General features: G+C 38.0%; 3 protein-coding genes across 3 annotated transcripts; 1 reads left to right on the top strand and 2 right to left on the bottom strand.

Moving 5' to 3' along the window:
- Positions 1-27377: 27377 nt before the first annotated feature.
- Positions 27378-28049, bottom strand: LOC141655739 (uncharacterized). The gene has a single exon (XM_074462803.1). It carries the CDS (start codon positions 28047-28049, stop codon positions 27378-27380), a length of 672 nt encoding a protein of 223 aa, XP_074318904.1.
- Positions 28050-30387: 2338 nt separating this feature from the next.
- Positions 30388-31485, bottom strand: LOC141655738 (uncharacterized). Its single transcript, XM_074462802.1, has one exon. The coding sequence runs from the start codon at positions 31483-31485 to the stop codon at positions 30388-30390; it is 1098 nt and encodes a 365-aa protein (XP_074318903.1).
- Positions 31486-37915: 6430 nt separating this feature from the next.
- On the top strand, positions 37916-58690 carry LOC141657829 (nuclear cap-binding protein subunit 1). The gene is made up of 19 exons (XM_074465175.1): positions 37916-38195; positions 38285-38344; positions 38430-38486; positions 38838-38909; positions 41986-42048; positions 42453-42629; positions 44077-44208; positions 45428-45494; positions 46594-46793; positions 48561-48631; positions 49308-49392; positions 50571-50639; positions 50910-51028; positions 53247-53385; positions 53896-54396; positions 55907-56206; positions 57630-57802; positions 57897-58008; positions 58205-58690. The coding sequence occupies exons 1-19, from the start codon at positions 38106-38108 to the stop codon at positions 58313-58315; spliced, it is 2598 nt and encodes an 865-aa protein (XP_074321276.1). The 5' UTR covers positions 37916-38105; the 3' UTR covers positions 58316-58690.
- Positions 58691-72089: the final 13399 nt, after the last annotated feature.

Raw genomic sequence — 72089 nt, 5'->3', positions numbered from 1 at the left:
ACACCTTCGCCATTTCATCACACTTAATTCCTTTTCCTTTTTAGGAAATAAATTTCATTTTTCATTTTTAGGAAATAAATTTCATGTTCTTTTTGGGAAATAATTTTCTTTTGTTTTCATTTTTAACGAATTTCAACATTTCATTTCTACACTTATAGATTTCTCTTTTTTCTTTTTTTTAGGGGGTAACCCTCCCTACCGTCCGGTCATTTCCGGCAAATTTTTTGCATTTTTGTGTTCTTTTGAGTCTCTTTTTTTGTGCTAATTAAAGCCATATGTATAAAAATGTATGTTTTGCGTGATTTCCATGTAAATTTCGGCAGCATGACGGCGTAAACCGTTATCTACCAAACCTGTTCAAGAACTAACCTGCAGGTACAAGCAACACAACCCGGCAACAAAGGCACTCAGGCCGTCGTATATACACCAAGCAGAGCAAATGTACAAGCAAACTGGGGGCTTGCGCCCCAAACAAAGTCCAAAAATGTTCAAAATCAGATGTCCAAATGTACAAGTCTACAAAACTACTGCTGGGCGCCCTCCAACTCGGCAACTCTCGCCACCAGAACGGCGATCTCGGCGTCCCGAACCTCGAGCTCCTCAACAAGCGAAGTTTGTCTCCTCCCGAGACTGGGTCAACTCTCGCTCCAGCTCGCGGTCACCCTGTAAACAGCAATAAATTGGCTCATGTCAATCGGTTCAAGCAAAATTAGAAATCAAAAATCAAAAGAAATCAAACGAGGTTCATACCTGACGACCTCGACCACCGACGAGTGCCTCGATGGCAGTAGCTCGCAGCCGGTTGGCCACCCTCCATAGTGCCACGAACCGGGACGGTGCAACCTGCATTTTCAAAAGAAATTCTCAGCAAATTGAACAAGCTCAATCAAATGTGTTCTTACACGAAAGTTATATAAGCTAGAGGCTCACCCTCCGAATTAGATGCTGCCAGTCGTCTAGGCCAGCATCCGTCACAGCTACGTCAAAGTCACGCAGCTCGGAGATCATCGTCCTCCCGGTCGCGTCGGTGTACTCAAGGGTCTCGGGGTACACTGGGGGCTCGACGCCCGCCGCCTCGACCTCCTGCAAAGACAAATAGCTCTCATTAATCGATGATCTTTCGTCGTAATTCTCAAAATCAAATCAAGGAAAAAGATACTCACCACTACCGGCCAGTACGCCAACCTCCCGTAAAGGAACGCCGAGTAATCCTCGCCAGGGAGAAGAAGGTCGTCGCCACTGGCACCAGCCAAGTCCGCCTCCTCTCGGATCGAAGGCTCCTAAACATCGTCCTAGGAGGATCAACGGGAACCGTCAACGCGTCCCGATAGCACTGACGAGCCAAACGCTCGCCCAGGTACCACACAGGACCCATCGACGTCCTCAACAGCAGCCGGCTCGGGCTCCTAGGCCGAAGGACCTCAGCGACAAAAGGAGGCGCACCAGCGTACTCCGCCCAAGGTCTGGGCACCCACTGCAACAAGATAAGGCAAAGATAATTCCTATGGTCAATTGAAAGACAATGTAAGAAGCAAGTGAATATAAATGAGATACTCACGCTGCTCAGCTGAAGGGCGTTCACGTCCCGCCGGTAGACGTTGTGAGAAGAACGCTTGCTCTTAGTCCGGCACATCACCCAATCCCTCACCACGGGATAGGCCTTCTCCAGCGGCTCCGTCCTCTTCGGCGCGAGACTCGGGAAGTAGGAGTACACCCACGCCTGTAAAGCAGAATAAACAATGACGATCTTTCGTAATTCGATAAAGAAAGGAATTTGCTTTAGTCTAAAAAAGGAAGGTTCATACCTCCAGCAGTAGTCCAGGTCCGACAGCACCTGGAGAAGTCCCCTTCTCCATCAGCTCCGGACGAACCATGGCCCTCATGAAGCGGATGAGGACCGCAAAACCAGCAGTGACCCAGTCCCAGCGCCCTAGGAAACTCAGGTCAGAAAGAAAGGGAAGAAGCTTCGTCGTGACCTCTCGCCCTTGTCTCGAGGTAAATCGAAGACGAAACCACCAAAGCCACGGACGAGCCCTCTGTTCACAGACGGGGAGGAGGAGCGTCTCCCTCCCATCGATCGTCACCAAGACCGGGGTCTTCCCCGCAAAGTAGTCTCGAACGTAAGTCTTGGGTACCAAACCAAGATCGCAACACTGACCTTCGGCGATAAGTTCGGCCGATCAATCTCCTCGGCCCCCACATGGCGGACCGTAAATCATGCCGTAATCCTCCAAAGTGACTCCCACCTCACCGAAAGGCGCGGTGAAATGTGGAAGTCGTATCCCAGAATCGGTCCAAGAAAGCGCGGACCAGGCTAAGGTTAGCCCGCAACTTCCTCTTCACGATATCCCTCCGGACTCGAACGAGAGGACCGAACGCTCCGCGCTCGATCATGGCCCTCTCCTCCTCCGACATTTGCTCGTAGTGCTCCATCGCCGTCGTGTAACCCGAGAACGACCTGATGTTCCCGACCTCCTATAATGATTTGAAACAAAGCTATCTTTAGTTTTGGCTGAAATTTGAAAGAAATTGGGACAAAAAGAATGAAAGAGGACAGGTCGTGAGTAGTGAATTCCTATTTACCAAGCTCTTCACCGTCCTGTAGGACAGGTGACCCTCTGCAGCCCACACGAGGTGCCTACTCTCCCGGAGTCTCCACGCAGAGCTCCCCACGGTGACGACCTCCTCGCCCGACGTTGGCTCGTCTTGGGATCTCCTCCTCCTCGACGACCTCCTCCTCGTGAAACTCAGCAGCCATCACCGCAGCGGTGAAAGTCTGCTCTAAAGCCTCCTCAACAGTAGTGGCGTCTATCTCCATGGGAGTCCTCCCAGAAGTAGAAGCCTCATCACCTGCAACGTTAAAATAAATTCAGGCCGCGTCACATGACGACAAGCCTTTGTTAAGGAGTTTTCGAGCTTTCAAAGCCATGAAAACACCCTTTCCTTGCCATCTTTGGCCATATTCCCACCAACCCAATCACTCATGTGGTAAATTGGGTCAAGTCAAGTCCAAGTCGAAGCCTAGTTCCGGGTTCAAGTCGAAAATTCGGCAGCATTCCGCTATAACGGCGATTATGCCCTAGAAAGGTGTCCCGAAAAAGTTGTCACAAACCAAAATTCCGAGATGGTAGAAAGTTTACCCATCATCCAAGGATCCCAAATATCAAATTTCATCACAAATGGGCAGTCCTAAGGCTATTTTCGAAGCAATTTACGATTTAGCTGTAAAACCGTCTCAAATTTCACTCAAAGGCTCAAAACTCGAAAAAAAATTCGAAGCAAACACGTGGTTATGTTCCTAACATTGCCTACTATCCGTTTCTAACGTCAATTTGACATGGCAAATCCATTTGGGGGAAAAGCCCCAAATTTTCGATCAAAAGGGTCGAAAACCCTAAATTTCACGGCTCAAAATTCAACAAATGTAGATGATTAATGCAGGATTGGGATATATACCTCGATTAGTCATGTTTAATGCAAACTTTTGAACCAAACCTCGACGGAAATGGTGAAGATTTGAGAGAGAAATTGCGAGAATTGTGTTTCGAAATAATGAACATAACCCGTCTGATTTTCGCGTTTTTACGCAGAAATAACACTTTGGGGAATAGACGCAGCAGGCGCTGCGCCTCTTCCAAGAGATGCAGCTCTTGCTGCGCCTCTTCCTTGTGTTCCCTCCATACGGATTTTCAAAAATTCGTTATAAGTTCGTTATTCGTGGGCCCATCTTTGGTGCGCCTCTTCCTTAACGATGTTATATTCTTTTTGGTCCATTTCGACGATTTTCTTTCGTTACGGCCCACATTTCATCAGCCAGCAGCGGACTGTTGCATATTATTCATTTTCCCCAGCGCAGCAGTATTTTGCAGTATTGCTCAAATCCTTATATCCAGCGCAGTAGTATTTTGCAGTATTACTCACTCAAGATTTCTCCCATGACGATCAAGATGTTCCTAGTCGTCAATATATTCCCCAGCAAGAGTTCGCTTGAGACCGACGCAAGCAGATTCAACCTCAAGTTTTGCTAGAATTCGCTTGAGACCGACGCAAGCAGATTCCCCAGCAGTTTCTACCGACGTCCTGCTGCTTTCAATATTTCTTGTTTCCCCGCGGAGTTCGACCAAGGTGCCGTTCTCCAGAAGTTCCCAAACCCAAAGCCTTCTTTCTTAGGTTCGTAAACCCGAAATTAGGATTTTTTTAACTATAGGATCCCAGTTCCTTTTAGGTTCATAAACCTTTAGGTACCCGAACTTAGTTACCCCTTAAGTTGAACTTACTTTTGGCCTCACTCCCGTCGATGCTTTCCTTTAGGGCCTCACACCCTAGCACCAATCCTTATATATCTTCTAGGTCTTACCCTTAGCTCCTACGCTTAACCTTAGCTTCCATGCACCTCCGGAAGCATCTCGAGAAAGAAGTCTCAGGTATGGTCTCTTCTTATAGCTGGCGAGCCTCCTTACGTAGTCTAATGGACTTTAAACGACCCTCCCCGATAGTCGACAGACTCTAAAATGTTCCCGACGACAGGTCCTTGGTTCAGACCCCTTGAGCCGCCTCGCGTCGCCATAGTCGTCAGGTTGTAATCTTCGATTGACCTGATGGCTATACTTTGACTTTCGCCTTGTCCAAGCCTCAGTCAAAGTGGGGGCTCTGTAGATACTTCATTTCTGCACCTCCCGCAAACCACCCGGTGATGATTGGGCCGCATGTTTGATACGCGGAACGATTTGTGACAGTTCGTAAGATTATCGTCAAGTGATTGCTCAAATATTAATGTCGACCTCTTAGTTGTCATCTACGTCCCGATACGGTCGTTTTGGCAGTAATTAGAGTACATTCGGAGTCCGGGTCAAAAACCGTCTCCATTTTTTCGATAATGTTAAATCCGAGTCGGAATGTTCGGAATGTTTTAGGATATTTCTATTCCATATTTCACAAATTTTATCTTTTGGCAAATAATATCCCGTAATATTCATATAAAACATTAAGGAAGATCGAATTATTTCCGTCCTACCATAACTCAATTGCGGAAATCTTTCTTCAGCAGGAGGAAACCTCCTGGGAATAGACGCAGCAGGTGCTGCGCCTCTTCCAAGAGACGCAGTGGCTGCTGCGCCTCTTCCCAGGCCCTTTTCTGCATGTTTCTCGTATCTTTTTCATATCTTTCCGAGATTCACTTCCAAAGAGTCTCCGAAACCCTAATTCCTTCACGTGATTAGTATAAATAGGAGCCTTCGCTCCTCATATTTCTTACGCGAGTGTCCGCCCTTCTCTTCTCCCTTTGCATTCTAGACTTTGTTCTTACTTATTGGCGCCTACGTACTTGAACATTCGACCACGTAAGCTCGGATCCTTCCGGGTACCAGCCTCTCCGTTGCATGACCGACCAATTTGACCAACTCCACAATTAATTAATCAATCTAATTAATCAATTAATCAATCGTTTTCCTCTTACGAGGGCACTCTCTTTGCATTCGCGTCGAGCATCACTAATCGATATCTTAGTTCTTCTCGTTTCGTCAACATGTAAGTCTGAGGGTGTATAATCCTTATTTATTTATTGTCTTTTAATTATCGTATCACAATTGTAAGATTTACGTCGAAAATACCTCATTAAAACCGATTTCTAAAACCGTATTTAAAACCTCTTTTTACGGATTTTCAGAAGACTGACAGTCGAGAAAAGACGCAGCAACTGTTGCGCCTCTTCGAAGGAGCGCAGTTCCTGCTGCGCCTCTTCGTGAGGCTGCCGCAGTTCCTGCTTCTTTTCTTCTTCTTTCGTCCTCTGTAATTCGTCCTTGATTATTTGTTTTCACTTGTTTTCTTTAATTATTCGGTACAATAGTTTAATAATCACATGTATATTATAATTCATCATTCATTCACATGTTTAATTCATTGCTAATCCGACTTAGATCCCGAATAATTCATATTTGCGGGTTTTCGTCACTAAATTCAATTCCGGGTTGTGGAGATTCAATTTGTTCATATTGGGTTTCTAGGATTCGTCTTTGATATAGTCTTCATCTGTTTATTCACATGTTCATCATATATTCGTCATATATCATCATGTTTAGACTAGTTAATTGATTTCAATAGAGGACTCATTAATATTATTCACTTCTGTAATTATTCCATCTTGTAATTAATCCGTTTGCATCCGTCTCATTCATGTTTTACTGTTTTTATGACCCATTCACATGTTAAATAACCTGTTAATCACTTTTATCCGAGTGAATATTATCAATCAATCATTAAATTTATCAATCGACATTAACGGCTTGCAAATACGGCTTCACAAATTTTGACCGAAGCCAAGGAAGCAGACGCGGCGTCTGCTGCGCTATTCAAAAGACGCACTTTCTTGCGCTTTGTTCTGGTGAGTTCTGTCCCTGAACTCCGTTTCTGCTTTGACTTAGTTTAATTAGCTTACGTAATTAACTAACTAATATCCGTAATAACGCTAATTCCTGTTCGTTAATTTATTTGATTCTTTTAATTTATTCTTTTATTCCTTTTTATCAAATTATCCGTTTTAAAGGTATTTTCGACATAAATCGCCTATCCCAATGTAATTATTGTAATTTTCATTATTGTAATTTATAATTATTGTATTTATCCTATTTTTTGTATGTTTTCACATGTAATTGAGCATTAAATCCAACTTCGACATTAATTGTATGCTAACTAATTGTTCACCGACTTAGTCTAATCTTCATATGCTAGGATTAAAACTTGGATGTTGCATTGCATGCATATAGCCGACGATATATCAAGTATGAATGACTTCCCTAATCATTAGTAGAGACCGCTATCGAGGCGGGCGGGATTAGGTGTTCGATCAAAAGAGCTTCCTAATACGTACCCTCACCCCTTACTCCAGATCTCCGTGAGCACCCGTGTTCATTGGCATCCACGAGAGTCATTCTAGACATAGAATGCTAAGGGTAACGATTGCTTAGTGTTCATGTCTTTACTTTATGTCTTGACATGACATGAGGTATTCGAACGGTTCCAATTTCCCATAAAAATTGGTGGTGACTCCATACAAAAATGCAAACGCTTGTTTCGTTTCTCACCAAGCGCCCCCGTGGGCGGCCCGCTGTCCACAGAGTTCTGTGAGTTGTTCTCGATCTCATATTTATGTGGATGCGGCGTGGTCTAAGGAGTTTGCTGCTGGGTTTGGCGGATGCATCCTTTTTTATAATGATATTGTTTCTAAAGTCTGTATCAAAGGAATGGCGGAGAATGCTGAACAAGCGGAAGCTTTGGCAATTAGGGAAGCCTTAAAGTGGGCGCTCTCGCGCAACATCCTCCATATTAACATTTTCTCTGATTGTCTACAGGTTCTTGCCCAAGTCCTACGCCTCTCTCAACTCAAACATTGGACAAGGAACACTATTGACGATATTACCGATCTAGCGGCAAACTTTCACTGTGTTACTTTTGCTTATGTTCCGAGAATTTGTAATAAAGCCGCTCATAGGATAGCTAAGCGTGCTATTAATATGTAAGTCTCGTTAACCCGATTGTCAAAAAAAAAAAAAAAAAAATATAATGAATTATAGCCAAAAAAGGAAAAAACTTAAAACATTTACTAATGTCATATTTGTTGCAACTTTAAAGCTTTTTATACAATAAAAGAAGACCATCACGTGGAGTCGTGGACCATGAATATGATATAGTTGCGCATAAATTACTACCATGCGTAAAACAAGACTCCACGTATGCAGGTTCGAGTAGGCCGGTCGAGGATGTCGATAGGAGACCTAGACTGGTTGTTTCCGTAACTCTTCCCCTCGACCATAGGCGACGTGTACTCAAATTGACCCATCAATTTAGACCGTATCATTCTATATCTTGATTAGCTGAAGATCATCAATTCGCAAGTATTTTATTAAAACTTTGCGAATTGATGATTAGACCCGACAAAATTAATTTTACTCGGATTTCCGATTCAAATAACCCGGCCCATTTCTCAGGTCTAGTTAAGACATTTACTTTTTATTTTGTCAGTATATAGTTTAGTTTTTAAACATTTAACTAGTTTAATTGTCCGTGAAATTCACGGGTCCGTCTTTGGTGCATGTTTCTGATATTTTTGTTTGCTTTTTGACAACATCTAAACACATCTAATATTCTAATGTTAAGGGCGTGTAAATTGTAAATCATATAAAGTGATATTAGTAGTTTTGAAGCGTAGTTATTGAGTTTAAATTGCTCAAATCAATCAATCAATATATATATATATATATACTTAAAAGAGGAACTTTTGAAGCGATTTCATTGGTTATTACTTTGTAGTGATTTCATTGGCTATTGCTTTTATTTAATAAATTATCAATATAAAACAATTTTGAAATATATATTTTTTTATAGCTAGGGAATATTAATTCCAATTACAAAAGTCTATCTTATTAAGAAAATAAATATTATGTATGACTTAAGCAAACTAAACTACGGAGTACTACGGAGTACTTTGAGTTTTGGTATTCAATTACTACCATCCTCTCCTACACATAATAAAATTGCATTCTACTCCATGTGTATAATATATAGAGGCATAGCACGACAACTATTATTGAAATTGTGGTCCATGGCTCCACAAATTATCTTCCACTATTGTTTTTTCGTTTATCAGTTTAATTCGTTTATTTACATTATTTATTGTATAATTATTCCATGATTTGATTTATACGAGTATTTTTCTTTGTAGGATGCCGAGACAACTGCAGGGAATGAACACTAGAGGGGACGAACACTGGAGACCGAGAAGGTGCAAAAGGTAAAGATCCAGTGCTCTTAGAAGTAATGTCAACATGAGATATTTGTCTAAAATCTCTGTATACCTTGAAATTAATATAAATAAATAAATTATGCGTATTCTATTGATTTGCATGTGAACTTTCTATATATTGTATGCTTCTATATCGTATTTGTTTCATTAGGTCTTCTTTGAATTGGTTGCTTGAATATTGATGTCTTCAAAATCTTTTAACTATGAATCTATTATCTGATACATTACACTATTATTTGGTATTGATATATGTTCTATAGGGCTTCATGATCTGAGGTCGCGTTTTTAATTTGGATCCCTTATGTCAGCACAATGATGACACAATTTGGGACGCATTTCTTTCCCATTAAGTACTACTCCGTAACTGTTCATATATTCTCAAGACCTGCCATTTCATATTATTTCTTTTCAATTTGTTGCATAGGTTCTTGGCAAATATTAGATTTCTGAAGGTACAACTAATCCACCAGCGGAAGGTATTGGGGCTGAAGCTGGAACTCGAACTCGAACTGCAACTGGAACTCGAAGCAGGCGCAGGAACAGGAGCAGGAGCGAGCGTGGTCTTGCTCAGAGGACAGACCTCTAATCCTTTGTAGAATTGTAGGATATATATGATTTCATCTGATGGAGGCCGGGTTTTGAATTGGCATGTGTTATTTCTGACTTTTCTCATTTTCAGTGTAGCCGAAAACTCATTTGTGGAATAATGCAAAGTGTCTCACACAAACTCTTTGCGGTTTTTATAATATGTCGGACATGCAATTTCATTATTGCCTTATAAGTCATCTGAAAACTTCTTTATGTTTTAAACAGAAGGTAAGGCTACGTCCAAGAATCATAGGGTCAAGTTGGTTATGAACTGTGATATGTTTTCTCTGGTTCTAACGAGATTATAGAATTGAATGTATTAACATTTTAATTTAGTGGTAGAAGATGGATAGAATTGGAGCACGAGATAGCGGCAACTATTCTGTCTAGGACGTGCTTTTGGTGCTTGATACAACATGAGCTGTTTACTAATTCTCATCATTGGTGCTTGACATGAATTGATCTAATAAACATATGAAGACTCTATGCTTAATTGAAGTTGCCTTTTTGAATTAATTGAATATTATATTAAATATATACTCCCTCCCAGTCACTATATTGTTCCCATTTGATATGGGCACAATACTTAAGGAAAAGTATTAAAATAGGAGTAAAAGAGTTGTGTGGGGTTGGTGATAGAAGAGATGGATGAATTATTAGTAGTTAAATAAAGAATTGTGAGGCCAAAACATAAAGAAAATTAATAAAATAGGAGTAAAAGAGTTGTGTGGGTTTGGTGATAGGAGAGAAGAATGAATAAAATAAGAGTAAAAGTTACCAAAAAAGGAAATGGGAACATTAGTTGAATAATCCGTTTCGGGAAAGTGGGAACATTATAGTGACTGGGAGGGAGTATATAATATTACCGTCTCATCAAACGAGTTTACACGAGAATTGTTACCAAGTTGCTTACCCCAAGTCAAACTCTAATAAGTAGTTAATTAGTTGTATATTCTCTCTAATAATTTTTTTTTAATAAATCATTCGTATAGTTGTGATAATAGCTTAAGTATTGGATGTAACTCAAGATGGTATGAAAGACACTATTAATTGCCTTACGCATCGTCCGAGCATTTTTCCAATATCAGTTTTAAGATAAATACTATGAAATCATTGTTGCGAATAAAGTATGCAATAACCCGGGCAACGCCCGGGCATGAAATCTAGTTGCTTTATAACCTAGTCTCACATCTAGATATAATAACAATAATCAATATCATGATCCTCCGGATTACAATAGGCACAAAATCTCATTGAAGACGGGCAATATCTGTCACAAGCTTGTGACGGATACCGTTTTCTCTCACAAAATACTCATTGAGAATTGAGTGGGAAGCACATGGGGGGTGCCCCACCTTGTCTCCTCTCCCTTTTTGTGAGAGGTCACAAGTTTGTGAAGGGATTAGCCCGTCACAAGCAAAACGTTTTGCACAATAGGTCCCCAAAAATCCACATATACCAAAATTCTAACCCACAAAATGTTGTTTTGTATTTCATACATGAGCCCACTAATTTTTCATTGTCTATATCCAATTCCCTACTTGGCATATTTCTTGACTCATTTCCACCACAGATTCTTATTTGTGACGGGCATATCCTTGTGGATAGATAAAACAAAAGCAAAATGCCTAGGAAGTAGCAATTTGTTTTGTAGTCTAATGGACTTTAAACGACCCTCCCCGATAGTCGACAGACTCTAAAATGTTCCCGACGACAGGTCCTTGGCTCAGACCCCTTGAGTCGCCTCGCGTCGCCATAGTCGTCAGGTTGTAATCATCGATTGACCCGATGGCTATACTTTGACTTTCGCCTTGTCCAAGCCTCCGTCAAAGTGGGGGCTCTGTAGATACCTCATTTCTGCACCTCCCGCAAACCACCCGGTGATGATTGGGCCGCATGTTTGGTTTGCGGAACGATTTGTGACAGTTCGTAAGTTTATCGTCAAGTGATTGCTCAAACACTGGTGTCTACCTCTTAATTGTCATCTACGCCGATATACGGTTGTTTTGTGATAATTAGAGTACATTTGGAGTCCGGGCCTAAAACCGTCTTCATTTTTTGATAACCGCTAAAATCCCGAGTCGAATGTTCGGAATGTTCGGATATTTCTATTCCATATTTCACAATCTTTTAATCTTTGGTAAAGAATTTCCCGTAATATTCATACAAAATATTAAGGAAAATAAGATTAATCCGTTATTCCATAAATTAAACACGAAAATCTTTCTTCCGCAGGAGGAAACCACTTGGGAAACAGACGCGGCAGGTGCTGCCTCTTCAAAGAGACGCGATTACTGCTGCGCCTCTTCCCAAGTCCTTTTGCGTATTTTCGTATCTTTTCATATCTTTTCGAGATTCACTTCCAAAGTTTATCCGAAAACCCTAATTCCTTCACGTGATTAGTATAAATAGGAGCCTTCGCTCCTCATATTTCTCCCGCGAGTGTCCGCCCTTCTCTTCTCCCTTTGCATTCTAGACCACGTTCTTACTTTTTGGCGTCTACGTGCTTGAACTTTCGACCACGTAAGCTCGGATCTTTCTGAGTACCAGCCTCGTTTTGCATGACCGACCAATTTGACCAACTCCACAATCAATCAACTTTAATCAACTTGTTTCTTTCCTCTTACGAGGGCACTTTCGTCTACATTCGAGTCGAGCATCACTAAAACATAAACTTAGTTCATCTCGTTTCGTCAAACATGTAAGTCTGAGGGTGTAAATCCTCCCTTTATTTATTGTTCTTTACTTTTTGTAATCATCATGTAAGATTTATGTCGAAAATACAATTAAAACCGATTTCTAAAACCCTTTGTTTAAATCCTTTTTGCGGATTAACAGAAGACAGACGTCGATAAGGGACGCAGCAACTGTTGCGCCTCTTGGAAAGGATGCGGCACTTGTTGCGCCTCTTCCTGAGGTTGCCGCCGTTCTTGCTTCTCTTCTTCTTCCTTCGTCCTCTGTTAGTTTCGTTTCTTTGTTTTCTTTCGCCATTGTTTGCTCTTGTTTCATTCACATGATAGTTTTGCATATTATTAATCACTGTTAGTATATAATTCGTCATTAAATCCCTACTTAAATCCCTTATAACCAATATTTGCGGGTTTTCGTCATTAAAATCAATCCGGGTTGTAGAAATTCGATTCATTCCTATTGAGTTTCTGGAATTCAATCTTTGATATATTCCCATCTGTTTATCCGTCATTAGTTCTTCATTAATTCGTCATATTTAACCTAATTAATTTTGTTTATTTCACTCATGTCATTAATCAATCTTTTATTCATGTAATTAATTCGTTTACATTAGTTTCATCCGTGTTTATTGTTTTTTATCACATTCATCATATGTAAATAACATATTAATCACTTTCATCCGAGTCAAATATCGTAATCAATCATTAAATTCACCCACGAATACTAACGATTTGCAGTTCCGGCTTCACAGCCAGAACTTAGCCTAGGAACAGAGGACGCAGCTCTGCTGCGCCTGTTCCAGGTTGATTTCTGTCTCTGAACTTTCGTTCTGCCTTGACCTAGTTTAATTAGTTTACGTATTTAATTAATTATCACTCGTATTATCATTAATAATCTGTTCGTTTATTTATTTATTTATTCTTTTCCAAATTATCCGTTTTGAAAGTATTTTCGACATAAATCATTTAATCCCATTGTAATTATTGTAATTTTTATTTTCTTCATTGTATTTTTATTGTATTCCTTTTATCATATTGTTTGTATGCCTTCACATGTAATCAATTTAAATCCCAATTCGACTCAATTGTATGCTAATTACGTGTTCACCGACTTAGTATTAATTCACATGTTAGGATCAAAATAATTGATGTTGCATTGCATGCATATAATCGACAATATATCGAGTATAGACAATTTCCTTAATCATTAGTAGAGGCCGCTATCGAGGCGGGCGGGATTAGGTGTTCGATCAAAAGAGCTTCCTAATACGTACCCTCACCCCTTACTCCAGATCTATGTGAACATCCGTGTTCATTGACATCCACGAGAGTTATTCTAGACATAGAATGCTAAGGGTAACGAGTTCTTGGTGTTCATGTCACTACTTTGTGTCTTGACATTGCACGAGGTATTCGAACGGTTTCCAATTTTCCACAATAAATTGGTGGCGACTCCACAAATGCAAAAGCTTGTTCTTCCCAAGCGTCCCCGTGGGCCCGCGTCCACAGTGATGATTACTAGCATAGTGAAATTTTCGAACATATGACATGAATAATAAAAATCTTGGGGTAATTTAATTTTTTCGAACGTGCCTAATGTCCATTTGTTAATATATACTTGTAGATGGCTAAAAATATGGTTGGTGACTTATCCACGACTGAAAAGCTAGATGGTACGAACTATGATATCTGGCGTAGGAAGATTCAGTATCTTCTTAATGAACGTTGAAACCTTGACAACTACTGTGGCTAAGCCTCAAGAAACTGAGAGAACTGAGGATTTGGCTAAGTATAATGAAAACTTGAAAGCACACGATGAGTGGTTCAAAAAGGATCGTTCTGCACGCTTTACTATGTTGTTCTGCATGCACAATGATTTAATTGGTGAGTTTGAGATGTGTCCTACTGCTAAGGACATGTGGGACAAGCTTAAGATCTCTTTTGGTCAAACTTCGGCAACGAGGCTCCGTGCCTTGAACCTGAAGTGGATGGATTATTCGATTGATCCTAAACACAATGTGACCGAACACTTACGTGTCATGAGTGCCATGATACGTGATCTGAAAGCTGTTGGGCGAGACGTGCCCGATGAGGAACAAGTAGTGAATGTGCTTCGCTCTCTTCCCTCCGATACTGAGGAGTGGAAGAATTTTAAGCTCCTCATGTCTCACAGTGAAAATATCAAGACTTTCACTGAACTTGCTAAACATGTGGAGATGGAGGTGGAGCGTCAAAAGGCGCTCAAACCGCCTACTCCTGCTGCTGCACTTGTTGTTCATAATAAGTTTAAGAATAACAAGGGTAAGAGGGGTAAGAAAAGTAAACGCCCAACTAATACTCCCGGACCACAAGGTGGAATCCAAAAGTAACAAAAGGCTAAAGAGCCTAAAGAGGTCAAGTTAGCGCGTGTGAAGTGCTATAATTGTGAGAAGAAAGGTCACTTTGCTCATAAGTGTCCCGAGCCAAAGAAGGTACTTTTCTCCTCTAATGATCATGATTTGCTTGTATGTTCCCATGCATTGGTTGCTAATTCTCTTCCTAATTGGATGGTAGATACGGGGGCAAGCAAGCACATAGTTCGTGATCGTGATGGGTTTATGGACTATCATCAATTTCCGGTGGGTTCACAAACCGTCATGCTTGGAAACGGTAGTGAGGAAGATGTCCTTGGAACTGGTACCTATCAAATAAAGCTTCGTGGAGGCAATACGCTGCTTCTACATGATGCCCTCTATGCACCTGGGGTGCGATGTTGCTTAGTTTCAGTAATTAGTTTATTGAAAATAGGATTTGTTTTCAATTTTAAAAACAGTAGTTTGGAAATTTTGTATCATGGCGATGTGTTTGGCCATGGTATTTTAAAGAATGGTTTTTTTGTACTAGACTTGGATGATATTTATAGTAATTCATCTTATGCTTTTGTTTCTCATTTTGATGTCGATTCTGAATCAGTTAAATGGCATGCTAGACTTGGTCATATTGGTCAAGAAAGGATGAATAGACTAGCTAAAGATGGTCTTTTAGATCGGCTTACTAGGGTTAAGTTGCCCATATGTGAGTCTTGTCTAGCTGGTAAAGCAACAAAGAATCCTTTTAGTAAGGCTTCAAGAACTCTATGTCCTTTAGAGCTTATCCATTCTGACATTTGTGGGCCTTTAAATGTAAAGGCTCGTCATGGTGCTATATATTTCCTCACCTTTATTGATGACTATACACGTTTTGGTTATGTGTATTTGTTGTCTCGACGTTATGAAGCACTTGATACGTTCAAGCGTTTTGTAGCAGAAGTTGAGAACCAATTGGATCGAAAAGTAAAGACTCTTCGAACCGATCGTGGTCGCGAATACCTTTCTGATATGTTCAAAGGTTTTTGTGAGGAAAAGGGTATACGTAGACAACTTACGATTCCTCATACTCCACAACAAAATGGTGTTGCGGAGAGAAGGAATCGTACCTTACTTGACATGGTTAGGTCGATGATGGCTCAAGCCAACCTACCAATTAGTTATTGGGGAGATGCGTTGCTTACGGCAGCCTACATTCTCAACCGTGTACCAAGTAAAAGTGTACCCCTCACACCATATGAGTTGTGGTATGAGAGAAAGCCCTTTTTGGATCATTTGCGCCCGTGGGGGGTCGGCTGGCTATGTGCATAACCCAACCCATAAACATGGAAAACTTGGTCCAAGAGCCACCAAAATGGTGTTCATTAGATATCCTGAACATTCCAAAGGATATGTTATGTATGGTGAGCACCCAAATGGTGGCATGACCGAGATTGATTCTCGTAATGTCGCTTTCCTTGAGGATGAGTTCCTAAGTATTGGTGAAATTAATAAAGATCTCGAGTTGTATGAGTTACAACAACCATCTCTAGGTGAAGAGGGGGAATTTAGAACTCTCGAAGTCACCAGAGATGGTGAAATCCCGTCTAATGGTGTGAATGATGGAAATAGTCCCGTAATTCAAGAAGATGGAAATTTTCCTATAAGTGAAGATCCACTTGAAATTGAGGTAAGTCCTCAACCCTCAAGTGTAGAACATGAGATTAGTCCTCAAGTTCAAGATCCCATTTCTTTAGAAGATAGTGGGAGAGATTCTTCACTTAATGGTATGGAACGTAAGAGTGAACGAGGGAGAGTTCCTCGAAGATATTTTGATATCGAAGAGTGAGCAGCGTTCCTTTGTGCTATTACAGAGATCGATGAGCCTACTTCTTTTAAAGAAGCTATGGATTCACCCAATAGTAAAGAGTGGATGGATGCTATGAAGGATGTGATGGACTCTATGACAAGGAATGAAGTTTGGGAACTTGTTGACCTTCCGCCTAATCGTAAGTCAATTGGGAACAAATGGGTTTTCAAAGTTAAACGTAAAGCGTATGGGTCAATTGATAAGTTCAAGGCCCGATTGGTAGCGTAAGGTTTTACCCAAATTGAGGGTATAGACTATGATGAGACATTTTCTCTTGTGGTGAGACTTGCCTCTATTCGCCTCCTGCTAGCTCTAGTTGCCCATTTGGACTTGGAGTTGTTCCAAATGGATGTAAAGACTGTTTTCCTCAATGGGACGCTTTAGGAAGAGATCTATATGGATCAACCTATTGGGTTTGTCTCAAAAGGTGAAGATGGCAAAGTGTGTCATCTTAAAAGATCTATATATGGTCTTAAGAAATCTTCTAGACGATGGTATTTCAGATTCCATGAAGCTATTACTGAATTTGGCTTCTATATGGTAGATGAAGATCATTGTGTGTATGTCCATAAAACTGCAAAGGGGATTGTGTTTCTCTCATTGTATGTTGACGATATATTACTAGCTGGTGACAACTTGGAGATGATTAATGCTGCTAAGCAGTGGCTATCCTCTGTCTTTGAGATGAAGGATATGAGTGAAGCTTAAGTATGTCCTAGGCGTGGAAATTATGAGAGATCGTTCTAAGAAACTTCTTGGTTTATCTCAAGAGTCATATATTAAAAAGGTGTTGGAACGATTTAATATGCATAATTCCAAACCCATTGACACTCCAGTTGAAAAGGGTAAAACTTTAAGCCTTGATCAATGTCCTAAAACAGATTCAGAAAAGAAACAAATGAGCAAAGTTCCATATGCTAATGCGATTGGTAGTTTGATGTACGCCATGTTGTGTACACGGCCGGATATCTGCTATGCGGTTGGTTTGGTAAGTCGTTTCCAAAGCAACCCGGGACTTGCGCATTGGCAAGGAGTCAAGAGAATCATGCGTTATCTTCGTGGTGCAAGTGATCTAGTCCTCTGTTTTCAAGGTGGAGACTTGATGCTAAAGGGTTATTCGGATGCCGATTGGGGTGGTGATTTAGATTAGTCTAAATCAACTTCAGGATATGCCTTTATACTTGGTGGAGGTGCAATATCCTGGTGCAGTAAGAAGCAAGATTGTATTGCTTTGTCAACCATGGAAGCAGAGTATGTCGCTGCTAGCCTTGCCGTTCAAGAGGCAATGTGGCTAAGGTGTTTTCTCCAGGATCTGAAACTTACTCCTAAAGTTGATGAACCTGTTGAAATGTTTTGTGACAATAATGCTGCTATCCAGTTTGCCCAAGATCCGAAATTCCATAGAAAGACCAAACATATTAAGAGACGTTATCATTTTGTTCGAGACGCCATAAAGAATAAAGAGATAGCCATTAAGTATATATCAACTAATAAGATGATAACTAATCCGTTAACTAAACCTATTGCTAGAGATATGTTCCGAGCTCATGTGAGGAGCTTAGGTTTGCAAAAGTTTTAGTTTTTTAGCTTGTAATCTTGTTTATGTTTTTTTTTTGACATGTATTGGATAATGGACTTGTATTAAGAATTCTGGAATAAAATTTGTTTTTCTTCTATAAAATGTTTATGAGCATATGCTGCACGCTAAGGCACGTTGGAGATGTCACCAAGCTATATGATGCCTAGTCACACAGGTAATCGCCTTGATACTAGTGGAGCATCAAGATGAGACTGAGTCACGTTGGCACTTTGTGTGTATGGATGACGGAATTTATACTTGTGTAGTATAAGTAGTCTATTGACTCGTTGCATAGTCGCCTTAGTATGTCTAAGATGAGATTCTAATAGAGTCGGGTATGAAATACATGTCTTTCATACTAAAGCTTCTGAAACCGAATCTTGAGTGAAAGATTGAGCGTTAAGTATGCCAATCAGGTGACTCGGGTTAGATACTTGTGTAGTATCTAGACTTTTGATTCACACGACATACAAGAGTGGCATGCCCATCGTAGTGGGAGCTATGTTGTGACACATATATCATACTATGTGTGTTTTGTCGACCGTAAGGAGTGACAGATGAATCCCTAATCTGTTGCTGTGTGAGCCCTATTTTGATACGAAGCCCTTTGACTTAGAGCTGTGAGATGAAATTGAGATTTGATGTTGCTACTTTAGCGTGATTTCGGAGAACCATAAAGTCATTGGTTCGACGGGTCATGTTAGGAAAGCAGTTGAGTTGAGATGAATTTTCATTAGTGTCTAAGGAACAGTCAATTCAACTACACCATGTTAAGCCCGTCCGGCGGTTATATTGTGTATATAACTACGTAACATGTTATAGCATAAAGGGACAGTGTATGCTGCGGTGTTGTCTGAATGATCTGGGGAATCGTTATTTTGAAAGTGTTATGTTAGTTTGATGGTGACTTAATATAACGCTACTTGTTACATATTGGTCGCACGCCCCATTTTCCTGTATGAGTTGTGATTGATAGTTATGTGATGAACTTGGCTGTGTGACCAAGTGGGAGGATTGACTCGGTTGTGTGGCCGAGTGGGAGTATTTTAATTTGAACGGCCTTTTTGATATGGCTGTTGCAAGGAATCTTTTGGAGCCAATATTATGTGAATAATGACTCAGATAATGACTGTGATTAAGGTGAAATAATATCCCATTAAATCAGTTTTAATGGCCATTATTATTTCTCCCTTATTCTCCTCCCCGTAACAGCTCTTTTGGAGCCTTATAAATAGTGAGTATTCTGTGAGAATACAACACACTCAATATCATATAAACACAGTAACATACAATCACATAAAAGTCACCATTGTTAGAGCTTTTGGAACTTGGGGTGTGAACTATCACCGAGACTCTAGTAGTGTCGGAATCGAGTTTGGAGGGCAGAAAGTCGGCACGTCGATCTTCCGTACCTATTCCGCTTTAAGGTACGCATATTCTTACAGATTTAATTCTTTACATTACTATTTTACTATTTAGTTTGAGTTTTAGGTTTTCTGAAATTTAAGATTGTTAGGTTTTTTTTTAATTAGAATACTGTGAGTTTCGTTAATGGGTTTGTTAGGGTTCGTCATTGTAAAATTGTAAAGTTTTTATCAATGTGTTCTACAATTTATGAGGTTTTTAACATGATCGTGGTAATGTGTCAGCAAGACAATGTCTTGTATAAAACAATTTTCACAAAATCTCATTTGTGACCAACAATATCCGTCACTTTGGAGTGACGGATACCATTTTACCTCACAAAGTACTCACTTTTTCTCTCTCTGCAACACTATTCATGTGGTCCCCTTTCTCCACTAACCCATTTTGTTACCATTTTTACTCACAAAATATCCGCCACAAATGGTGATCCGTCACAAGGGAGACCAATTGAACAATTTTACACAAAAGCTAAAATGTGAAATGGATCTAAACATAACCATATTATTAGTGAGTAAAAATAGTGGTAATCCGATGGTTGTACCATATTATTAGTAAATAACCCGTTCTATAATAAGGTTGTGCAAGAAACTTTAAAAATCGCGCTTTTTCTTATAAACATTGGGAATTCTTTATGTTTTATGGTGATTAAGGTTAATCTTTTTCAAGTTATGTTAACTGATTTAAACATTCTGCCTCGTAGATTAACAAAATAAAAAGCATGTGCTAACTAAATGATACATTCAAAACAAACTAATTACCATTATACGTCACTATGAAAACTTATACATCAAAACACATCATACCTTGTAACTCCGCGCGCATCGCGCGCGGAGGAACAACTAGTAAACAAAAAGAGACCAATTAGTGATGTATGAATATATTATTTTTGGCTTCAGGTTACTCCCTCATCCGCCCCGCGACTATCGACTCTGGCCCTACTGACGCCAGAGCGCAAGCCAAATCATGTGTTATTTTTTATAACTCTTACTCCCTCCTATTCAGGGTTTTCTTCCCCTTTGATGTGGGTACAAGATTTTAGGAGACGATTAAAGAACGAATAAAGAAAGATGGTGGGGTTTGTGAATTGGAGAGAGGAATGAATAATTAGGAATTAAATAAGGAATTGTGAGTAAGGTGGGTTTGGTGATAGGAGAGAGGGATGAATAAAATAAGAGTAAAAGTTGGGTGGGGTTTGGTAATAGGAGAGAGGGATGAATAAAATAAAAATAAAAGTTTCCAAAATAAGAAAGAGGAAGAAAACCTGAATAATCCGTTTAAGGAAATATGGGAGAAAATAGTGAATAAGTGGGAGTATTTTAGTTCTAGTATCATTTATTTGCATAGCTTATCACCCGTACCGTTGTTATATCGAGATAAAGGAAGATAGAGTCTTAGCAATGAACCAGGCCGAAATAGAAATGGCCGAAATGGAAATGAACAGGGCCCAAATGGAAATGAACTGGGCCGAAATAGAATTGTAAGGAGGAACTCTTGTGTGTAGAGTCTAGAGACATAATTTGTTTCATTGGTTGTTCATATTACTAGTATAGATCCCGTACTACAGTTACGGTATTTGTAGAGGTTGTGTTAGAGAAAATGTAATTAAAATGTTGTCATTAATTATTTTTACATTTATTAAATCTACTATCTATAAAATGTAACTAAAATGTTGCCATTAATTATTCATCCATCTATAATAGTTGAGAATTCATTTTTTACGTATTTTATATAAATTGGCGTATATAAGAGTTAATTTTTTAGGAGGTTAATTTGGAAAAAATATTTTGAAATTGAATACTGACAAAGATTTACAAAAGTGATTGAATATATTGAATTAGTGTATATTATTGATTTACATATAGAAACCGTATTATGGATAAATCAACTTAAAATATTTTTTACGTTGATTTACGTTTTTTATATAAGTTTGCCTATATAGGAGTTATCTTGGTAGAATATTGTGTATTGTGTATATAATAATTTGAGTATTGTGTATTGGATGATAATCTCGGTAGAGAATACTCCCTCCATACCACACCAATGGTAACATTGACTTTTTCACACTTGTCGAGACACGTTTTATAACGTGAATATCTTTTGTTACACATTATTAAAAATTATAAAAATTTGATATTCTTATAGCATTCATTACGATAAATCAATCAAGATCTCACATGACTATATTTTGTCTTATAGATTAAGAATAATATCGAAGATTCCCTACGATCATGAATAGTGGCAAAATGGTCAATGTTACCATTGGTCTGGTATGGAGGTTTTTTGTGTATATATTTATTATTGGCCAAAATAACTCGACAACAATTATTTGAAGGATATATTATTGAGTACAGTATTGTAGAAGGGAATATTACATATGGGGCATATTAATTGACTGCAATATATTATTGAGTATAATATATTGACTACAATATTTGACTGTAATATTTTTGACAAATAAATTAATCAGAGTTAGAATTTAGAAGGGAATATTCCGTAGGGAGGGAAGTTGAGCGGGAAATATGAGCGGGAATAACACATCTGTATTATTTTAGTCTATAGGGGATGGCAGGTTGAGATTTTTATTTAGTTTTATATCAAGTTATTGTTTTTATTATTTCACTAAGAAATTTGGTTTCAGGCAACTATAAGTCGACGACTGCAAGTAACAATTGTCAATTTGGCGACTATCGATCCCCACATAATAATTGAGCCGAGTGACTCAAAATTAGAAAAGGAGACCGTTTTCAGCCGCCAAAATGTCAAACTGAAAATTATAAGTGAAGTATGTAGAATAGAGGATAAATTTGGGCTTATATTTTGTTGAATTTGCCTAATAATTAAACACCAAAATAATAATAATAAAAGTTATTATTAATTCTATTATTATTATTATTATTATTATTATTATTATTTTATTTTATTTTTATTATAAAGGGATGCGCGCAGCTTTTATTAAAATAAAAATAAAAGTTTACATGAAATTGGTGGGGAGCCGAGAGACAATCTGGGCTCCCACACCCTAAATAAACATCCAACCTAAGCAATTATTATTATTATTATTATTTGTCCAACCTAAGCAACCTTCATAGGATAAACATCCAAATTACATTCTGTCGATGGGCTAGTTGCCTAGTACAACCGATGAGCGTGAGAAACCGTGAGAGCCTCCATAGAACATAATACGACCCTCTGCGGTTCCATGATCATCCCAATCTAGCACACTGTATAAATATTTACAATCAACAGATTTCTCGGTGCCATGGGGTACAACTTTGGTACGACTTTGGTCAACGACGGTAACTTCTTGCAAAAATGCAGAATAACATTGATTATAAAGTGCCCTATAACCGGTTCCCATTTCAGGAGCAGGCTCAACGGCTCCTGGGTCATTGATCTCTCCTCCCCATTCGACTTGGGCCGCTGCATCTTTTAGACTAGTAAATAAATTACTGGGCCAATACCCAATCAGTTGGGTACCCGTATTCAATGTCATAGATAACCACCAGTTACCATCGTCTGAGTGCTGCATAATGCATATGATGACAACTAAGGGTGAGATTATCAGTCAGACTCGCCAAAGTCTTAAGACTCTGCCACATTAGTTTTCCACTAACTTTTATTATTTATTTATTGTTCAGACTCAACTCAGACTTACCTCAGACTGTATACATTATCAGTCAGACCCACCTCAGACTCTACTTTTTCACTTTACTTGAGAAAATGTGGGGTTTAAGAAAAAAAGAACAAAAATAATATAACACTTGCCATTTTTTCATTGGATGTCTTCTTTTAATAGTGGGGTCAAGACTCATGTAGAGTTTTAAGTTAAGTCTTGGATTTCCAAGACTCAACTTAAAACTTTGTCAAGACTTTATTAAGACTATGATAGATTATTGGTAGTCTTGAGTGAATCTTGTCTTAAGACTCACCAAAATCCTGACTCAAGACTACCAATAATCTTAGGGTGAGATTATCAGTCAGACTCACCAAAGTTTTAAGATTCTGCCACATCAGCTTTTTACTAACCTTTATTATTTTTATATTACTCGGACTCATCTCAGACCCACCTCAGATTTTATACATTATCATTCAGACTCACCTCAAACTCTACTTTTCTATTTCACTTCTTTTTTTACAAACATAAAAACAAAAAATAACGGGTTTTTCTACATGGTAACCCTATGTTTTTTCAAATTCTACATGGTAAACCTACTTTTCAAAGAACACACATGGTAACCCTCAACTCTGTTAATACGCATTGTCGTGACCCTTAACTTTTTTTCCGTCAGTTTTGTCTGTTAAGTATGTGACGTGGCCAATTAAATTTTGAGATTTTCTACAAGGTAACCTTATATTTTTAAAAATTCTACAAGTTAACCCTATTTTTTTCTACATATCACATGTGCATACAAATATAATCCCTTAATCAATCTTTTTTCACAATTTTACTCGATTACTCCCAAATTGTCAGATTCACCCTCATTACCCTTTAATTAACCGAGTTTTTAAAGAAGAATCCAATAAGAACTTTGTTCGATATCAAATTAAACATTCCCAATAATATATTCTAAATACCAAGTAAAAGTACTCTATTCCAAGCATTATAATAATCAATCCCAAATTAGATTCATAGGGTTAATCTAATTAATAAACGTTTGTTTTCAAAACCTCATCAAATACGACATAATTGAAAATGTTGTAAACATAATAATAACTTACTTCAATTATTCGACAAAGTGACACAATAAATTGACACAATAAAGTTGGGTAAAATTAAGGAGTGGGTAATCATTTGTAAACATTGGACTTAATAGTGGATTTCTTTGTTAATTATTGAACCCGGTTTTTGAAAATTTATGGCAGTGATACCTTAAAGAGATGATAATATTAAGAGTTGACATTTTTTGGAGTAATCGAGTGAAAAATGTACTAAGAATGATAAATTAATGAGCTAAGGGAGTATTTTTAAGAGTGTTTCTCTTGTAAAAATAAATAAATAGAGTTATTTTGTAGGATTTAAAAAAAAATAGAGGGTTACCTTGTAGAAAATCTCAAAATTCAATTGACCACGTCACATACTTAACGGACAAAAATGACGGAAAAAAAAGTTAAGGGTCACGGCAATGCGTATTAACAGAGTTGAGGGTTACCACGTGTGTTCTCTCAAAAGTAGGGTTACCATGTAGAATTTGAAAAAATACAGGGTTACCATGTAGAATAACCCAAAAATAACAAAAAGAAATGACACATGTGATCCATTTATTGGATAATTTCTTTGGAATGTGGGGTCAAGACTCACACAAAGTCTTAAGTTGAGTCTTGGATTTCCAAGACTCAACTTAAATAAAAATGAAAATCTGTCCACTCTCAATTTCATCTTGTATTCTCATTCTCACTTGGAGGCCTCTTTCTATTCCCTTCAAATTCCGATTAAAAAATCTCTCACATCAAATCTGCCATCAAAATTTACTTCAGACCTCATATTACGACATTTGCAATCAATTATCGAAATTATATGTATGATAGAAAAAGATTGATCTTTATGTATTTCCGACTATTGATTTCTTTTTCTTCCATGCAGTATTGTTATTTTTTTTTACAGTAATTCACTGTTTTTCCTTTTTTTTGTTTTTTCTTTCACTATTCTTCAATTATTATGAATAATTATGATGTCTTTCAGATCTTTTTAAAAGTTATTTAAATATTGTTGTCTTTAATTATTTCTGTTTTTTAAGTATTTTTCCATATGTTCATCTCATTCAAATTTAAAGGATTTGACTTTTAACATTAAAGCTAATTAAAGTGAATAATCGGAAGAACTTCTTGTAAGTATGATACGAAACTTATATTTCCTCCCTTTTATATTTCTTTGCATTTATTTTAAAGTTTATATTTTTTTAGATTTGGAACGGAAACTTTTTCAAATCTACTTGTATTATACTGGTTATATTATATTTAGTTCTTTTTATATTTACTTTCATTTATTTGAAAGTTTATATATTTCCGATTTAAAAAAAAAACTCTCTTACGGAGTAATCTATTTTCTACGATTTTTTTATCTACCTCTACAATATTGTTTATGTACGAAAAATTTAAAAAATGACATATCAATATATTTTGTTGTTAAAATGTTAAGAAATAATATACTCTATATTTGTGATGTTGGAATATAATAGTTATACTGATTATTTTTTTTATTTACACAATGAATTAACTACTCATTCCGTATGATTAATCACTATGCATTGTTCACATTTTATTTGTTCAGGTTAGAAGTAAGAGGACGATTATTTGAAAATTTTATTAATTTTTCGTAATTGTAATTTATTAATGTGTAATTGTATAATGTATGATTTTGTGTAAATGTAATCTTAAGTAAATAAAATCTACTATATATAAAAGCTAGGTTTTTTAAAGCATTCTTATTGGTCGCTCAATTTTAGGATTATGTGGGCCCACCATGTTCATTTGTAATCTTTCTTTCTAAAATTCAACCGTCAAAATACAACTTTTACCCCGCTATGCCTTTAATGTGATGCATATATATAAAAGCAACTTATTTTCGGAATTATTTATGTTATAAACTTTCATCACTTAATAAATTTAATTTAAAAAAACAATCAAACTCAAAAAAACATTGAACATCATCAAATTATCACAATTAACAAGTATGTAAGCAAGTAAGAAATATATAATAAAGTATAAAAATACTTAATTGAATATAGCTACAAAGTCGAATTTCTATATTACTCGAAAATATCTTTTCTATGATAACAATTTCCGTTATTTTTGCTGTATAATAAGGATGAGACAATGAAATACAATGAATTTAAATATGTGAAAAAAAAAGGAGATTGTCAAGGAAGTAAAGTGAAGCCTAATTTATGGTTATGATTTTGCGTTTGCCAAGTTATTCTAAAAAATCATAACAGACTATTTACCACTTTAATAGTGGGTCCTTTCCTTTAGTCGTTTTATTTTGGTCATTCTAGGATGGTAAGGTAAAATCATTGGATTAAATTGTGTTAGTAAGACGGTTTTATTAAACACAAATTTTGAGTAAGACGGTTTATCTTTAAACCATCGAGTTCAACGACTCGGATCAAGTTCAGCCATAAATTAACAAGTTAATTCAGACTCGGATCAAGTTCAGCCATAAATTAACAAGTTAACTGTAGATCTTAAGACGAAGAGAGAATTTAACGCATTTCGTAAATGTTTTTGAAATTACTGATGCATTGGCCATGACCGTTAAATTACATCCACAATTTCCCGATACCGATATTCGCAGCCATCACTGTAATAACGAACAATACAGCATTTTTATAGATATTTCTTGAGAAAGATAACTTATTAAACCATATCACTGTTAAGCCTCACTTCCAGGATGCTAAAGGATAATACAAAATATATCAAAATTAACTGACATCATGTCAAATATATAGAGACTAATTACTAGTTAATTTACAGATATGGTAGCCACCCGAAATCAAGAAAGCTGTTTTTTTCCCTTTAAATCAACCTACTTGCACCCATGCGAAGAAAATAACACTTTCAACAACACCAGCAAGGTTTTGAACCACATACTTGAGTACAAGTACAAACAGGTCACCTAAAATGTATAACAACAAAAATCATGACAATAGAAACAAACACACACCATCAAAAAAAAAAAAAAAAAAGTGTGAATCATCAAGTTAAAAATGCCTACCTCCCAGGGCCGATCTGATGTATGAAATTGATCAATATTTGATGGAGAGAAGACCCATCTTATAATTGCCAAGTTAGAGATAAGACGATAACCCATCATACGATCAACGGCTATAGCTGTCATTTGTGTGTTATTTTTCCAGAATGTACTCACTTCACAAATTAGCATTACTTGTTTGTCCTCATCAGGACAAATCTTGGCAATGACTTGACCATATCTCTCCAAAACAGTCATTAAATGAGTAAAGCTTTTTGACCCAATATCATATATTATATTAAAGCAGAAACCATCTGCCACGTGTCATCGGCTGATGGTTTCTGCCACGTGTCAAATGTAAGTTTAACTTCAGCCTTATTCTTTTTTTTTTTTTTTTTGAAAACACCCGGAAGGGTATTACTTCATAGATAAACGATCGCGTGCAATACAATCACCAATGTTCTGAGGCACATCCTCGTCCCATCTCCTACATCCATTGAGCCAAGGTTCTATATGTGCTAAACTATGAGCGACACTATTAAAATTCCTACGAGTAAAAGAAAACACACAAGACTCAAAAGAAATACAAACATCAAAAATATCGTCATAAATCATGAAAATGTTGCTGCGTCCTTGTCTTCGCTTTTGCAAATCTTGGATGACGGTCAGACAATCCCCTTCCACTTCTATGCACCTTAGACCTCTTCGCTTAGCTTCCCGAACCCCAACAAGAATGGCCAATGCTTCTGCCTCCGTCGGGTCACGCTCCACAGCCTCCTGCTCCGTCAAAGCCCACGCCATATGACCTTCCCCATCACGGCAGATAACTCCTAATCCCGTCCCGACACCACTGATGACCCCTGCATCAACGTTGATTTTAAGTACTCCATTCTTAGGTTTCATCCAACCTCCCTCTTCCTCCCCAAGCAACTCCCTTAACCCGCCTTTGCTCCCCTCATCCACCCCCCGCCCCTCCAGCATCTCCCTTAAAAGGCCTCGTATCCTCCGTACCACCGTCTCAGGATTAATCGTCTTGCCCTCAAAAACCCACTTGTTCCTCGCCTCCCAAATAGCCCAACATCCTGTCATAAAAGTTAAACATTCTCTCACACTCCACTCCCTCCACTCTTCCTCCACCCACTCCCTCACCCTCTCATTCCCATCGCCCTTCTTTAACTCCAACCCGACCCCATCCCAAACCCATCCCACCCACCCACCCACAGTCACGAACGAGATGAAAGCTAGACTCCTCAAAGCTGTTGCAGATAGGACAAAGAGTATTCATTCCGTTTCTCATCCGTGTAGCTATATTAGTTCGCGTCGCAAGAGCATCGAGACACAGTTGCCAGAAAAAGATTTTAATGCGGGGGAGCGCGTAACACTTCCAAATCTTGTTCCATAGCAATCGATCAGTCGTGTCATTAGATTGTCCGGGACCATCATCAGCAGCAGTTCGAAGAAGACGGTACGCGGATTTCACCGTATAAATCCCATCCCGTTCCGGGTCCCAACACCAATCATCAGCCTGCCCATAACGACTCACACGTAAGCGAAGGATTCTTTCTTGCTCGAAAGGCAAAACAACCTCCTTGATCTTCGTTTCATCCCAACCCGTGCCATCCTCAACCATAAGTTCTTTTACTAACATATTCGGACTAGCATCCCTCCTTGGCGAGATAATCCGTCTAGTTTGAGTCCCGTGTATCCAAGGGTCAACCCACACCCTTGTACTTGCCCCATCCCCAATCCGCCGACGAAGACCCAAATGAAGAACTTCCCTCGCCTCCCATATACCACGCCAAGTATAGCTCGGATTCGACCCCAATTGCGCATCCATAAACGAGACCTCTGGAAAATATTTGCCCTTCATAATCCGCGACATTAGGCTATCAATATTAGTAAGTAAACGCCAACTTTTCTTAGCAAGCAAAGCTCTATTAAAACTTAGATAATCCCGAAAGCCAAGCCCTCCTTTACATTTTGGTTCACACAATCTCGACCACGCCACCCATGGAATTTTCCTCTTACCTCTATCCGATCCCCACCAAAATCCCGAGACAAGAGAACGCAATTCTTCACAAAAATTAGCCGGTAATTTAAAAACACTCATAGCATAAGTGGGAATAGATTGGGCCACTGCCTTTATCAAAACTTCCCTACCCGCTTTAGAGAGTAACATACCTCGCCAACCTTGCAGTTTCTTACAAATTTTGTCCCGAATCGTCTTAGAAATAACCCCCTTCGAGTGACTGACCATAGTTGGAAGGCCCAAATATCTATCTTGCACTTCCACAATTTGTACCCCAAGCACTCCAGCTACCGCTGCCTTTCGAGCTAAAGTAGTGCCCCGACAAAAAGAAACAGTTGTTTTCCCCAAGTTGACCATCTGACCCGAGACTCCTTCATACCTCATAAGTACCTCCTTTACCCGAGTTGCCTCCGCAACATTGGCTCGCGTGAAGAAAAGACTATCATCGGCAAAAAGAAGATGAGTCACACTCGGTGCTCGTGCAGCTACTCGGACTCCATGTATCGCCCCAATCTCCATGGCCCTTCGCATCATACTAGATAAGACTTCGGCACACAAAATGAATAAGTAGGGAGACAACGGGTCTCCTTGTCGGAGCCCCCGCTGTGGGATGAACGAATCAGTCGGTCTCCCATTGACTAGAACCGAGAAGGACACAGACCGCACACAGTGCATAACCCGGTTTATCCAAGCACCATCAAAACCCATCGAGGACAAAACCATCTCCAAAAAGTCCCACTCTACCCTATCATACGCCTTAGCCATATCAAGTTTAAGAGCCATATGACCCCCATTACTTCCTGTATTCTTCATATGGTGGAAGATTTCAAAAGCAACAAGAATATTATCCGTTATAAGCCTTCCTGGGGTAAAAGCCGATTGATTTTCCGACACAATATTATTGAGGAACAATTTGAGTCTATTCGCTAACACCTTGGATACAATTTTATAGACAACATTGCAGAGGCTTATTGGTCGGAAATCCACCATTTTATCAGGAGCTTTTTTCTTGGGAATAAGGACAATATGAGTATGATTAATACCTTCCGGAAAAGGTGCCCCTCGAAGAACGCTAAGAACCAAATAAATCACAGACGGACCAACAATATGCCAATAAGTTTGATAGAAGAGAGCATTCATACCATCCGGTCCTGGAGATTTGAGAGGGTGCATTTGGTTAAGGGCTTCAAGGACTTCCTCCTCCCGATAATCATTTCGAAGTAAGTCATTCATCCATCCTGTAACTCTCCCCTCCACCCCAACCATAACATCCCCGAAATCCCGTGGGTTCGACGACCTAAACAGCGCATCAAAGTACCCCATAACCACCGCCACAACCTCCTCCTTTCCCTCCCTAACACGGCCATCATCGTCAATGAGCTTCCCAATATGATTCCTTTACTTTCTTTGTGTCGCTTTACGGTGGAAAAACTTGGTGTTTTTATCCCCTTCCTTAAGGCATAACGCGCGAGACCTCTGTCGCCAAAAGATTTCTTCGTCACGAAGCAGTTGCGCAATTTCTCTTGTAACTTTCTTCCGCTCCTGCACAACACTCGCAGTCCGATCTAGGCCATCCAGTACCTGCAACCTTCGTCGCCTTTTACTTAGAGTCTTCACAATCTTACCAATATTAATGCTTTTCCATTCCAATAATTCCGTCGCACAGTCATTCACCAAAACAGGAAAATCCGTTCCCCCCCTCTCCCATACTCTCCTCACAACTTCTTCACACCCCTCTTCCCCTACCCATAGCTGCTCAAATCGAAAAGGTCTCCTTCCTCCTTCACGCTGCCCCTCACGACCATCCAAAATCAGCTTCAAGGGAGAATGGTCCGACCATTCTTTAGTCATATGAATAAGCCTCGCATAAGGGTACAGATCCTGCCAATTCTCCGTCACCATAGCTCTATCTATCCGGCTTTGGCGGTTATCAGCACCCACCTGACCATTATCGAAAGTGAAAGGGTGCCCTTCGAAAGTTACATCTCTGAGGCCACAATCATCAACCGCTTCCCTGAAATTGTTCATTTGCCATTGGGGACGCTCCCCCCCCCCCTTCATCTCAGTAGCAAACAAAATCTCATTAAAGTCTCCCATGCACAGCCAAGGGCCCGAGTCAGCAGCTGCAAGAAGGCGTAATTGTTGCCAAGAGAGGTGCCTATCTTGTACTGCCGACCAGCCATAGAAACCCGTGAATCGCCATTTAACCTCGCCAATCTCCAACTCGACATCCATGTAATGAACAGACATAGACCTAAGCCTACAATGAACCCCTTTCTGCCACAAAAGAGCCAAACCACCTGACCTACCAACGCTATCAACAGCCAAGCTTTCATAACCATCCAACGATCTACTAATGTTACACCACTCACTACCACTAAGCTTCGTCTCACAGAGAAAAAGCACAATGGGGGCCTCTCTCCGTATAAGATTACGGAGTCCGCCTACTGCATCGGGGTTGCCCAGCCCCCTGCAGTTAAGGCTCAAAAGATTCATTGGGCCCGGCGGGGTTGAGCTCTCTCAACCTTCGCCTCGGATGAACACACATCCATGGAAAAATGTAACTTCTTGTACCCGCCTGACACCTCTTCCTCCTCATCATCACGTCCTCTTTTAGTTGCCAATTGAACCAGCTGCACATTCCCTTCCCCTTGTATTTTATCCCGTTCCTTCCTTACCCATTTCTTACCTCCCGTCTTCTCCCTCTCCTCCGCCCTCCCCGACCCAGTACTCCCAGCCTTATTAAGAGAGCCCACCCCATCAGAACCCACACCAACAGGAGCTCTCTGTACACTCCCAGAAATCCCCACACCAACAGATGCTTCCTGTAAACTCCCAGGAGTCCCCGACACACCCATCCTACTCAGTTCACTATCACTCCTCCTCTCCTTTGCATCACCCAAAACCGTCCTCTTATCAACATTGCCCACCCCTTCATCCGCCTCCGTTTCCATCTGAACCACAATCAACCCACCATTAGCAGCCTCGTTCACAAGCTCTTGATGTTTCTTAGTCCTAGTGGCCAACGAGATAGCTTGTAATTTCCCTATCATTTTCTCAACATTTTCCTCCTCCATACGACGTTGTTCAGCTTCGAACTCTCGAGATAGAGCCCTAGCAGCCTTCGAACCCAGCTCCGCATTTGTCTTTATCACTTTCCTTGGGGACGCACGAATCCACTCCCTAAATTTTAAGTCAGGCTCTTCATACCACTACTACAAATCCAGGCAACTACAACGCCCCTTTAACAACGTTTATGCACGAAAATCACAATAGACGTTGTAGAATGTATGGCGCGATTTTTACTAAACTTAATTACAACGGGTGTGGTTATATAACCGTTGTTATACGTTTTAACAACGGGTTAAATTTGCACAACCGTTGTTAATAATTTGGCGCAAAATTGGCGCAAAGTTAGTGAAAAGTAATCACAACGGGTATTTTTAAACCCGTTTTTAAAACTTATTTGACAACGGTTGTTGATTTACAACCGTTGTTAATACTTTCCATACTATAAACCACACAAACACGGATCGCCCTACTGACCCACAAAACACATACATAACCTAACACAAACACAAACACAGACAAACACAAACACAAACACAGCAAACACACTTTCTCATCGTCTCTTTCTCTCTTTCTCATCCTCTCTTTCTCTCTTTCTCATCGCCGCTTTATCATCTCGCCGTCACTGTTGGTTTCATCGTCTCTTACTTTCTCTAATTATCGGGTAAATCTCACATCCATTGTTGGTTTCATCGTCTTTCATCGTCATTGTTTTCTTTTTTAAATTATTTCATTTGCATGTATATATGATGGGTTTTTATCGATCATTATTATGTTATTATTCGCTTAATTAGCTCGTAAAACAAATTAAATAAAATAAAACAAAGAAGAAGCAAGATGATAGAGAGGAATGCATGATAAACTTAATTAATAATTCATTAATATATATATATATATATATATATATATATATATATACATAAATTAAAAAAAGAATTACATTTCTAAAAATGCAATTCTTATATTTTCATAGAGAGTCTTATTCTCTTCTATGATATCCCTCCTCTCCTCCTTAGCTATTTGGAGGTTTCGTTCGTGATTCTTTGCTATATCGTCATATAGCCGCAACAATCGCCGCTCTGTCAAGCCATTTCTTTTGGCGTCCTTGAGTGCGGCTTGAGCATCCACAAGATAGCTCCTAAATTTGTCCTCGATGTGGAGCAACCGGCGGATGAAGCTAGTATTTTTCTCGGTCATAGTAAGAGTTTTAAGGATGTAATCGTTCATTTTGTTGATGAACTTTGGAGTTGTTAGTTTGAAAGATTAATTAGGGGTTGGAGATTGTTTTAGCAGTTAGGGTTTGAATATAGTGAGATAATGGAATGGTGGTAGTTGAGATAATGTATGTATTTATACTAAGTAATGTGTCCTTTGAGTTGTTTTTTAATTAATATAATATATGCATGTTTAGGAAGTTGTGCCATAATCATCATATCTCCCTGCTTCAAATCTAATGTAAACCCTTCTCATTCCATATATTGTCCATTCATATGCACAAGTATCTGAGGGATGGCGGTAATAATGCATGCATCGGAATTATAACGGGCCCCGTAATTATGCATGCATCTAGTAATATTTAATTTTTTTTATTTTGTAAAAACAAACAACAACGGTTATGTAGTTACAACCCGTTGTCTTTAGTTATAACAACGGTTCCTTGTTAATTAACCGTTGTTATAACTTTCCCTCCAAAATTGAGTCACACTTTCCACAACGGTTTTTTATACTTAAAACCGTTGTTAATAGTTTTAACAACGGGTTCCTTAAGAAAACCAACCGTTGTTAAAACCTTTTACAACGGACGCTTTAACAACGTCCGCTTTTTTATATAACAACGGTTTTCAACCGTTGTTATAGCCTGTATCTGTAGTAGTGTACGGCCCCTCGTCACATTCTTTCTCCCCATGTCCTAGAATACCGCATCCGTAACAAAATATTGGCAATCGTTCATATTTCACATCAAAACTCGTTAACAAACCATTGGGCATCCTCGCACTAACCTGAGCTCGAACAGGTTTACGCACATCATGCAAAACCCTAACCATAACTGCCCTCTCGAGCTCCGGATACGGGGTCGTATCCAGCATTACAAACAAACCCAGCTGCGCAGCAATCCTCCGGATATTCGTCTCATTTGTTCTTCCCCGCAAAGGAAGATCATAAATTCTCGACCAAAAAGGAACATTATACAGTGGGGTATCGGTCAATTTCCCATCCTCACAAGGGTCGTTAAAGCACCAAATATATTTATCGAAATGCCAGGGCTGCCCGTCTACTACCTTGGCTTTGTCTTTATCACAGTTAAAACGAAAAGCAAAGATCTTTTCCTTAGCATCAAGAACATTACCTATCACATGCTCCTTCAAATTCCATAGCTTCGTCATGGTGTCAACTGCCGCTTTCACGTTTATCGCTTTGGTTGCCCATAATTTCCCTACAAGTAGCAGATCGTTACTATTCTTTTCGTTAATATCATCCCCGGTTTCCCACACGAAGTTGTCATCGTCCTGTTCCTGTACTTCCATAACAGGACGCTTCCCAGACCTCTTATCATTAGAGCAGTTATCCCCCATCGAGGGAATTAGACGGCTCAAAACCCTAATCGATCACCACCGCAAAACAGGCAAAAATTCGAACAGAACAAAATTAAGAAAGAGAAGAGAGGGATGGAAAGAGAAGAAGAAGAAGAAGAAGAAGAAGAGAGGAGAGCCTCGACCAAGGAGGAGGAACAAGGACGCGCGAAGACGAAATCTCCACAGGGAACTTTTTAGGAAACCCTAAAAAACCTAGGAGCACAAAACAAGACTTAGCCACGTTTTCAGCCTTATTCTAATAGTAACGTAATTCAATGCCAATATAAAATAATTTAGCGTAGATACCGTAGGAGTATATGTCATAGGCGTAATTATAGGATAACAAATTAACAATTACAATAAAAATGGAAACATATATTGCTATACGCCGTCAATATAACTATGCTCCATAAAATTTGCGTTTAAGAGCGGAAATGATCTTCTTTGTCCATAATTACCATACTCTCTCATATTTACAATCTCCAAGATTTTAATTCTCAGTAATTTGATACTTACGGTATAATTATGCATGAACAATGTAGACCAATGTCTTCAGAATTGGAAGATAGAAAATCTGAAGATGTGATTCGCTTTGCCGATGAGTAAAGAGTAGTTATGAGCCATTCATCATTTTTAGTTCCTTTTTTATTACTTGCTTATTCAAAAACCTTGATTATTTATTTACTTTATGCCTATCGTCACGAGTCCGCATAGCCTTTATTTCTGAATTCCGATCGTTGTATATTGGTTCAAAATTAGGGGGATGGCTGGAGTAATTGTGTTCTTATCTTATCCACCACTTTATTCAGTCATTCATTTTGCTTCTAATAATCGTATACTTAGATTTGCTTTTCTTATTTTATAGGTTGATGATGATGAATAGTGCTTTCCGTAACAGCCTACCATGCTAGATATGGAAATCGGGTCGCTTGAGTCGGGTATGGTCGGATGTTGACATTTCAGTTCATATCTGATCAAGACAACGTCCGGGTTAGGTTACTCAGGTAGATTCTTAGCTCGGGATCGGGCCAGCCCGGGGTCATTTGGATAGATATGTCTGTTTGGGACGGATTTTGGTTGGGTCAGATCATTGTTAGATCAACTCATTATCATATTCATTTCTTGTTTGCGTCATTATTTGGTTGGGTAATTATTTCTCGAATTTGGGTCAGGTTTTTCTTGGTTTGACTCATCAATTCATTATTCGGTCTTATTTTTCTAAATATTTTACCGGTTGACTCATCTTGGTTAGATAATTTTAATTACTTTATAAATGTCCATAATTTCTGTTTGTTTTGATCTTTATAGGCTCGACTTTACGTTTATATCCGGATATTTTGAGAATTTGAGTTAACGTCGGTTATCTTTCAGATTGGTTCAACTTTCGGTTAGCTTTCATATCAATTTCAGGTTACGAGTCATGTATCAAGTTAGTTCGGGTTATGGGTCATCTCAAATCTGGTCCGAATTTAGTCTCAGATCGTCCTTAAATTAATCAGTTTTTGTCATGTAATGAGTCATCATCGGTTGGGTCAAATGTCATATCGGTTTGAAATAGATATCATATTAACTCGGGTTAGTAGTGAGTCATATTGATTCGGCTTTGATTCGATTCCGGGTCTATCTTAATCTGGTTGACTCGGGTTACGGGTTATCATCGAGTCGGGCGGGCTTGGTCTGCAACATTCCCAGGTTTCGTTAGGATGGATTTCTCGGGTTGGGTCATATTTCCAGCTCTCATTATACGTAGAAAATGTATCAGATCATGAGCAATAGATAATATGGAATTATAAAAAAAAAATATTAGATACTTAGTATTATTTTCAATGTATACAAGTTGGAGTGATCTTTAAAACTTGTCTAACAACTAATGCATATTAAGACTCTAAAAGGTAATCAGTAATTAAGATGTTTGAAAAAAAAAAACTTTAAATTATCTCAAATTAACTATGACAAAATGATTTACAATATTAAGAGGCAAGTCTTAACATGACTCAATAAAAAAAAAGAAATAAAATATAATAAAAAATAGTATTTGGCCACTTGAAAGACGAATGAATGGGCGATGTTGATAGTGGGATATCGTGATAGAGGAGAGGTCACGATGGGTGGGTAATGACGGGGTGGGGAGTTGCAAGATTACGAGAAGGGTTACTGGTCACACATGAGTGGGGCTGGGATGGTGGTTATGCTCATTCAGAAAGTAGGGGAGATGGTGGCCTGGATGCAAAAGGAGGTAGAGTAGCTGAAAGACGTAGGATATGGATTGGAAGGTGGTGGTTAGTTATGGACGCTCTTGAGATATGGAGTGAGATGAATGTCGTGGTCCGGGGTGCTGGGTGTGATCACCATTGCAGTGGAAGGTCTGGTGGTGGGTCTTAAGATTGTCGATCAGTGATGGCGAACGCTCCTTACAAGCCAGGCGATGATGGGTAGGAGACGAAATGAGAGAGAAGGTAAATAATTGAGAGGAGAATAAACAAAATGGTTAATATGATAAAAAAGCTTACAACTATGTAAAATTAAATGTATATTGTGTAATAAACCGGTTATTAAATTTATAATAATTTTATATCCACTTTTCAGGTGTCACCTCTCATAAGTAAAAAAGTTTAGGAAAAAAAGTAGAGTACTCCGAATAAAATTAAATAACATAAACTTATCAAAAGTGTAGACAAAGTAAATTTTCTAAAATTTAGTTATTTACTAAATCCAAAAAATATTTAAATTTTTACTTTAAATAATATTTTTCGTCATCACCCGTGCAGTGCACGGGTTCAAAAACTAGTTAAGAAGAGTTTGAAGTTTGAACAACTACTTCAAGAGTTACATCTGACCCATGCTCAGGAACCACATCTATATAATAACATAAAAAGTTCTACCTTGAGCATATGGTTGAGATATATGGCAGCCTAAGATCACGCGAGTATTTATGGTCGTATAATTAAGAGGCTACAACAGTTACCCATTGAACTAACACAAATTCTTATTTGCGACGGAGGTATCCGTCACAAACAAGAGACGGGTACCATATTCTCTCACACAAAACCCATAAGGGTGAGAGACAAAGCACATGGGGTGGGTGCCCACCTTGTCCCCTCTACCCATTTCCACTCACATAATACCCGTCGCAAGATCCGACCCGTCGCAAGCAAGACTTATTGTTGAACTAAAGTCCTCTATTCACTTACCCATTGAACGGTGAACTAAAGTCGTCTATTCACTTACCCATTGAACTAAAGTCGTCTATTCACTTTCCCCTCACGAAACCTCTCAGCTTCCTTGCCGTCGAAATTCCTAAACCTAACGAAACCATCACTCCCACCACCGTCGGCGTCGTCACTCACTCCCTGCCTTCCCCATACAATCTCCATTGAAAAATCACTCTCATCTCTGCTAAAACTGTTGAAAAATCTGGAGAAATCCCGAAACTGAGAAAAGCAGCTTTAGTCTATCTTTGCCGTGCACAAGGGGATGAGTAGTAGCTGGAGAAATCTGGTTATTCGCATCGGCGAAAAGTGTCCCGAATATGGCGGCGGCACTGTCGACATTAAAGACCACATTGTTATTCTCTTTCTCCTTTTCTCTATTCGTCTCCTCCTAAACCCTAACTTTCTCTTTTCTCTATTTTACCCTTGCTTTTTTCTTTCCAGGATACCTGCTTTGCTGCCGTTTGGCGCGAATTGGACCAGTCCGCTGACGATATTTTGGAGGTCATTGATTTTTCCCTATTTCCCTTAAGTGTTTTGCATTCTATTGATAATCATAATATTGACATGTCTTTTTCAAATGTTGCAGTTCCTTCTTCAGTGTGCAGAGCAATTGCCCCACAAAGCTCCAATATATGGGACATTGGTATGTTGCACCACTCATGTTTTCTCTTTGTTTTTATTTTCCTCAACTTGGTTATAATTCAGTTGAAATTCAGACATGTCCTAGATTTAACATCATACGTTTGTTACAATTCAAGAGAAAACGGTTACTTATGAGCGACAAATTATGAAGTTTACTTTATAATTGTATTGGGCAAGTACTATTTTACAATATAAGGAAAGTTTAGTGAGTCATGTTGCTTTATCCCATAAGCTCTTGCATGACTCCATTGGAAATAGAAATAAGTTGCACTATTTATTGTGAATGTGGAACCCCTGTTAGTTGAGCTTTGAGGCCCTTGACAATGCTTCATCACTTTCTCATTACTTGTAGGTTGGCTTGATGAATTTGGAGAACGAAGACTTTGGGAAAAAGATCATTGAAAGAACTCATACTAATTTGCAGGTAAGGAACTAAAGATATTATCTTTGTTATTCTTATGGTATATGTTACTATGGCTCGGATTCAAGTTCTAGTTGTGGCCTTTTTTTTGGAGTCTCAGCCTAGAGTTGCTTCATTCGGTATGGATTACGTAATATATGCTATAAGCACTAATTTTTTTTTTATGTAATGCAACACCATGATACGAATATGCTTGAACAAATGTGAGTGAATTCCGCTACCCATTTTTATGCGTTTTGCCCAAAAAGGAGAGTCAAATTGTCGTGTTGAAACTAGGATTACCGGAGTAGCTAACGCCCCTATGAGTCGCTAATTGATTTGCAAATCATTTGGGTATTGATTCACTTGTATATGTTCTGACTTCTGAGTACTCCTAAATTAACAAATAGGACATAGGATGTGTAGCCAAAGTGAAGTGTCAAATTAAAATAGCTTTTAATATCAAGAGATTGAAAAATTTCATGGTTAGAATCAACTGTTTCAATTGCTTGACATCATTGTTTAGAGATGAATATTTTGTGAAACAATACTTAATGCCATTTTCCAGAGAACTATCTGATGGTTTGTTTCTTCTCGAATACTACCTAAACTTTAACCTCATTTGCTTATAACTACTAAAATTATTGTTCCAGCCAAAAAAAATATAGTTTCCTACATTGACGTTCAATATTTTTTGTTGTTGCAAGAAACAACCTAACTTATGTTTGCAAAAAAGTACCTAACTTTCTTTCTATTTTCCCAAAACTACCTAATTGTTGACTTTTGCCATCCATCTTTATTCCTCCTTTTTTTAGAAGAAATTAAGTGTTATTGTTGGGCAGAATTAAACCCTGAGGTTATAATCTCGCTAAGTCAAATCCGGTTTTTGACTCTTTACCGGAATAGTGATTTTGGTAGTCTGACAAAAAGAGCTAAATTTAAGGTAGAGTCTAACAAAAAAAAAATTAATATAGGGCTTCGCAAGATGTTGTAAGTTATAGGTACGGTTTGCCTCTTGAGAGACATTTCCTAAGAACTTGAAAATCTTTTGAATAGAACAAGTTGATATATTTTTTTTTCCCTTCATCAAATCCGATTCTTATTTTCGTAGTTGCTCTTTGCAGTATGGATTTTACTCCGCCCATTACTTTTTTGACACAATGTTCACCCCAATGCGCATGACATAAAAAGAATAAAAAAATTTCCCTCTCAAACCCTAGACAAATCGCTTCTCTAATTCATAGTCTCTATTCAATTATGGATCTTAATTTAATTGTAGAATAATTATTTCGATACGTTATTTTAGTTGTATAACAATAATAGTTATAATACTATTACTAAACTGTTGTTTTTAAACTTTTTGTGGTTTGATTGGTTAATTAATTGTATAACAATAATACTATTGCTAATTAATTAAGTTGTTGGCACTCAATCTGAAGTAAATCAATTGACCACTTGAGTAATTTAATCATTCAATTAATTCATTCTTCAATCGTGTGATTTCAATGGAGTGCTACAAAGTGATTAATTTTCTTGATTGTACTTATTTGTTGTTAATTTTGATTGCTTCTTGTTGTACTGGTTGTTGAATGCAAATTGTGAATTCTATTATTTATATTTTCTTAGGTGATTGTGTTATTGCATTTATGTACATGCAAAATGTTGGTGTATTGCATTGAGTAAAGTGGAGAGAAAGGGGGAGTTTTTTTTTTAATGAAGAAGGGAAATGAGAGGGGTAGAATTGTAAAAAAACGTAGTGCATTAGTAAAATGCGTACTGCTACAAGCAATACCCTTTATTTTTTAGTGGTGACCTAGGTAGCACCAAAACGGACACGGACACGGGTACAACACGGACACGTGACACGGCATCCCATGAAATTTAGGACACGGGAAAGGTTATTTAAATTTAATAAAATATTTATTTTATATTTATGAATAATGTATGATTTTATTTTTGTAAATGTATTTGATATTAAATTTAAATAAGTGAAGGTAAAATTTGACCTTTACTATAACTCATTCTCATTTCCCACCCAAACCCTCTTCTAATCAATCTCTTTCGACATCTCATTCCTCGTCTAAAGAACATCATTCACCGACACGTTTAGGCGTTCGGTGTCGGACACGGTGTCGGACACGGTGTCGGCTGGTTAGGAGCAGTGTCCGTGCTACCTTGGTGGTGACCATCTACGATAGTACAAGCTCACTACCACCTTTTCTACTCCAACCCTTCATCTCAATCGACCGTCTCCTCCCTATAAACTAAAAAAAGTAAAGTATGAAGCAATCTGAAGGGAGGCTGACAATTTGGCACCCTGCCTTGAAGATGCCGGGTTGTCGTTGTGTATATTCCGGTTGCAATGACAAGCCACCAAAACCGAACCTTTTACGGGTAAAAAACTTCGCTGGAAATAGTTACACAAGTTCCTGATGAATATGTTGGCCACTGGAATTTTTTTTATGCAATTCAGTTCTCCAAGGTATGATTTGAGAGAGATGTATTGCTAGTGGAGGAGATGTAGGAATAGCTGTGAAGTTGGCTAACCTCCTTTCGTCTTTCCGTCTGTTTTATGGCAGTTGCGGAATAGATGAGCTGGAGCCGTCTTGCATGTTGATTTCATTCAACTGCAAGTATTAATGAACTCTACCTTGCCAAGTACTTGAAGATTTTCTATAGGATATACACACCGCTGTTTTTCTTTTTCTTTTTGTCAAATATGGTTCATGTGCAGTGATTGGTAGCAGGATGTTCTGTTTTGATTTGTTTTTGTATGAAAGGACTATTTATTTAGCACGTTAGCTATGTATGATACCTCTGTAGGTCTTATGTCTAATTTGAAGCGTGATTGATCTAATTTCCTATCGAGGAAGTCACCAGTGTAGTCTTTGTTTAGTAATTTGAACCTATAAAGATAAACAGTCTACATCACCTTTTAGCTCCTATTCTCTTGCATCCCTTCATACACAATTGGACGCTGCTTTGATTCACGATCGGAATCCCCAAATAGATTACTTCTTCTATTTAGATATGTAGTTTCTTCTATATATTTAACTCTGATTCATTTTTTGTCCTTTCTATATTCTGTACAACATTTCAGGATGCTTTACAAGTGGAACACTGCGACAGGATTCGTGTTTTGCTGCGATTTTTGACTGTTTTGGTATGCCCTTGTCATCCTATTTTCTTCTTATTGTAAGTAAAGGTGTATATCGATTTGTTTTTTCTTCTACTTTATTTGCTGCCATTGTTAATGTTTGATGCCTAGAAGCTTCACCTTAGCCTGTATCGAGCACAGGTGTTCTACAAACTGCCTTTTGTGGATAAGATGATGCAGTATAGTGGCCAATTAACAGAATGGATGTTGTGTTCCGTCTGAAGTACCGGGACGTTGATATCTCTATATCTCCACTAGTCATCATTTGGGCATGTTTATATCCTGTGCATGCAAATGATTCAGCTTATTATTATTTAGTTTCGTGCGCCGTTGTAAATGTTCTACATTTCTTTTGATTTTTAGTTATTTGCCTTTGTGTGTGAGCAGACATTGTTTGCCATTCTCTGCAGATGTCTAGCAAGGTACTCCAACCAGCTGCTCTAGTAGTCGTCTTTGAAACCTTGATATCTTCCGCTGCTACAACAGTTGATGAGGAGAAGGGGAACCCTGCTTGGCAAGCACGTGCTGATTTCTACATCACTTGTACACTATCATGTCTTCCATGGGGAGGAGCGGAACTCATGGAGGTGTTTTACTGCTTTGCTTTCCTATTTCTCTAACGTCTTATTATGAATGTTGGACGAAGATGCCTTTTAAAGTTATATAGAGAAAGGCTTGATCTTTAACCTTAGGCCCTTCCCATCCCTTTGACTTTGAAATATCCCTTTATTTTGTTCAGTTCTTTTCTGGGCATTCATGTTTGATATGCTTTAATAACGCCACAAAAAATATATCCATTTGCCTTGAGATGCGGGCACTTGCGACCTAGACTGTTCTTAGGCGATGATGTTTTAGAGATGCCACGGAATCACAATAGTTATCTTGTTAAGAGAGGATATCAAACACCAAGACGTCCATGTAAAAGAGGCAACAGGGGGTGACACAAGGATGCAAAAGCAGTTTATTGACGATTAAGTTCTCAAACTATCATAAATGATCTTATCTTTTAAGAGAAGTAAAGTCAAGTGTCAGTGAGAGTGGTGGGCTAATGCGCTTGACTCCCACCATACAATTTAAAAAGCGAAATCTGACCCTATGATAGTATGATTCATAAAAGCAAAATCATCCTACCGAGTACTCCACAAAATCTTCAAAGGAATATTTCAAACGTTGCTAATCCATTTTTTTCATTCTTATCTAACAAGCCGACATTCCATCGTTTGTGCTTTGATGGTGAACCCAACTCTAGCCGAAAAGAGACCAGGGTACGTTCCACAATGACAAGATCTGGATTAAGAGATCAAAAGATGAGCAATGAATTCCACTTCCTCATCTCTTAGAGAGCAGTGGCTGTTCAAACTGTCCCTTCTTCTCTTTATCATGTCTTCTGTTGAAGTCACTTAATAGATGGTCAAGCGCTTCTTTAATTTTTCTGCCAATTCATTCAATATGATTCCGGTTTGTAATGTGTAGGTTTGAATATGGACATAGTTGATTAGAATCATTAACGCAACTACCAAAGGAACCCGTATCACAATGTTACTATGACATTGAAGTATTGAACAACATACTATTCTCTCTCTTTGTAGGATATATTATCGTCCTTCATTGGAGCTTTATTGGTTGATTAAGAATTCAAGCTCCCATGATCACATCACTGCGTTTAAAGAGAATTCCTCTAGATGTTCTTTAAGGAAAATTTGATTCCCTCATTGCCATTCTGTCTTTGAAAGAATTCTGTATGGCAATATATTTAGACCGGTGTGGGTTGAATTTAGTTGAATATTGGAAGGCTATGGATGTATTAGTAGCTTGGCGAAGGATGATTATGAAGGTTCTAAATCGATGTTGTGATTTAGCTTAATTCTCCTGAACCTCAAATGCCTTCGGTTCGCTTATTTTTTCTTTTAGCTGTGCTGGCTGTAAACAAATCCTGTGACCTGGATTTAGTTAAGTAGTAGTTAGATGTAGCCATGAAGTAACTGTGTTTAACCCGAAATTTATGGCAATTAATGTTAGCCTTTGCCCATGCAGCAAGTCCCAGAGGAGATTGATCGAGTACTTGTTGGTGTACAAGCTTATTTGAGCATCAGGAGACAGTTTGCGGATGTTGGTTTCTCTATATATATTGACAATGACCGGACTGATAAAGCAGTTAATGAAAAGGTATAGTCTTTCTGGGTTTCAATTTTGAGTGTTGAGTATATATTAGTTAATCCCTGTGAAAAAAAGGTATGTCCCTGTGTTTTCTTTATATTACTTTTAGAGTTCCTGCTCCCCTCCGTCTGTTTCACAATATAAACAGGCAGTTTGAGTTAAATAGTCTGAAATTTCACTACTCTAGTTCTGGTTCACTGTATACGCTCAAGCATGTGAGTTATATGTAATCCAATTCTGCTAGTCCTGTGCTCTTTTCATAGCAGGCTTCCTTGGGTCCTATGGAGCCAATCGTTTTCGAAGAACTTGTATGTTACTTCTTTGGCGTGATTATGCTATCTTGTGTATCTATTGCTGTTGAACATTGATCCTCTTTGAGTGGTGTGCAATGTAATTTTTAACGAATGATAAGTCTCTGTTGCTAGCCTTTAAAATGGGTGTCTCTACAATTAATTCAAGGAGGCATCACTGTTCCTTTGTCTAGAAAAAAAATTATGCCTATTGCGTCTATATTGGAGAATGAAAAGTTTAAGTATTGTTTGTTTATGTGTTATTATGATAAAATAAGGCACGGCTCACTAAACAGACCGCATTTCTTTTAGTACTGGTCGTGAAATGCAATTGTAGAGCCTCGACAAAAATTTTGCTTTTGAGTTTTCCTGTCAACAACCTGTGTTGTTGACAAAGAGGAGCGTACATTCGTCCCTCTTTCCTCCCACCATTTGCGGGTTTTCGTGAGGCATTTTGTTAATATTGTTATTGAAGTACGTGAGAATGAACAATTGCTTACGTCTAAAAGAAACCTCTTTGTGTTTTCTAACACAAGGTAGTGCTGTGTCCATTGAATATCATCTTAACCGTCATAGGTGGGACTTTTTATGTGCATCTGTTAGTGTTGTATCGTAGATAGAAAGATAACATGTAGAGGAGCAAAGGCCTGAGTGCCCCTACAAGATGTTAGAAATTATTAATCTTAAAATATTATATATGTTCCATTCTTATATTTCGGATTTTCAGTCTATCTAGCTTTAAAATTGTTGTAGATCTTTAGCATATTTGACCATGGGCTGAATATTTGGCGTGCCGTATTTCCACTCTTGAAGACAGACAGTACAATAGAAAAGTACTTGAAAACTGAACCTGCTGAATTGCTTTGTAATGTAAACAATTATGTTCAATCATAGATGTTAACTTTACCTTTCTTTTTATTCTCTGTTTGATTTTTCAGGATTTTTTGGAAGATTTGTGGTTCCGGATCCAGGATTTATCCAACAATGGGTGGAATCTTGATAGTGGTAATTTATTGTTTACCTGCTCTCTCTTTGGCCAATAATTCTATGGATTTTAGATGTTCCACTGTGATGAAAATGCTTGTCCATGGACGATATTCCAACTTCTGAGTCTTGAATGTGGCCTTCTAGAGTTGGAAAAAGCTTACCTGACTCGACGAATTCAACTTCAATCGAACCCGACAAAATCCGAATATTGGGTGAACTGAAGCAGACACAATCTGACCCGAGGTTAAGCCAATAACTGATTACGACCATGTTTTTCCTAACTCGAACATGGTCTTAACTCTGAATCAAGCTAAAATGAACTGCTACCTGATACTGACTGAATTTGATGGATGACTAGATAACGAATTAGCTTAATTATGGTCCAAATAAGACATTCATCTCAATTTTTCTAACTTAAAACTAAAATAAATGCTTCTAAAAATTGTTTTAACATGAAATTATTGGTCCAAATTTGAACACAAGATGTAAAAAAATGTTGATAACTTGACCCGGTAATGGCCCGAATTTTACCTGATTTGTGATCCCACGTGAACCATGCCCTGTTATTGACTTGACAAGACCCGAAGGCAGTGAGACATGACCCCCTTTAACCCAATTCATAACTGACCTGAGTGCCATCTCTAGTTGGACTACAACCATCCCATTTATACTGTCTTCTTTTGACTTTGATGGTCAACATTCACCAATTGCCACCTCTAGTCGAACTAGTACTATCCCATTTGAACTGTCCGTTTTTGACTTTGATGGTCACCTTGACCATTTTTCTCTCCAAATATATGTAAAGGTACAATGTCAAATTTTTCACCTTTAAAATCAACTGTTTTTATAGGGTGTGTTATTTTTCTTAAAAATTGCAACGATAGCTTCATCCAGTTACACCAGGACTGAACATCTTTGTTTTAAGAGTATACTAGAATTTTTCATTTTTCCCAATAACTGGTTGTTGTCCTTTTCATTGTTAGCATAGTTTCCTGATAGACACCCTTTTTATAGCGTCATCCAGTCACACTAGGACCGCACACCTTTTTGTTTTTAGAGCGTTGAACTAAAATTTTTCGTTTATTCCTGATAAGTTGCCTTTTCATTGTGAGCATAGTTTCTAGGCCCCACCTCTCTTTTGAAGCTCAGCTCGTAGCTGGAAAGTCTCATGACTTTGGTGCCATTATTTGCCCTGAGCAGCCAAGCTTACCATCCACTTCCTCCAGCATCACCTTTGGGAGACAGAAACATGATGCCGATTTGAAATATCCACAAAGGATTTGCCGTCTTAATATATTTCCGGCAAATAAACTCGAGGTACTCACTATCCTTATCATACTAACATGATATTAGAGGTAATTGGTATCCTCTTGCGCATCATAGCTCATGTCTTGGTGAATTTTTAATTATATTCATCTACTTATCAGAAGATAATGCCAGAGACTACTTACTCCCTCCGATTCTTTAGAAATGCCCCTTTTACTTTACGCACAAGGATTAAGGTTGTGAGTTGGGTGGTGGGTCTCACCAATAAAGTAGGAGGATTTTATTAACAAAAACGTGCTCTAAATGGAAATGGGGCATTTCTAATGAATATGCCGAAAATGAAATATGGGGCATTTCTAAAGAATCGGAGGGAATACTTATTTTGTTATCTGCTCAGTTAAAGAGTAATAACTATTCAGTGATGTTTGCTTGCATGGTTAAGCATTGGATGCACAACTATATGATCAGTTACTGTTGTAGACTTGTAGTATTACTCTTTTGGTGATGATGGTCATCAATGGTCTTTTAAATGAAAGATAATTTTCTGGTCATCTGATCTCAATGTCATCAACTCTTCAAGTGAGTTTGCCCGATTTTTATGTGATGTGGTTTCAGAAAAACAGTTATTTCCTCTATACTAGACTTTTATTAACACTCTTCAAAAATAAGAATCTATAATATGTGATTGACATTGTTATTTTGTCAAACTATCTCATATTGTCCCTTGTCACTGGAAAAACCTTGTCCTTTAATATACATCATATCCTTATTTGCCGATTAATTTTCTTCTAGTTTTTTCTGAATTGAATTATCATATTCTACTCCGAATTCCTGACGTGCCAAACTGCCAAAGAGGTCTTACCTACCCAGGCTATGAATCGTGTGTTGAGTAGAGTTTATATTTTGAACACACCTGGGTTTAGACCTGCCAAACGGGTCGCGCGGGTGGGTAATACGGGTTGGGTCAGAATATAGGTCAGGTTAAACGGATCGGGTTATACGGGTCAGAGGTCGGGCCAGGTCAAAATACAGTTCAGATCAGACAGGCCAGGATACAGGTTATATTGGTTACGGGTTGGTTCAGGTCAGAATAGGTGCAAAAAAAAAAGATTATGATGCCTTTTTTCCATTTTTAAATCAATTTTTTAAATATGTAATTATATTTAATACTAATATTTTAATCATATTCATTAGTTACTGTACTTTATCAAACTACTTATAAAAATTAAGCTATTTTAATAAGACACTTATTATTGAATGATATGAAAGTTATATAATGTACGGGTGGAGTTCACCTGCCTTTCCTTTCCCATCTAAATACAAAAGACAAAAGGCATAGAACTCAGTATAATATTCATTGACCGTGCCGAATTTTGTATTGTGAAAGCCAACACTTGGAAAATATTTGATGGCTCCAATGTGGTTTCATTGATGGGTAACATCGCCCATGCTGGTGGGTCTGGCACTGATGTTGTATCATAGTGTTGTGGTGAATCTGGTGTTGGCTTTGGTGAGATTATACTTTCAAGTAGATTGGGTTGTATTTTAATATTCACTCTCTTGGCACATTTCTTTTCATTTTATATTGGCCTTGTACAATGTTGTGGCGAAAAGAATTGGAAGAACAAACTGGGACGGATGGAGAATTTCATTGCAATAGTTATCTCATATATAATTGTCTCACAATTCTGTTATATCGGACAATTTGATCTGCCCATGTGGACTCTAATGTTTTGTGTTCCAGTTCATTAAGTACCTTAAACATGAATTCGTGTGCTCTAATTGACACCATTTTTTGCCCTTTCTTTGAATTAATAGGATTTGAGACCGATAGATCGGTTCATTATGGAAGAGTATCTTCTGGACATTTTGCTGTTCCTGAATGGCTGGTTAGTAAATCTTCTTTCTGCATTATGTCTCTGCATCCTGAACTTTTTATGCGGTTTAAAATCACCGATAACCTACAAAAAATGATTAATCAATTGAGTACCAGGGATCGTCCTACTACATTGAAAAATCAAATATCAATGTGGAAACAAACTTGAACAGTTTATACTTTATATGACTTATCTCTTATGTCGTTAAAATGTAACCCTGGGAAAACCACTATAGAGTAGAAGCAGATGGAGGCTGGGAGATAATCCAATGCTTCCCTCACAAGTATAACTTATATTATCTACTCCAATTCAATCATTTGTATGTATTTCCTTTCAGCATAAATAGGAAAATCATAACACATGGGGTCTTGAGTACAAAGTTAATAAATTATCCCTGGGGTTGGGGAGAGAAGATGGTGGGGTATAATTGTAACATTTGCAAATAAAATATACTATAAGAGAAAATGTATGCTATCATGGAATTGCATAAAATGGAATATGTAGAAAGAGGAAAAAAGAACCTTTTTGAAACTGATAATGTTGAAAAGAAGCATCTTGTTTGGTTTAGAAACATGAAATTGGTTTGCTGTGTCTTGTCATGGTCCCAACTATTTTCAGTAAGTTGAATCGTTTATTGTCGTCAAATGTTAACTTCCGCCCATTTTTATTTTGGTTTTTGCAAAGTTAGTCGAAAAGAATGCGCTTCATACATGGTTGGTCTTCCTGTACCCTTCCGCTACGAGTACCTCATGGCAGAGACGATCTTCTCACAGGTATTACTCTGAACTTTTGTAAAGGGAAGAATACTTTGCGGTTTTTGGACTCCTGTTTTATGTTTTAAAGACTCTGCTATTGTGTGTTTCAAACTGTGAGGTGATTATGATATAAATATCATGACGATGTGCTTGACGTAAATTATACTATTAAATGGCGTGCACAGGTCATCCGATGTGGAAAAAGCATGAAATATTACATTTACTTTTAATCAAATTAAATGAATTTCAACTGAGATTGTTAACTTAAAAAGCATGAAATGGAAGAGGACACGTCAAAAGAGAAGTACTAAAATGAGATTTTTTTTTTCACTTGTCCCCTTATGCTAATTAGTTTTCTCACTTATTCCCCTCCTTTTGGGAAAAAGACTTTGATTGTCCATAACCGTTGGTTTCGAGCTCCGAAAACCGTAATTTTTTTTCCCAAATTCGTCGTTATGATGAGATCTTCAATTTGAAAAAAAAGCACCGCTTTCTAAACTTGTGGTCTGGAGTTATGGCCGGTTAAAGTTTCTTCAACGAAAATACTTTGAGCGACCTTAACTCTCAGCTGCAAATTCGGAAATCGATAATTTGTTTTCCAAATTTACCGTCTTTACAAGATTTTTAGTTTGAAAAAAAGAACTACAGTTTTCGGAACTCGTAGTCAAGAGTTATGAACATCAAAGTTTTTTTCTTTTTGCACAAGAGGGAAGTGAGAAAACTTAATAGTATAGACGTACAAGCGAGAAAATTCCTAGTAAAATTGTGTCTTTTTTTTTTTTTGCATGTGGCTTGGTAGCTAGCGCATTCTGTTGTCCATCAATTAAAGATTTTAAGCTTTGAATAGCGGATTAGGTTCAAACATGTATAATTTTGGACAAGGCTACGATAGTGACATAATTCCATCAAGGAATTAGTGATGGATGAGAAGGGTCTTCAGATCACAAATAACAAATGTGACCACCTTGAAACATATGGAGGTTCGGATCTTCTTCCTCATATGTCTTTTGGGAGTCCCCCTTGACTTAGACAACCAAGGGTTTTTGTACTGTACTGTATAGACTCATGAATCTACCATTGATGCAAGGGTTTTTGTACCGTACTGTACTGTATAAATTGAGTTAAACATTGTTGACAACCAAACATTATCGAGTTCTTGACTTCTTGTGGTCTTAACATTCTTCTTTTTCTTGCAGCTACTATTACTTCCACACTCTCGGTTCAAGCCCATATATTATACACTGGTTATCATGGATCTTTGTAAGGTAGAGTATTAATTTAGAATTTGGATGATACAGTTTAGATTTCATTGTTCAGTTTTACGATGACTGAAGAAATGGTTTTACTCAACAATTGCATTGATATATTTGTTATCTATTCTTATTTTGCTGAAAAAAAATGGAACATAGTAACATAAAATTTACTTCTTTGTCAGCAATATGGGCTGGTGGTGACAGCTATATTGTTATTGTGTTCGAGGCAACTGCTGTATCTTAATCTCTAACTTGTTTTGTGGCTTCAAATTCGAACACAAGGCTCTCCCGGGGGCGTTTCCAGCAGTTGTAGCAGGTGCTGTTCGTGCTCTGTTTGAGAAGATCACTGAATTGGATATGGAGTGCCGAACACGACTTGTTCTTTGGTTTTCACATCACCTGTAAGTTTTATTATTTGAAACGTTGGCCATGTGTAGCTAGTAGCAACATGCTTGATGTTTTAGTTTGGGGATCCAGTCATACTTGGATCAAAATATTTGCCAGCAATGGTTACTCTCATTGGTTCTTTCCAAGCATTTTTTGTTACATTTTATTGATATTGACCCTTGCAAACTAGCTTTTTGAAGAATTCATCGACCCTAAATACCTTTCTCAGTAAGTTTCTTGATTTTTAAGTTTAGCGAGCATGGGCTGACTACTTATTAAGAGTTCCCTCATGACGAATTGATTGTTTTGATTTTTATGGCTACCAAAATAATTTCAATTCTGGGAAGGGAACCCAGTCCATAAAGACCGGTAGAACAACTAGAAGAATAAGATGCAGGCTTAGAGGTGGTGTGTCTGTATTCTTAGTGCCTTACCCTTGCCAAATAAAAGAAATCTATTCTATAAACTACAGAGGCGGTCGGTTTAGAAAAGTTCATATCTAAGTTCAGTTCAGAAACTTCGACACCGTCATTAAGTTAACTTACATTAGATAGTTATGTTAAACATGTTAAGCAACTTGTTAAGTTAAATTAATTTACTTCAATATTATACTATATTGATGAGAACTACTACTATTTTTATTCTATTTCTTATTCTTATTAAAGTCCAGTTCATAAATTTTTATGTTATACAAGATATGTTATGTTGAACGTGTTAAGCAATTTGTTAAGTTAAATTTATTTACTTAAGTATTACTCGTATATAATAACTGCACGCTCATGCCCGTGAAGGTGAATGGAAGGTTAAGGTTAAGGTACAAGTTTAGCCTTCATCAATACCCTTCTCACCTTCTTCTCTTTCCAACACACAACACAACTATCTACCAGACCACGACTACGACCACTACTCGACTTGCCCACAAACAAGCCTTCATCAACTCTATCCCACACACAACACAAGTACACAACCATCTACCAAACCACGACCACTACTCCACTTGCCCATGAACACCCAACGTGAACCACGACCACCCTCTCTTTGACCTGGGGATCGGTCTGATTGGTTTGTTGACGACCTCTCACCCTCCTCTTCGATCTTTGTTCTCCTACGAACGTACATTACACCATCGAACCACCGCAGATGTTGATGTCCCTTCGATCTGCATCCTCCCCCTATCGTACCCACTCAGGTCTCGACCTCAATCATGTCCTATACTCGTCCTCACTGTAGCACCATATGAGCCTCAAAGTTGGTCGCCGGCGATGGCCCATATTGTTTGTACGTGGAGTGTGTGTGTGCGCGGTTGGGGGGGGGGGGGGGAAGGTTAGTGGGGTTTGATCGTGGGGTTTGGTTATTAGGGAATAGGGGTAATGTGAGAAGGAGGTGGAAAATTGAATATAATAGTAATATTCCTTGAACACTGCAAAACTCAAATATGTACAAATGAGTGGAATGGAAGGAGTAATAGTTAAGTTAAGTTAGTTCAGATCTTTTAGTTCATAAGTTCAGTTTAGAATAGTTCAGATCCTATATAAGTTCAGTTAAGATCCTTTAAGTTCAGTTCAGTTTAAATCCTATAAGTTCATATACGTTCAGATTCTATGAGTTAAGAGCTTAAAAGTTGAGTTAAGAAAAGTTCATATTCTATAAGTTCAATATAGAAAAGTTCAGCAAATTAAAGTCCAAAAGAATAGGGACACTCTTTTCCAAAGATATTTTATAGAACTTTTACTGTCACTGTTGCTCAGATTTGGTGATGGTTTTCTATCTTCTCTAAACAAACTATCTGGCTATATGACTTGATGGTGCTGATTGGTTTCTTGTCTTCCTCCTCCCTCCCTCCCTCCCTCCCTCCCTCCCTCCCTCCCTCCCTTTCCTCTTCCTCCTCTATAGTTTCTTGAAACTTCTCCGCAGAGACGTTTACTAGATCATATTATTTCTTAAAAGAAGAAGTATTGCTACAGATCATGTTTGAGCTAAAGCGCTCTCATCTTTTTGCTATAACGACCTTTTTTTTTTTATAGTTTTTTCTAAAAGCACCCAGATGCATGACTTAGCTTAGGAAGCCTTGTTACTATTGTTGGTGGTTTATTTTTCCTACAGTCTCATGCTTCCCTGTCGTAATGGAGTTTCCTCTTTTTATTGCCTCGCATATACCTGAACGATGGAATTCAGTATGTTTAGTGATTCTTATCAAGGGGGCACTCACCATCGCTTTGGTTTCTCTTTCAGATCAAATTTTCAATTCATTTGGCCATGGGAAGAATGGGCTTATGTTTTGGACCTTCCACGGTGGTCTCCACAACGTGTATTTGTACAGGAGGTTTTGGAAAGAGAAGTTAGATTGTCGTACTGGGATAAAATTAAGCAGGTATAATAGCTGGTTAACTACACTTTTCATAGTCAAAACTTTCAATACTCGAACAATTTTTACAAGATAGTTTTAGTTGCTTTCCCACTTTACTCTGTTGTGCTGGATGAGAAATTGTCAGTTTTGTGCCTTAAGTTGGTCGTTGTTTTCTTTCCTCTTTGTTGTATTTTCCATTGTTGTGACAAAAACGACTTTGCTTCATTCTATATTGCCTCAAGTTAGAACAATGTGGTTGCCGTGCAAAATTTTGTTCTTGTTATCCATATAACTTCTTTTATCTGGTGGTGGGCATTGTGGGTGGAAGACTTCAGTATGGAAGGCTGGAAGGTCTTCTTTTGTTGTCATTTGTGAATTGTTATAAGTAGTGTTTATTCTTGTGTCATTCTTCGCCCCCTCCCATCTACCTCTTTCTTTGTTCTTTTCTTTATCTAGTGAATGTTGGATTGGTATCTATTAAATGTTTGCAACTAATTGAAGTTGTGCATATACTTATGCTTTAATTTTCTTCAGAGTGTTGAAAATGCTCCTGGATTAGAGGAGTTGCTTCCCCCAAAAGGTAGCCCAAACTTCAGATACAAGGCAGATGATAGCATGGTTAAACCTGAACAGCTTGCATTGTCAGAAGAACTCAACAGTATGGTTAGAGGTAGACAAACAGCACGAGAAATTATATCATGGATAGAAGGGAATGTGGTTCCTGAGCATGGGTCAGATGTAACCCTTGAAGTAGTTGTTCAAACTCTTCTTAATATTGGGTCAAAAAGCTTTACTCATTTAATGACTGTTTTGGAGAGATATGGTCAAGTCATTGCCAAGATTTGTCCTGATGAGGACAAACAAGTAATGCTAATTTGTGAAGTGAGTACATTCTGGAAAAATAACACACAAATGACAGCTATAGCCGTTGATCGTATGATGGGTTATCGTCTTATCTCTAACTTGGCAATTATAAGATGGGTCTTCTCTCCATCAAATATTGATCAATTTCATACATCAGATCGGCCCTGGGAGGTAGGCATTTTTAACTTGATGATTCACACTTTTTTTTTTTTTTTTTTTTTTTTTTTTTTTTTATGGTGTGTGTTTGTTTCTATTGTCATGATTTTTGTTGTTGTACATTTTAGGTGACCTGTTTGTACTTGTACTCAAGTATGTGGTTCAAAACCTTCTTTGGTGTTGTTGAAAGTGTTATTTTCTTCGCATGGGTGCAAGTAGGTTGATTTAAAGGGAAAAAAACAGCTTTCTTGATTTCGGGTGGCTACCATATCTGTAAATTAACTAGTAATTAGTCTCTATATATTTGACATGATGTCAGTTACTTTTGATATATTTTGTATTATCCTTTAGCATCCTTGAAGTGAGGCTTAACAGTGATATGGTTTAATAAGCTATCTTTCTCAGAAATATCTATAAAAATGCTGTATTGTTCGTTATTACAGTGATGGCTGCGAATATCGGTATCGGGAAATTGTGGATGTAATTTAACGGTCATGGCCAATGCATCAGTAATTTCAAAAACATTTACGAAATGCGTTAAATTCTCTCTTCGTCTTAAAATCTACAGTTTAAGATAATTTTCTGTAGTCTACCTTCCCTCATTTAAAATCTCCTTTTCCACAAATACATTCAATATTGGCAAATTACATATTTTCCAATACTTATCCCCAAAATTAAATAGTGTATAGATTCAGTTGTGGTGATATCGGTTTACTTAATGATGGTATTTTGACATATCCGTTGTCATGCCCAAACGATTGGCATTTTCCCTTTGGAGCATTATATTATAGGAAATTAATTGGCGGTAGCTTGGGATTCCTTTTGTGTAAGCGGGATACCTAAAGAACTAGGAGCACTTGTTACCATCGTGTCCATGCCCAAGTTTGAGTTTTTGGTGCTGACACAAGTGCCGGAGGAAAAATATAGAGGCCAGGCAACTGAGCAGACCAAATGTAATAAATCGCTGTCTTTCTAGTTCATATTTTTCTGTGGTTCTGTCTAATTTGTTTGTATGTGTGACTGTATGAGCTTATAAAGTTAACTACACTAATCAATCTGTAATTTTTGTATACGTCCAATCAATATTTATTTATGACATGCATTAATTATCATCAAATCTCTTGATATTAAAGTAGGACAATTGAGTTGCATATGCGGGGTGCTGACGTGGCTCTCAGCCTGTCATGCTCGCATGCTTGCAACCCAACTCCACATGTACGTATGTCTATATAAAGGGTAAGTATGTTTAATTAGTACGTTAATCTGCCTTATTCTCATTTTTTTTAGGTACAAGCTCCTAATTTATAAACGTACAACATACTCCTATGTCAAAAAACACTATGCTTACCGATGCAATTATCATGGTGTATTGAGTAACATAGGATTACAGATATAGTGATGTGTACGACTTTGTCAAAGTGAATTTAATTTAAAACCTCTTGATAGTGTCATGTCTTTTTCATTGTTTTTTCCTTCCCACCTTCTGCTTACTCTTGCTTCCTCTATATTATGTTATTCTTGGCAGATTCTTAGAAATGCGATAAGTAAAACATACAATCGTATTAGTGATCTGAGGAAAGAGATTGTATTGCTGAAGAAACGCGTTCAATCTGCAGAGGAAGCAGCGATAATAGCTGAAGCAGATTTTGAGAAGGCCGAGTCAAATCTTACACTTATGAATGGTGAGCCTGTTGTTGGGGACAACCCTGCTAAGTTAAAACGTCTAAATTCAGTTTTAGAAAAGGCAAAAGAGGAGGAGGTGGTTGCACGTGAATCCTTGGAGGCAAAGGACGCTCTACTTGTCCGTGCTATTGGTGAAAATGAGGTACTTAAGTGTTGCTGTATATGCTGTTATCTTGCCTGTTATCTAAAGTGTTGCTGCGTATGCTGTTATCTTGCCTGTTATTTGGCATTTTAAACTCTTTAAAGTTGGTGTTTATCATATATACACAATTAATTTGTACACCCTTAGGAGAGAGTAAACGTGCGGGAAACTTTTACCTTTCTCTTTATCTTTCGTGACCAGTGGTTCAGCTTCCTACAGTTGATTAGTTTTGTAAATCTTAGTCATGGTTTTATGAACATCTGTAGACCTGTGTGGGGTTCGTGTTCGTGTCACATGTAAACGGGTCAGAACCCTTCAACCCAAACCCGACCTAATTAAATCTCGTGTCGTATTCGTGTCGACCCACTTACATAAATAAGTCATCAAGCCTCAACCCAAACCCGTTAATTTCGTGTTAGGTTCGTGTGGTGTTTTTGTGTCATGTCAATATTTGGAAAGTTTATATATATTTATGTAATAGATGATCAAGAAAAAATAAGATTAATTTAGTTAACAGGTCATTTGTGTCGTGTTTGTGTTTATAGAGGTCAACCCAAACCCGACCCAATTAAATCTCGTGTCGTGTTCGTGTCGTCCCAGTTACATAAATGGGTCATCAAGCCTCAACCAAAACCCGTTAATTTCGTGTCGTGTTTTTGTGTCATGTCATTGTTTGCCGGCTCTAAACATATGTTTGTCATAGTTGTGTGAACATAAACAGTTAAGCGGGTGCTCCGACCAATTTTAATTTGTAAGCTGACCACAAAGACTTGAATAAAAACTGCTCACCTCCCAGATCATTATGGCCATTGTGCAAGCCTCCTAGTTGGTTTTGCAGTTTCTCCACGCTCCAAGTTCTTTGGACTATTTGGCTTCATCATGAAAGCTACTCCCTCTAATCGTTACAAATTGCAACATTTGCTTTTTACACAAAAAAATAAGAAAAGTGATGATAAATTATTTCATTGCGTAATAAAATATTCAGAAATATGCTTATATTTTTTACCTACCCCACATCATTATTGCTCAAACTGAAGTGTTTTTTTAAACATCTTTACCCTTCATAAATGAAACATCTGCTTCAAATTTTATGTATCTCAAGGACTGAACAGTTAGTATTTGTGCCAGCTTGGTGAAAACCGTAATTCATTCAAGTGCATTGCATAAGCATCCTGTTAATTTCATTTGTACGCACGCAGCTATAATGTGTGTGCCTGGCTTGCTCCTTGATATTCGTATTCCTAATTCCTATATTTTCAAGGGTATGATTTGAGTTTGTCCTGCTCCTTGCTCTTATTGTATGGTTGTGTGTGCAGTATTCCTTTATCATTCGTCATCTTCTATATATAGAAACAAGAATTTGGCTACTTGATTTGGATCTCGTGGCTAACATAATTTTTCCTTACCCTGCCTGCAAATGAAGGCCTTGTTCATGTCGTTGTATAAGAGCTTCTCAGTTGTGCTACGTGAGCGTTTGGCAGAGGACTCTTCTATTGGAACATTTGGTAGCTTGGGTTATGGTCAGGCTGAAACAATGGCTGTTGACTCTGATGAGCAATTAATGATGGATGTGGATAAGGACAAAGGAGTAAACAGGTTTTCCTTTCTCTTCTGTTGAATTAAAATAATATTGTCAGATATAATAAGTTTTCTAGGTTTGTGTTGATGGTTGTTACATGTCTTTAACCAGCATGCCAAATGGTGCCAGAGGATCTTTTGGCTATGATTTAACTGAAGCAGACCAATGGGGTCTGTCAACTCTAGGCTATGTCAAGGCATTCACTAGGCAATACGCTTCTGAGGTAAGGGTATTGATAACATGTTAACATAGTTGCTGATGTTTCTTATTGATTGGTTGATCGACTATAAAGGTGCATCTTCATTAGGATCTCAAAAGATGATTTAGCCCCCCCTTGTTTCGACTTAGTGACTTTATTAAGATTTAGACTGGCTGTGTACGTTTTTTGAGTGGTTGGTTGACATTATGGTTTCTGACAGATCTGGCCACACATTGAGAAGATAGATGAAGAGATCTTGAGTGGAAGTGTGCACCCATTGTTCAAGAAAGCAATTTACTGTGGTTTAGGTCAAGTAACTGCTGAACGATGATGATCACAGAATTACGCTTCTTTGGTAGGTTGAAGAGTGATGGTAGATTTGTATAACTAGCGATTTATGTTTTTTGTTTGCAGATTTTTTCATTAACCATGTCCTACTCTATTCTAAAGCTTAAAAACTAGACTAAGTTAAGTGTAGTACTATTATTGTATGTGTATGCTTCATAAGATATTTTATTTAGGCTAGCGGCGTAGTAAACTTGCACTTTTGCTCTCAAAATGCCTCCCGTGAAAGGGCTCATGAGTCATGATGTGTTTAAAATTTTGCATTACGGGGCGGCGATTGAATGTTAACTTCCTCCGAGCTTGTACTCTCATTCAACAGATAATAGTTAACAGATAATGGCCTCATTTCAGGAAAACCGTTTCTATTTTTTAAACCGAGTTTTTTTAATAAGTACTCCTTCCGTTTTTTAATGATGGTCTCACTTCTTGAATATATGTGATGCGTATTTTAATAAAATGGGAACATCAATAAGATATGGAGGGAGTAGATATTCACAAAAACTTCTGAGAGACGGTCTCTCTCAATAGCGTTAATGAGAGACCTCTCATATGATGGGTTGAGGGACCTATTGATTTTTTTTCCCCTATTATGTCTCCCACTAAATTAGTGGGAGACGGTCTCTCATGAGACCTATTAATAGATACTCCCTCCTATTCTAAATAACACTCCCTATTCAAGGGGGCACAAGAATTAAGGAAGGGAGTATTATATGATAAAGTATTTGTGTGGGGGTAGGAGATTGGAGAGAGGAAAGGTATTGTGTGATTAAAATAAGTATTGTTGTGGGGTAAAGTAATTAAAATAAGTATTGTTGTGGGGTTAGGTGATTAAAATAAGATAAAGTATGAGTATTGTGTGGTATTGTTGTGGGGTGGAGTGATTAAAATAAGTATAAAAGTTTGCCAAATAAGGAAATAGGGAGAGTATTGTGAATAGACGAAAAAAGAAATAGGGAGAGTTATTTAGAATAGGAGGGAGTATTTGGCTTACTATTTTACAAAAAGAATTTTCAAAAAAAGCTTTTTTACTTGAGCAAATAAAAAATGGAAAATTTATGTTCACAAGTATACAAGATGGATCTTGATTTGTAGAGAATGAAAAAATACGAGTGAATAAGTATTTTTTTTTAATTTATTGACATATTTACAATATACTCTCTCCTATTCTAAATAACTCTTCCTATTTTCTTTTTCGTCTATTCACAATACTCTCTCTATTTCCTTATTTGGCAAACTTTTATGCTTATTTTAATCACCATACTCCACAATAATACCCCCACAAAAGTCATACTTTATCTTATTTTAATCACTTTACCCCACAACAATACTTATTTTAATCACCTTACTCCACAACAATACTTATTTTAATCACACAATACCTTCCCTCTCTCCAATCTCCTATCCCACTACAATACTTTACCATATAATACTCCCCTCCCTTAATTCCCGTGCCCTCCATGTGTAGGGAGGGTTATTAAGAATATGAGGGAGTATAAATTTGTCATTTAATTTTAAAAATCTCGAAAGTAAAACAAAAAGTGGTGCTTTACCTCTAGCTTTTAAATATGACTTTTCGACCTAAAATAACTTGTTTTAACTTCCTTGAAAACAATTGTTCGGCCTAACTTGTGCTTATTAAGTAGAGAAGCACTTCTAAAAGTTTGGCCAAACACCTACTAAGCAAATTACTATTACAAAACTCCCATCTCCAACCTATAATTAGACCTAGTAAAAAAATAATACGGACGATTAAAAAATCGATGGAAAATATCTGAATTGATAATCAGTCAAACACTCTCTCTCTACTTTTCTAGAGAGCTTTTTCCTCTCCAAAGCGAGAGTTTATTATTTTTTAATCTTCTCTTTCCTACTTCTTTGATTAACCCCAAAAACCATTAAACTTCCCACAGTTTTTCAAGCGGTTTGCGTGTAAATCAATACTAATCATTACATATCTTCATTTTCATTGGGTATTCTGGTGTCTCTTAGGGTTTCTCAAATTGTTGCCCAATCACTTGTTTATCCGATTTCTGTCCTAAGGGATTTGAAGAGTCTCTTTCTTAGGGTTGCATGCATCCCTTGCCTATTTAAAGACCGCATTTATTGGGTTTATTTCATCAATCTGCATCTTCTTCTACTCTCTTCTTTAAATTTTTATTTTCCGAGTGTTTATTTTATCCTTGCCTCCCTTGAGATGGAGGATGAAGACGGGGTTCATCATCTTGGTCATGATCAGAATCGGGATTTCCCAAACACACAACATAACTATTTTTATCATCAAGGTTATCCCAATGCTGAGTCTCAGCCTAACAATGCTTTGCATGCAGGTTCCTGGCGTTTTCCGAGGACGGGGCCTGTGGTTCAGCTTGACCCTGAGACTCTTGGGAAGTCTAGGGAGTTTTGGGGGCAGCGTGTTCTGGGTTTTTTGGTAGACTATCGTCTTTTTAAAGCTCACAATTTGAACAGTCTAATTCGTCAGAAACAGGGGTGTAACCGAGCCGAGCCGAGCTCGAGCTTACCTATGATCGAGCTCGGCTCATATTCTAAAAATCGAGTTCGAGCCCGAACCCGAGCGCTTGAAATTAAGGCTCGGGATCGGCTCATATAATATTTTACGAGCCCGAACCCGAGCCCAAGCTTTGTTTGCGTACCATTTTTTCGAGCATTATTTTAATTATAACGTAATTTTTGATTTAAAATTCAAATTCAAATGAGAATATTATTTTTTTGTTAGCTTATAATAACAATTATTATGTAATTTTATCTTATAAACTAATATTTTAATTTATTTATTTTAAAATAAATACAATTTAAGTAAATATATTGAAAAACAATTAAGTAATTTTAAAAATAACGAGTTCAAACGAGCTCCCGAGCCGAGCCATAGTGTGCTCGAGCTCGGCTCAGTTTGGGCTCAGCTTAGTTCGAGCCCGAGCTCGAGCTCAGTTTGACCGATCTCGAGCCGAGCTTTGACCGAGCCGATCCCGAGGGCTTGTCGAGCAGGCTCAGTTCATTTACAGCCCTAGTCAGAAATGGAGAACTCGTGGTAGGGTGACTGTTTTGAAGCTGGGAGATATTTATGCACTCCACTGTGAGTCTGATGAAGATATGGATGATCTTCTAAGTCGTACCTATGCTTGCTTTCATGGAGCTTTGATGGTATTCTCAAAATGGTTTCCTGACAGTATTCCTAGAACGATCCGATTTCCTTATGTTGATCTTTGGGTTAGGGTTTGCGGTCTCCCCTTTGAGTATCTCAATCTAGAAATGGCGAATGTTGTTGGCCATCTCCTTAGTCAGCACTATGAGGTAGATCCTTTTGAATTTATTCCTGATAATGATTATCTGCGTGTTAAGGTACGTATTCAACTTAATGAACCACTGGTTCCGGGCTTCTTTCTTGCTATGGAGGGGGGATATCTTTTGTGGGTCCAATTCAGGTATGAGGACATCTTTGAATACTGTATTCGGTGCGGTAAGGTTGGACATATTGGTGCATGCTGTAGAGAAAGCATTACGACAATCGTTTCTAGTGTGAATGGAATGTTGGATAAGGCCTCTGAGAGAGGTTTTGCTGTGTTTCAAGCTCAAAGTGCTCATACTATGTTTAATTTAGACTTGAGGGCCACTCCCTCTACTACCAAGTATGTTTCGTCTAAGGTGCGTCTTGGACGAAGTGAGGCGAATGTCCACAATGTTGGAGCTTGTGTCCTCCACAAATTAGTGTGATAACATTTGTAAATCTCTTACAGGTTCACAAGGGTATACTTCGTATATTTAATCAGTTGATTAACGTTTACCTAATAACGGTTGGCTTGCTAGAAAGTTTGACGTTATTATCATACAGATGGCGGTGATCAACTGGTCCCTAAAGGTCACACCTATAGGATGTGTTTGAGAGATGTGGTTATAGAAATATAATCACATTGATGCCTAATATGACTAAACAGTTAGTCAATGTGTTGATGAGACAATTATTTAATGAAGATTAAATAATATTAGTTGAGACGAATTAACTGTCAATTCGTAAATTGAATATAATAAGTTATATTTAATTAAATGTATGTAATGTTAGTTTGGACGAATTAATTTGTTAATTCGTAATTAAATGTAATCGGTTATATTTAATATCAACAAGATGAATGTGTCATAGTGGTAATAGTGAGGGTACACAAACCAAGAGGTCATGGGTTCGATCCTCACTAGATGACAATTTAACACATTTTATACATTTTTGGAATAACCGAAAATAAGGAAAATATACTCCTTATTTCGGTTATATGGGCCGAATTAGGGAAGATAATATCTCCCTAATTCACTCCCATTTTCGGTTAACATAAGAAGAGAAAGGGAGATCATTTTGGAACCCTAATTCTCTTTTAACCTAATCTCTCCTCTCTCATCAGAAAAACATAAAATAACCTAAATTTTTACAGAAAATTTGGATCGATTCTAGCAAAATCAAAGGGCATTTCTCGGAGCATCTTGGGTGCAACTAATAGGAGAATATCATTGCGATATTGTTCATAGGCCATATTTGCTAGGACCGAAGGTTACTTCTGAATCCTTTACTTTTGTTTATGTATTTTATTTTATGACTAGTGATCGTCTTCATTAAATTCGTTATAATCCTTGAATATAAAGGGATTCATACAGATAAATCCACAAGTGGTATCAGAGCGAAGGCCACGAATTTTAATTTTGATGATTTTCATAAAATTGTATGTAAACAATGACGAATTTCGAAAAAAAAATTAGGGTTTTTCGGCTGAATTTTTTTTTTGCCGAGTGATTTTTTTTTTTCGGCCTGTTTTTTTTTTCGTTTTTTTTCTTCTTTTGCTTGATGATTTATTTCCAATTTCATTTTTCATATCATTGTTTTAATCAGTTAAAATTATCATATGAAGAATTGGTAGATTTTGATTTAATGAAGATTAAGTTAAAATACAAATAGAATCGTCATGTCGATGATACAAGAAGTTGTTTTTGCTATATAGTTTTAGCATATAAGATTAATCATGTTCATTAATTCATTTGCTAAATCATGTTCTAATAGCAACTGTAAACATTTTCTTCATCGAATTTTGTTTTAGGGCTTTTTGCCGCAAAAGAAAAAAAAAATGACGGCTTATTTTTTTAGGGTTTGCCGTGAGAAGAAAAAAAAAATTCCGTTTTTTGTTGTTTTTTTTCTGAAATGCCGAAAAAGAAAAAAAAAAGGGAAAGTTTTTTTCTTGTTTTTGCCTTATTGCCGAATTAAAAAAAAAAACATATTTGGGCTGTTTTTATTCCAGCCGTGAGCTGGGAATTTTTTTTTTAAAAAAAAAATTCCTGTTTTTTTTCTTTTTGCCGAGACTCAGAAGAAAGAAAAAAGGGTTTTTAATTTTGTTTTGATTTTGGCCAATTAGTTATTGTGAAACGGTTCACAATTAAAAGATACCGAATTATTTCAAAGCAGTTTAAAATTTTGACGGATTGAATTCATATTACAAGTTTAATATGGATTATGAATGAAATTAATGTGATTAATTGAGGAATTGTCACTTAATTTGATTTAAATAGGTGGTTTGGATAAATTAATCAACATAATTAAGGAATTGTGTCATGTATATTTAATTTATTTTAGTTGATGCATTTTATTTTAATTTTGTTGAATGAATCGATTGAATGAATTTTATTTACGTATTTTTGCAATCAGTTGTAATTTGTAATACTTAGTGTGGCCTTAGTCAAATTATGTTTTCGTAATGAAGGAAACATGATTTTTTATGTAATTATGAGATCTCGAATCTCCTTTATTTTTCTTTAGTTTTTGAGTTTTGAAATTAGAATGTAATAAATAGGTTTATTATGTAAATTTTATTTATTGTATTTTTCAAAAGAAGACTAAAGATGGAGATTGAAGCTCACTCCCGCTACATGGATCAAGATAGAACATCAAGACAAGCTTCTCGGGTCCAAGGATGGATTCCAAACTTGTATTTATTGTTCATTTTGATAGGATAGGCCACACTAGGACTTTTATTGTTTTTACGTTTTCATTCTTATTGCTTTTCATTCACATGATAGTTTATGCATCATATTCCGCCTAAAACCAAACCACCTACTACTAAAATGCATGAAAATTGACTCATATAGGTTGAATGTTAGTTTTCATGGACATACAGATGTCACAGACTTTTAAGCCATCACCTTAGTTTATTCATTCTCGCATGCTAGATATTAGTTCACTTAAAATGAATTAAAATAAAGTTGATGGGATCTTCCTCTAAAACGGAAATTGAGATTAGTCTTTATAAGGGCAAACAACTATGAATCCCTTCTTCGTCGGTAGGCATAATATGACCCCTTCTACGTTGGGTAAGTAGTTGTGTTGACTTAGTTTACCTCAACATCATAGTCCGAAGAGTTTCTCGTGATTATGATGGACTAAAGATAGAATTTACAGAAATTTATCGACCAAGAATTCTAACGGTAGAATTAGCTAAAAGGTTAGCTTATCAATTTACAGAGAATTGAGTCTTGGGATCATTTATATAATTCTTGAGGGAGGTCAATTGTATAAATGTTTTGAGTCTTCGCGTTATGACAGTAGTTCATTAGACTTAAAAATAAAAACGATGCACATGCTTATTATTTTTATTCTTCTTCTCGCAGTGTAGAACACGTATATTTTGATAATACCGTTACAACTAAATGGCTGGAAATAACGCAATCCCAATGCCTAGTGCCACACTTGATCGCGCGTCCTGGCTTAAAATTTTTATGGACCAGATGAATCAGTTCACACGTCTGAAAAACGACGGGTCCAAGTTTGCGGACTGGGAGGCGGCACTACGGAATGCGCCATTCTTGTAAGCTCAAGTACTTAACTGAGCCAATACCGGTCAACCCAGGCCCCAATGCAGGAGTCAACGAGTCACTCGCTTATAGTGACTTCGTTATGGAAGCGGGTGCGATAAAGAACGTACTCATCTTTGCAATGAAAACCAATTTGCAGAGACGCTTCATTGCCCAAGGTGCAAACAAGATTTTCACCACGCTCACTAACGAGTTCTCAAAAGCACCGAGAATCGTTACATATGAGCATACCCGTCGCTTCTTTGATGTGAAGCTCCAGAAGGGCCAACCGGTTAGCCCACACATTCTTCACATGATTGAGAATGTCGAGAAGCTGGAGGCATTGAATTGTAAAATCAGTGAGAGCATTGTCATTGACCGAATGCTTCATTCTTTTCATGATGGTTTTGCCCTTTTCAGGGCGAACTACTACATGAATGACTTGAAAAAGAGTCCTCATGAGCTACACTCCCTTCTCGTACAGACCGAGAAGGATATGAAATTGAGTGGGAGCATGAAGCAGGATGTTCTCATGATTTCAAACAAGGGTAAAGGTAAGGGCAAGGCTCATGGCGACCTAGCTGTAGGTAAGCCAAAGTTTAAAAAGCCAGGAAACGGTAAGAGTGCGCCCGGTGAGACTAGTGGCTCACAGGGCAAGGCAAAGAGTTAGGGCGGTGACATTGAGTGCCACCATTGTCACAAGACTGGACATTGGAGGTGGAACTGTCCCGTCTACCGTGAGGACATCAAAGCAGGCCGTGTCGCTCCTGTTGGTATGTCATATTATATTCATATGATTGAGATTAACCATGCAAGTTTCGGAACTTGGGTATTTGATACTGGTTGTGGTTCTCATCTGTGTAATCATTTGCAGGGCCTAAAGAACATCATACCTCTCGAAAAAGGTGATGTGGACCTGCGAGTCGGGAATGGAGCACGAGTTGCTGCTGTCTCGAAGGGAACATATGTAATCCAACTCCCTAGTGGTTTTGAGTTATTTTTAAATAACTGTTACTATGTACCCAGTTTGTCTAAGAACATTATTTCTGTTTCCGTACTTGCTAAAGACGGTTTTGCATTTTCAATAAAGGATAATAGCTGTATTTTCTCTTTCAATGAAATGATTTATGGCAAAGCAGTTTCCATGAATGAAATTTATATCTTAGACCAAACCACAGAAGTATTACACGTGAATAATAAGAAAATAAAGGTTGGTGACAAAGATCAAACCTATCTATGGCATTGTCGAATGGGACACATAAATGAGAAACGCGTGAAGAAACTCGTCGATAATGGGACTATTCCCGCATTCGATTTTTCTACATATGGCACGTGTGAATCATGTCTTATTGGCAAGATGACTCGAATTTCCTTCAAAGGTGTTGGAATGCGCGCTAGTGACCTATTAGGACTCATACATACTGATGTTTGTGGACCTATGTCAATTACCGCTAGAGATGGCTATAGATATTTTATCACTTTCACGGACGATTTGAGTAGATACGGATATGTCTACTTAATGAAGCATAAAAGTGAGTCCTTTGAGAAATTGAAGGAATACCAGAACAGGGTACATAACCAACTGGGTAGAAAGATTAAAGCACTCCGTTCAGATCGGGGTGGCGAATATCTTTCAAATGAGTTTGATCAACACCTTAAAGACTGTGGAATCGTTCTACAGTTAACTCCACCTGGAACACCTCAATTAAATGGTGTGTCCGAACGGAGAAATCGAACCTTACTTGATATGGTTCGATCCATGATGAGTCACACGGTAGTGCCTGATTCATTATGGGGTTTTGCTCTTTTGTCAGCTACTCTTATACTTAACCGAAGTCCATCTAAAGGTGTAGACAAGACTCCATATGAAATGTGGAAGGGAACGGTCCCTAACTTGTCCTTTATTCGGGTTTGGGGCTGCGAGGCTTATGTCAAGTGGAGACACGAAGATAAGCTCGGCCCGCGATCGGTCAAGACATACTTTATAGGTTATCCAAAAGGAACATTTGGTCATTACTTCTATTCGCCTACCGAACATCGAGTTTTTGTTGCGGCTAGTGCGACGTTCTTAGAGAAAGAATTTCTCGAGAACAAGACGAGTAATAGAACCTTCGAGCTGTCGGAGATTCCAGAACCAACAACCGAGGAACAGATGGAGGAAGTTGTTCCTCTAACTGATGATACGGTTAATATTCCTGAGGAACCTAGGAGGTCGGGTAAAGTCTCTCATCCTCCGGACAGATACATTGGTATGGTAGAGGAGAATGACGTTTTACTCCTAGAGAGTAATGAACCCGCTACCTATAAAGGTGCTATGGCCTGTTCCGACTCAAAGCTATGGCTCGAAGCCATGCAATCCGAGATGGACTCCATGTATGAGAATGACGTATGGGATCTAGTTGATTTACCTAATAAGGTAAAACCTCTACAGTGCAAATGACTTTACAAAATAAAGCGTTCTGTAGACGCGCAACCAAATACATATAAGACACGACTTGTGGCAAAAGGTTTCACTCAAGTGCACGGATTGCATTATGATGAGATTTTTGCACCTGTAATCATGCTACGTTCCATTCGGATAATCTTAGCGATAGCCGCATTTCATGATTATGAAATTTGGCAAATGGATGTGAAAACCGCCTTCTTAAACGGTTATTTGGAGGAAGAGTTGTACATGGTGCAACCCGAAGGTTTCATAGATCCTGAACATCCTAAGAAAGTATGCAAGCTTAAGCGTTCCATTTATGGACTTAAGCAAGCTTCTCGGAGTTGGAATCATCGTTTCGACCAGGTGATAAAAGAGTATGGTTTCACTCGATCGGTCGAAGAACCATGCTTATATATCAAGTCGAGTGGGAGCAAGATTGTATTCTTGATATTGTATGTCGATGACATAATCTTGATTGGGAATGACATTCCTCTCCTATCTTCGGTTAAAGAATGGTTGAAGAACCATTTCCAGATGAAAGATCTGGGTGAGGCACATCGCATTTTAGGAATCCGTATCTACCGAGATAGATCACGACGGACGTTATCACTTAGTCAGGAGTCTTATTTGGATAAGATTCTTGAGAAGTTCAGCATGACCAACTCCAAGAAGGGGAACCTTCCAATGACGACTGGGATGCGGTTGAGCAAGTCTCGATCACCCACGACGCCCTTTGAAGGGATTGAGCGCATGAGTCGTGTTCCTTATGCATCTGCAATAGGATCGATCATGTATGCCATGATATGCACACGTCCAGACGTGGCATATGCATTGAGTATGACGAGTCGGTACCAAAAGACTCCAGGTGAAACACACTGGATAGTCATAAAAACATCCTCAAGTACCTACGGAGGACTAAGGATTGGGTATTGACTTATGGAGGCGATACTAAGCTATGCGCAATCGGTTACGCAAATGCTAGCTTCCAAACGGATCGAGATGACTCAAAATCTCAGTCCGGGTTCGTCTTCACTCTTAATGGTGCTGCGGTCAGCTGGAAGAGTTCCAAACAGAGTGTTGTAGCAGATTCTACTACTGAATCCGAGTACTATGCCGCTTCGGAGGCAGCAAAGGAAGCGATATGGATGCGTCAATTCTTACAAGGACTTACAGTAGTTCCTAGTTCGAATGACCCGATCACCATCTATTGTGACAATAGAGGTGCCATCTTCCAGGCTAAGGAGCCAAAGTCTAGCAACAAATCTAGACATGTACATCGGAAAGCTCACCTGATCTGTGATTACGTGGAGAAGAGGAGATAGTGATAGACAAGATTGCGACGGATGATAACATCGCAGATCCTCTCACTAAACCGTTGAATTATGATAAGCATGTAGGGCACGTTAATTCCATGGGAATTAAACGTGTTCCTGAGTTGTAGTACTTGATTATGGATTTGATACATTATCTTTTTCATATACTATTTATAACTTCATCGTTTTATTATAATATTTTGTTTTTCATGTGGATTGTACTGACAACATTGAACACCACAAAGTGAACTGAATTACATTATATTTGCTTTGGTCCGTAATCGCCAATGTGAGCTGATAACTCCGGCTATTATATTGTGCAGTCGATTGATGGTGGGTTCAACGAGCCATAAGTCAAACGGTTGACTGATCGATCACAGATGCGAGATTATAACGATACCTCGTAGGACAATTTTTTTTGTGACAACGTAATGGAGTCCTAAATGTTTAAAAACATTCGGTGCGAGGTCGTGGATAGGACATCCATTGTGTTCCTAGAGTCGATTCTTTTGACTATCGACTGTCTCTTGAGATTAAGGCCTTTTTGGGTGACTTTGGTTTCTTTCTCACGGTCTGCTAGTAACTAGAGGCTAAGTAGATTTTTTCTGGGTCATTTCATACTGTGCTTACATCTGCAGGATTCGAGTTGAGGAAAATATCCAACCCTTATCAGGTATAGTTATTTCTCAGGGCCACTCGAGGAGTTGTAACTGAAATGCATGGCCATGCTCGAATGATGATTCGTTTATCAGTTAAGTTACTCTCTAGTCGGGAAAACCACTCTTGATACAGATCGCTTGTAAAATACGACCTTTGTGAATCCGGATTTGCAAATTGTTTTACATTGAGTGGGAGAAATTTTAGGATATGAGAATCGGTTATCGCACATACACTTGTGAGGACAAGTGGGAGTTTGTTGGAGCTTGTGTCCTCCACAAATTAGTGTGATAACATTTGTAAATCTCTTACAGGTTCACAAGGGTATACTTCGTATATTTAATCAGTTGATTAACGTTTACCTAATAACGGTTGGCTTGCTAGAAAGTTTGATGTTATTATCATACAGATGGCGGTGATCAACTGGTCCCTAAAGGTCACACCTATAGGATGTGTTTGAGAGATGTGGTTATAGAAATATAATCACATTGATGCCTAATATGACTAAACAGTTAGTCAATGTGTTGATGAGACAATTATTTAATGAAGATTAAATAATATTAGTTGAGACGAATTAACTGTCAATTCGTAAATTGAATATAATAAGTTATATTTAATTAAATGTATGTAATGTTAGCTTGGACGAATTAATTTGTTAATTCGTAATTAAATGTAATCGGTTATATTTAATATCAACAAGATGAATGTGTCATAGTGGTAATAGTGAGGGTACACAAACCAAGAGGTCATGGGTTCGATCCTCACTAGATGACAATTTAACACATTTTATACATTTTTGGAATAACCGAAAATAAGGAAAATATACTCCTTATTTCGGTTATATGGGCCGAATTAGGGAAGATAATATCTCCCTAATTCACTCCCATTTTCGGTTAACATAAGAAGAGAAAGGGAGATCATTTTGGAACCCTAATTATCTTTTAACCTAATCTCTCCTCTCTCATCAGAAAAACATAAAATAACCTAAATTTTTACAGAAAATTTGGATCGATTCTAGCAAAATCAAAGGGCATTTCTCGGAGCATCTTGGGTGCAACTAATAGGAGAATATCATTGCGATATTGTTCATAGGCCATATTTGCTAGGACCGAAGGTTACTTCTGAATCCTTTACTTTTGTTTATGTATTTTATTTTATGACTAGTGATCGTCTTCATTAAATTCGTTATAATCCTTGAATATAAAGGGATTCATACAGATAAATCCCACACACAATCCTTTTGAAGAAGAACACGTTATTGACTTCGAGCTTGGCACCACCCCTGGTGGTAGGGTTTCTCCGGGTATGAGGTTTGCTGTCACCGCACAGCCTTTTGCGGGTCCTATTCTATTCAACGTGGGTGGGGGTCAAGAAGGCTTTCCTATGCGTCACAACGTGAGTAATAATAATAATCTGAATGGTGAGGCTGGTACTGCTAATATGAATCATGATCTGGGAGGTTGGGTTGCTGATGAAGGGCCGCATGTCACCGTTGCTGATCAGAATCCGGCTTCTGACCCTATTCATGTGGAGATCCCTACTGTTATTATTCCCTCAATAAATCCAACTTAATACTGCTGATGTTGCTTAGAATATTACTGCTCTTAATGAGGGGGTTCCTGCAGAAGTAAGCGCGGATGATTTGGCTAATACTTCTGTCCCTCCTCCTATTCAAGTTAATGCGCAAGGGCTTGGGAGTTTTCTGGCTGATGGTGATCCCTATGCTTCTTTTGTTAACTATGGTGGTATGACTACTAGGTTTGATCGTGATCTTAATATTCAGGACGTTATTCTTAATAGAGTTGAGAGTGATTATAATTGGGCTCGCATGGATGATGGAAATAGGGGTTACAACCAGACTTTTGACCCTACGCCTGAAGGTCTTCCGGTTATCTTTCATTATCATCATTATTATCCGAATGATCAGAGTGATGGGCCTAATGCTCAGAAGGTCGAAGCTGCCTATGCAAATATCAATGCTAATAGAGGTTCTGATTTGATTATTAATATTGAGGATTCTTCAAGTTCTAATTACTCGACGCCTGAGTGGCCTTTCTCTAGTTCTGATTCTGATATGGGAAGTGGTCAAATGATTTCTGCTGAAGATTCCAAAGATGTTGGGGGAGATGTTGATACTGTTTTGGGTCTTACCTTGGGAGCTGGTGTGGATATGACTGTTTTTACTACTGTTGTTGGTTCCCTGCAGGTGGGCTCTAGTGCTGCTAAGTTGGCCCAAGTTGGGACGTTTTCAGATGGAATGCTTTCTTCAACTTTTTGTCCTGCTAAAAAGGCGGCCTCCATTGATACTTTTGTTCAGAAGGGACCATTGAATGCATTATTTCCGGTAAATAGGAAAATGAAGTGTCTTTCTGTGGCGGATGATGCTGATGTCCCTGATGAAGCCTTGCTTTCAGTTGGACATGCCAAAGCATATCTCACTCAATTGGCTAAAAGAAGTTGTTCTGATTCTGCTTGGTTTAATGCACACACCAATGGTAATCCTCATTGTGGATTTCGTATTAATG

Source organism: Silene latifolia, chromosome 5 (assembly GCF_048544455.1).
Source record: "Silene latifolia isolate original U9 population chromosome 5, ASM4854445v1, whole genome shotgun sequence".
NCBI classification, from domain to species: domain Eukaryota; kingdom Viridiplantae; phylum Streptophyta; class Magnoliopsida; order Caryophyllales; family Caryophyllaceae; genus Silene; species Silene latifolia.
The sequence above is the reverse complement of the archived record's forward strand: the minus strand, read 5'-3'. Positions and strand labels throughout refer to the sequence as shown.

Excerpts from the sequence above, each read along its gene's own strand:
- LOC141655739 (XM_074462803.1), bottom strand. The coding sequence starts at position 28,049 with ATGACAGGATGTTGGGCTATTTGGGAGGCGAGGAACAAGTGGGTTTTT.
- LOC141655738 (XM_074462802.1), bottom strand. The coding sequence starts at position 31,485 with ATGAATCTTTTGAGCCTTAACTGCAGGGGGCTGGGCAACCCCGATGCA.
- LOC141657829 (XM_074465175.1), top strand. The coding sequence starts at position 38,106 with ATGAGTAGTAGCTGGAGAAATCTGGTTATTCGCATCGGCGAAAAGTGT. Across the intron at positions 44,209-45,427 it reads ATAAAGCAGTTAATGAAAAG|GATTTTTTGGAAGATTTGTG; the intron begins GTATAGTCTTTC and ends TTGATTTTTCAG. Across the intron at positions 58,009-58,204 it reads CTAGGCAATACGCTTCTGAG|ATCTGGCCACACATTGAGAA; the intron begins GTAAGGGTATTG and ends GGTTTCTGACAG.